The sequence below is a fragment of the Mercenaria mercenaria genome, unplaced genomic scaffold, assembly GCF_021730395.1.
Source record: "Mercenaria mercenaria strain notata unplaced genomic scaffold, MADL_Memer_1 contig_4819, whole genome shotgun sequence".
NCBI lineage: Eukaryota > Metazoa > Mollusca > Bivalvia > Venerida > Veneridae > Mercenaria > Mercenaria mercenaria.
In genome coordinates, this window is record NW_026463077.1 from 1 (window position 1) to 59,782 (window position 59,782).

A 59,782-nucleotide genomic window follows, 5' to 3' on the forward strand; every position below is an offset into this window, starting at 1 on the left:
TTGAATTTGCATATATACAAAAATGTAAAAATATGATAAAACAATGTTAAAAATCGTCATATTAAAGAGAAGTGATTCTGAAGAAAATACACTAACAATTCTTTAAATTGGGTCCGTATTACAAACAGGTTGAAATTCAATATTTTTACAGACTGGACAAGAAAAGATCAATGTTGAACTTTGACTTAAAGTGTGACCTTGACCTTTGAGCTATTGCACATGACACATTGTCTCATTATGAGGAACATTTGTGTCAAGTAATAAATCTCTTTATGGATGACGGAGTTATGGACCAGAAAGGAAAAAAAAAACTACTGACATTCGACCTTCGACCTCCGACTTTAAGCTTGACGTTTGAGTCAGGGATATGGGTGTTGCGTAGGACATGTTGGACAAAATTTTGCCATGTAATATTAAAATAACTAAATGAAGACAGAATCATGGACTATACTGAAAAAAGACCCTTGACTTTTGACCCCAAAGTGCGACCTTGACCTTTCAGCTAGGGGTTTGGATTTTGTGCGTGACATGTCGTCTTATTATGGGATACATTTGTGCAAGACAATATTAAAATCCCTTAATTGATTGTTGAGTTACAGACCGTGCAAGAAAAATGCCCTGTTAACCTTTGACCTCCAAGTGTGACCTTGACCTTTGAGCTATGGATCCGTTTTTGTGCATTACAAATTGTCTTATTCAGAGGAATATTTGTGCCAACAGATATTCAAATCCTGTTTTGCATGACAAAGTAATGGACCGGACAGGAAAGAAACCCTACTGACATTTGTGAGTGTGACCTTGACCTTTCAGCTGCGGTTCTGGTTGTTGCACCTGACACGTCATCTGATTATTGGGAACATTTAAATCAAGTAATATTGTAATCCCTTTATGGATGACAGAGTTCTGGACCAGACATGAAACAGACCCTGTTCATGCCATGTTTACACTGGACTGCCAAGTGTGACATAGAATATTAAGCTAGAGTTTTGGAAGATGTACACGTCACATCGTCTTATGGGATACATTTGTGCCAAATAATATTAAAATCCTTTCATTGACTGATGAGTTACAGACAGGACAAGAAAAAAAATGTTGACATTTTACCTCCAAGCGTCACCTTTACCTTTGAGCTTGGGGTCCGGGATTTGCTCATGATAAGTTGTACCATCATGGGAAATATTGTGTCAAGTTATATTACAATCCCCAAATAAATGACAGTGATGGACCGGACACGAAATTGCGAACGGACGGAATAATGGAATGTGCAATTCTATAGGTCACCGAAACCAGCAGGGACTAATAAACAAATTAAACAATACATTCAAACCTGTCAAAAGAAGTGCTACATCATGTGTTATTTTGTGTTTTAAATGTGTATGGAAATATTCTTTTGATTCTGTGCAATAATGTGATTGAATTACAGCAGCAAGCCCTTATAAAATGTTACTGTATTTAACAAAGATTCTTAAAGTCTAAAATCAAAGATGGCTACCATTAACAAGAAGGCTTGGATGTCCCTATATCGCTCACCTGTTATCATTGCACTTGAGGACAAGAAGGTCCTCAGAAAAAATATCTAAGTCCAAAGGACAGGAACAACAAAGGGAAGACATTTAACCAAAAAGAAAAAAAATCTTAAAAGGTATAGATATGTCAAAATACACCTAAAAATTGGAGGTACCATCCATGTTGTACCACAGAAAAGTGGTCTCGGTTTTTCCCTACGGCCAATAATAAAAAAGTTACTAAAATAGGCTATTTATAGTAACGTGAAAGGGAAGTAATTAAAAAAAATATTGTAAGTGAACAAAAGAAGGATCTGCCAAATAAATCTGTTGACATAAATGAAATGTCAGATCAGTATCTTCATTAGTTACGGAGATATACCCATTTTAATTTGAAATAAAGGGAGGTAATTTGACATAAAATCAGTCCATAGTTATCTACCCTGATTCTCTCAGTCCAACTAATAACAATAATGAAATTTCAAATAAGTCCTGATAAGAACTTACTGATATAAATCCATTTTGATTACAATCGGGGGAGGTAATCAGATATAAAATAACTCTAGAACCTACGATTGGATCTGATTTGTCATGAAATCCAAGATTTATTGTTGTTGAAGACATTTTGGAAGTTTGTATCAATTAAAACCATAAATGAAGTCTCTATATGGCTGCAAAAGCCAAAATAGCCAATTTTGGACCTTTAAGGGGCCATCACTCTGGAACCCATGACGGAATCTGGCCAGTTCAAGAAAGGAATCAAGATCTTGTGGTGATACAAGTTGTGTGCAAGCTTGGTTAAAGTCAAATCATAAATGAAGCTGCTATTGTGCAGACAAGGTCAAAATAGCTAATTTTGGCCCTTTCAGGGGCCATAACTCTGGAACCCATTAAGGGATCTGGCCGGTTCAAGAAAGGAATCGAGATCTTATGGTGGCACAAGTTGTGTGCAAGTTTGATTAAATTCAAACCATAAATGAAGCTGCTATTGTGCAGACAAGGTCAAAATAGCTATTTCTGTCCCTTTCAGGGGCCATCACTCTGGGACCCATAAGGAATCTCACCAGTTCAAGAAAGGAACCAAGATCTTATGGTGATACAAGTTGTGTGCAAGTTTGGTAAAAATCAAATCTTAAATGAAGCTGCTATTGTGCAGACAAGGTCAAAATAGCTAATTTTGGCCCTTTCAGGGGCCATAACTCTGGAACCCATAATGGGATCTGGCCGGTTCAAGTAAGGAACCTTGATCTTTTGGTGATACAAGTTGTGTGCAAGATTGGTTAAAATAAAATCATAAATGAAATCACTATCGTGCAGACAAGAAATTGTTGACGCATGGACAGACGACGGACGAAGGGTGATCACAAAATCTCACCTTGTCACTATGTGACAGGTGAGCTAAAAAACCCAATAGATTTTAGATGTCATCAGTTCAGTTGAAAGCAGCAGAATTCGAAATTCTGCCAAAACACTACAAAAATAAAAAAATCCCAGTTGACACTGCGTTCAATATGATCATTATACAATATTTGGTCAACCCTTTAATACAGACTAGTTCAGGTGAAACAAGCAAATTCAGTGAAATGGTATCCTCCAGCGATCCAGATAAATGTTTTATTCTTGAAAGAAAAACATTCTCTTTACTGGAATTGAATTTCAATTTCAAAATTAAGCTACGCATTCTGCATTATTGATACAAAAAACAACATTTTTCTACATTAAATAACAATGACTTTGACCATAAAAAACAAGATCTCAATGGAAGTTTCTTACTTACGATGTGTGGTCTGCATACCTCATTCCTAGTCATGTGAGCGCAAAAACTGGATAACTGGCATTTTCATAATTTTTCAGGACTGCCAAAAAACTAATAACTCCTATTTTAATTTCAGCTCATTTTTATGTGTATAATTTTCAAACAGTTGAAAATACATGAATTTATACCTTAGATGTATTTTTTATAAAATCATTACTTTAAAAGAGTTTTTGTTAAATATGCATTATAGCTTGGTTTTGTTCCGAAAGTGTTTTGTGCAAAAACAGGTTAAATGCTTATAACTGGCTTTTGCATTATTTTTTGCGTGTGCAAAAAGTAGCTATGTACACTTCCCTAATGCATATTTGCATAACCAAACTTAAAATAAAGCTTTGTATATGCTAAGATAATAAGAATAGATTTCAAAGTTGACTCAAAATCATGACTAATATGTTTAGAGAGCATCTGCATGATTAAAGATACTAATGTGTTGTATAAAGGTATAATTATGTTTAACTTTACTTTGGTGTTCATTATTATAATTATTTATGTTAATGATTTGAAAATTTAGAAACCTATTGCAAGCCAGTGACTGAAATTGATTACTTATTAATCTCAATACTCTTAATTAACAGTCTAATGCAACATAACAAAGGGGTCCGGCACATGAGTGGATTGAGTTATGTGACTTATTTTTGTGTCCTCCCGGGTGTAAAAGTTCCATGGAATTTTAAAAATTCCATGTACAAATGTCCGTGGAGTATTCGGACAGATTTTCCGCATTTTACAAGGAAACCAAGGAAAAAAGGCAACTTTCTAGGGTACAAGAATTCACGGAAAGCCCGGAAAATTTTCCGGCACAGGCTGGAAACCCTGGAACTTTCATCATGGAAAATTTTCCAGTGTTGCCCTGAAACCCTGGAATATTCTTACAGTTTTCTGGGCTAGGCTGGAACTTATTCCAGGGAAAAGTTTCCAGCAAAGCCTGGAGTATTTTCTAGTAGAGGCTGGAAACTTGGCAGAACCCAAAACACAGCAAAAATAGAGATGACTGTAGGATGACTTTCACACTCTCTTTGTGGCTGGAAAAATTAACTAACATTAACTTTATATAATTTATAATATTTTATTCATCTTCTCTTGTGTTTAACATGAAACCGAGGTATCATTGGGTCTGGCTGTCCCGACATGCCTGCATGGTTATAGGACCTCTCTAATCTTGTCACCGACCTGCATGGTCTCCACATTATACTTTTCCTTCATGATATCTGCAACAACAACAAAAAATTGATAATAAAGTATATATAAGATATCTTTATTTCCTCCAAACTGATAATCATCTACTATCATTCCTATGAAGTTTCATTTATATCACAATTGCTAATGTAGATGTAGTCCAGACAAACTGTATTAAAGAATGATCCTGTTTTGAGATACAAATATAAACTGTGTTGTACCTCTTATTGGTGACATTTCATGGTCAGTAATGTCACTGATATCCCAAGTTGTGATGACTGCCAAGTGATTACTTAATTTGGTACTTTTTAATCATTATATATCATATTGGCCTGGACTTTACAATAGATAATTAAAAAAACTACCACGGATTCTGCTGAAAAAGTTGATCCATTCAGCCATGTTTGGGGAAAGTTGTCAATTGCACACATTCGTTCAAACATGGAACTATGGTAGTGTGTACATGTCTATTACTATAGTATTAAATAATGCCAGTTACTTACATGTCTTTGAATTGTTGGATGGATCCTTTGAACACAATTACTAAACATGTCTCAATTCATTCATGTGTGCTGATACTTTATATACACATATGATGATATACCTGGAAAATAGATTTAATTTAACACTTAAATGTCCATAAAAAATTAGGTTATTATTGGGTATTTCAGTGACCTAAAATTGAAACTTTACATTGTGATGAATAATGAGGCCAAAAAAATGTCTCTCAGATGCAGCTTCTACCAAATGTAGCAAATAGAGGGTAAACATTAATCAGCCGACAGTACTGTTTATATAGTCTTTATTTTTGCTGCATAGTTCAACATCTGGATGAACATGGCTATATCAATAAATCTGAGTAATTTAGAGAAGTTATTTATATATCATGTTTTAATTACCCCAAGCTTATAAAATAAACAGTCAAGAATTTAGCAAGACTTAGTAACAATATGTAAAAGGTGTTTTACAAGTATTAATACCTGCACATTTAACAAATTTTCTAAATAAAAATAACCCTAGAATAAGATTACGTGAAATAATTTTTGAATTTTCTGAGAGAACTGATTCTAATATTATCAGACTACGATATTGGACCAATGATATAGACTGGCTATACTCACAATTTTAAAGATATATATCATAGTCGAGGAGCTTAGTCTAGGACTCAAAGACATGCAGTTCTTATTAAATGCTACCATTATTTGGAAAATTTGAAAATCATATAAAATATTAGAATTAACAAAAGGAAGTAAAAGTACCTATAATTATAAATTATAATAATCCATAAACATCCATAATTTTCATTTAATAACAGGTTAAAAATATTGATTTAAAGCAAATATTCCCTGAATGTACTGTGTATGTGGTCAGCTGATTGGTAGCGTTGTTTACCCTCTGCAGTGCCACCTGTGTGGAGATAACTCTACTGGCTTAATTTTTTGGACTCCATTGAATAATTTCATTTAAAAAGAATATCCAATTTTCATTCTAGTAAATTAAAAACATGATTAACCAGAAATTGCAGCTGTTGAACAAAAGTAGTACATGAAACAAAAATCATTTGTTGCATAACACAGTGAAACCTAAACCACCTGCTTCCTGTTTGAATCCATTTTGTTAGTTTAATAATGACATTGTTAAAGTTAATCTAGATTACTGTTTGAAAATAAATAAATCTTATGAACTCACCTGCTGTACTCTGTTAATTACTGTTGACTTCCAAGCTAAAATAAGCTACACATACAATGTAGTAAAATAACTCCATAATATGCTTTCAAACAATGAACCTGTGTAGATTTGAAATATGATATTCTTGGGCAAGTGTGCCATTTACAGTCAGCTAATGAAGGATACATGTATGAAGTTAAAAATATTTTTGTACTAGAGGAAGATTTTATTCCATTTACATATAATCATTATTTTGAAGATTACTCTTATATAAAACTGGACAAGTTAAGGATTACTTTTTGTGGTACATGTACAACCCCCAGATGTAGTTCACTGAATTTATTTTCCTTGGTTGATCTCTTGTTATGAGTTTCTAAATAAAAAGCTGCCAGATCTTATCAGACTGATAATCTCCTGTCGTGAGACAAGCAATTCATACTCTGCAGTAGATTAATAGCCCCAAATGATTTATCACTTATACAAGAATTCCTTTGCCAGGTCACTTTGAATGAATTGGTGAAAAGAATTGTATCATTTTATGCAATTACTGTTGCTGCTGTTGTTTTTGATGTTATTCTAGAAGAAAAACATCATGATATTTCAATAAATTTTAATGTTAGATCAAAATTAGAATGAATTTGTCTGCAGGTGAATTAATATGACCAGTTGGATTACAGTAAATGTTTTAATTCCATTTGTTTTGTTACCTTTCTAATATTTAGGTAATGGTAGTTACAAGTCATAACACATACTTACCCAATAAAATATTTTTGTGATGGAAATAAGGTGGAAATTGTGGACTTATAATTTTTGGGAGGTATTTCTTGTGAACATCTGAGAATTCTGTATACACACACGCATGTCTAAGCTTGCTGCAAGCTTGCAATAATCATGATCAGCCTTTATAAGCTTGTCACTACAGTTGTAGCTTGCTGCAAGCTTGCAGTGATCTTGCTGCAAGCATTCATTTTGGTTTTGAAAATAACTGCAGAAAGTTATACAGCAGAGCTAACAAAAAGACAGAATTTTTTTCTAAGTTCATTCCATTCTGATTTTATACAAGTGGTAATTTTTCTAAGTATTTTCCGTGCTGTTTCCAGCCTATAAAAAGACTAAGTTCCAACTTTCCGGGTATGATTCCAGGGTTTCCAGGCTAATTCCATGCTACGCTGGAATCTATTTTCCGTGGTTTTCAAGATTCCATGTATAAAGTTCCGGGGTCTATTGAAATCCCCGGAAAATCACTCATTTTCCATGGAATTCCAGCCTCATTTCCAGGGAAACCCTGGAAATTGTACAGCCAGGCTAGAGCCTATAAAAACATACTAATATGACTACTCCCTAGAATATAATTATGGCTCGATCTAGGACACATCAATAAGTCACAAAACTCAATCCACTGATGTACTGGACCCCTTTGCAATATAATATAGATAGATAATTTTATTACTCAAATAATTTAAAGTATAGCACAAATACAATCTCCAACAGAAAAGTTGTTTAATAGAATGATGGTAATTGTCATTTCCTAAATAATTCAGAATCAACATCCAAATGTTTTATTTAACCTGTCAGGACTACACTTATGTGGTTGCTAGTCGTTTAATAAAAATGCTGTTTGATGGAATGTATTTATATACTGAAAATGTTCCGTAGGGATTTTGACCAGTCGTTTAATAAAAGAAAATCGCTTAATAGAGGTGGTCGCAAGTACGATGTCAACTGCAATGCTCCAAGTCAGATTTAAACAAGAGCTGTCTCCATAGGATGACACATGGCCCCGATGGCACTTCGAATGAATAGTTATGGCCGATGTTAGAGTTTAGGACCTTTGACCTATGGAGCTGGGTCTTGCGCGCGACACGTCGTCTTACTGTGTCACACATTCATGCGTAGTTATTTTAAAATCCATGCATGAATGACAAAGATATGGACCGGGCATGCCCATCAATGCTCTATCATGAAAAAAGACCTTTAACGTCTAAGTGTGACCTTGACCTTTGAGCTACGGACCTGGGTCTTGCGCGCGACACGTCGTCTTACTGTAGTACACATTCATGCCAGGTTACTTGAAAATCCATCCATGGATGACAAAGATATGGACTGGACACGCCCATCAATGGACTATCCTTTAACGTCTAAGTGTGACCTTGACCTTTGAGCTACGGACCTGGGTCTTGCGCGCGACACGTCGTCTTACTGTGGTTCACATTCATGCCAAGTTATTTGAAAATCCATTCATCGATGACAAAGATATGGACCGGACACGCCCATCAATGCACTATCCTTTAATGTCTAAGTGTGACCTTGACCTTTGAACTACGGACCTGGGTCTTGCGCGCGACACGTCGTCTTACTGTGGTACACATTCATGCCAAGGTATTTGAAAATCCATCCATCGATGACAAAGATATGGACCGGACACGAAAATTGCGGACAGACCGACAGACTGACAGACGGTTAAAAAACTATATGCCTCCCTTTGGGGGCATAAAATTTTTTTTTATTACTCTGAAAGCCATATTCTTTGTTTCGAAACTCATTATTTAGATATAATATTTTATAATTACATTATAATAAGGTTAGTATAATTATTATATGATTTATAGCATAACACTTTTTCTTGGCAGCATTACATTAAAATATTGGACACTGCTATTTTTTAAGATGAGATTGCTTCTCTGTGTAGTGTAATTGTGACTGCAATATGTTGAACTGATAATTTCAGTATATGAGCAGTACCCTATACTGCAAACTTATGCATATGTGCAGGGAGTCGTGGGTGGGGGGGGGGGGGGGGGGGGGGGTGGAATACCATTTTTTCAGTATTATATATATCAGTATATTTTTCAGTATTATATATATCAGTATATATTTTTTTCAGTATTATATATATCAGTATATTTTCTTCTTATTTACCATACTGATAATTACATCCTTGAAGCTCACTAGAATTCAGCAGTTGGCTGTTGAAATATTCAGAACTATCTGCAGTAATACTTCCAACAAAGTTCTTGTACCCTAATAAAGCTTTCTACAGAAAATACATTTTTTCCTCAAGTTATTATGACAATACATAACTTAAACAAAAGTAACTGACAACCATAATCAGCGTTGAAATCCCCTTACAATTCAGGATTTAGCAAATTGCAAAATTTTACGCCCCCCCCCCCCACTCTTATACAGAAATAATGCAATATTTTCTCAAAATAAAATGTAATATAAGTTGTAATATGCCTTATGCAAGTACATATAGCAATTATCTAAAGGCATATAGCTTCGATACTTATTTTTTCCTTCTTGTACGTCAAAATATCAACCCCACAGTATCAACTCCCGTAACTATGACATGCATTTTACGGCAACATGTAACTTTATGTTAATTGTCTCATTATGAGGAACATTTGTGTCAAGTAATAAATCTCCTTATAGATGACAGAGTTATGGGCCAAAAAGGAAAAACAACTACTGACCTTCGACCTCTGACTGTAAAATTGACGTTTGAGTCAGGGATATGGGTGTTGCGTAAGACATGTTGGACAAAATTTTGTCATGTAATATTAAAATCCCTTCATGAAGACAGAATCATTGACTATGCTGGAGAATGACCCTTGACTTTTGACCTCCAAGTGTGATCTTGGCCTTCAGCTAGGGGTTTGGACGTTACGCATGACACATTGTCTTATTATGGGATACATTTGTGCCAAACTGATATTCAAATCCTGTTTTGCATGACAAAGTTATGGACCAGACAGGAAAGAAACCCTACTGACATTTGACCTCCAAGTGTGACCTTGACCTTTCAGCTAGGGTTCTGGTTGTTGCACATGACACGTAATTTGATTATTGGGAACATTTAAGCCAAATAATATTGTAATCCCTTTAAGGATGACAGAGTTTTGGACCAGACATGAAACAGACAAGCCATATATAGGTTGTATTTATGGTCAATGAAAGTCCGTTTTAAGATTGGTGTGCAAAACTGTAAATGTTATCCAAATTTCAAGACTGTATCTTAAAAAACAAGAAATAGGTCAGTAGGTTTTAATTTATTTATTTATTTGGGTTTTACGGCGCACCAACACAGTGTAGGTTATATGGCGCCAAACAGGACTACAAATTTTGGTTCCACATCTCATTTACATCGAAATAAAAACATGAGGTATGGAATCAAAACAGTAGGTTTTAAAGTTGAAAACAGAGTACAGTTTGTAAACACATAAATGCCAAAGATCATTTTTGTTTATTATTAGCCTGCTGGCGGCAAGAGTTTGCAACCAGTCCAGACCAAGATCAGCCTGCACGTCCGTGCAGGTCGATCATGGTCTGCACTGTTCGCTATTCAAGTCAGTAAACTTTCAGTGAACACCCCTTCGAATAATAAATGGTACTGCCCAAACTGAATGACAGACCAGTCCATTTTAGAAATTTAGCAGGGTAAAGGTCAACTCTGATCCAACATGGTTTCTAACGTACTGTTGTTTTTTTTTTGACTGATTACCCAAATACGAACTTGACCTGGATTTCATAAAGGCAACCATTCTCACTAAACTTTATGAATATCCAGTGTAAAATGCAGCCCCAAACATTCTGATCAAATTTCATGAAGATCCGGTTTAAAATGCAGTCCCTATTGCATACATAAGGTTTTTATTTGATTTGACCTATGACCTAGTTTTTGACCCAAGATGACCCATTTTTGAACTTGACCTAGATTTCATCAAGGTAATCATTCTCACCAAATTTCATATAGATCAATTGAAAAGTACAGCCTCTATCGCATACACAAGCTAAATATTGACTGACAGACGATGGACATGGGACAATCACAATAACTCACCTCAGCATTGCTGGGATGAGCTAAAAGCAACATATTCTGATGCAATTTTATCTAGTATTTATTATTTCTAAAAAATTACTTTCTTACCTAATACACACATTAACAAACAATAACTAGCAGATGCTTTTGTAGAAAAGTGCTTGTCTCCCCCTTAGATAAATGCATAGTCGTAATAAGCAAGAAATCAATAGAGGACAGGAACCAAAGTCAGAAACACTGATGGTTGGCTGCAACAGGGATCATATACCTGGCATGTCCAAACATTCCGCTAAACATGTGTCTGAGCCTAGTGGTTTTCACGTTATAAATTGGACGGTTTTCCTTGACTTTTGATAAAGTGACTCCAAAATCAATAGGGGTCTTCTACTCTGCATGTCCAATGATCCGATGAAGTTTCAACATTCTGGGTCAAGTGGTTCTCAAGTAATTGATCATAAATGGTTTTCCATGTTCAGGCCCCTGTGACCTTGACCTTAGCTCAAGTGACCCCTATAATGATATAAATAATCTACTCTGTAAGTCCTATCATCCTATGAAGTTTGAAGGTTCTGGTTAAAATGGTTCTCAAGTTGATTGGAACAGTTTTCCATGTTCTGGTCCCTGTGACCTTGACCTTTGATCTAGTAACCCCACAAATAGTAGATATCTACTCTGTAAGCCCTATCACCCTATGACATTTGAAGGTTCTAGGTCAAACAGTTCTCCAGTTACTGACAGGAAATGGATTTACATGTCCCATGCAGAAATTATTCCCAGGTAGAAGAATGTCCTGGGAAATCTTTCTATCCTGGTATGAAAATCCTGTTATTCAAGAAAAGCTAGGATCCTGGGATTTTTAGGACCTAGGACCAGGACAAAACCAAGAAAATACCAGGAATTTAATGTTACAATAACAGGGAAACCTAGGAATTTAACATATAAAATACCAGGAAAACCAAGAGGAGCTAGGAATTCTTTTTTTTCAGATTTGTAAGCTACACACAAATATCAAATTCCTGGTATCCTGGTACCTGGAAAAAGTAGCCTTTATACAATTCCCAGAAAAGTCCTGGTAGCCAGGAATAGAAATCTGAACAATGGGAAAAGTTTCTTAAATTCATTAATTCATCATTTTCCTCTTTTTTTTTACAGGTACAGATATTCAAATAAATTGAAATGAAACAAGAAATCTAAATGAAAAAAAAAATCACTTCTTATAGTTTGCAAAAAGCACATGTTTCTAAATTAATTAGATAGAGTAATCATTTAAATACAATTGCTAACTTCTTTTCTTTATTACTGAACATCTCAAACAATATATCACCAATATTACTTAAGTACAGGGTTAAATGTCATAAAGCCAGAGAATTGTACTATTTTGCTAGTCTGTTGCATCATAATGATCATAACTTGATTAATCTATACCTTTACTGATTGACAGTCATTAGATATCTAAGGGTCAATAAAATATTCTGCTGTTCAGTTGATGTATCAATAGATAGAGATAACTGATACCAGATGGTATCTTTATATTTAGAAACCTCATCAAGATAAGAACCAATGGAAATGAAGATGTAATGTTTGGCTGCTGAAGCTCAAAAAGTAGTCTCATTTTTTTCTGTTTCTTTTACTATTACTAACATCTTTGCATATTAAATAAGTATATACATGAAAGAATCCCCCCCCCCCTTGAATTGTACATACATATTTTAGTAGCGCTCTAGATACTCAATTCAGTACTTAATAGTATACAAAAGAAAATTGCCCTTGAATATGAAAATTTGAATGAACTGTAAACAGGAAGTTTTTCTTGGAGGAAAACAAAACGGAGATAAACTGTGTAGCTAGAAATTTTAAGATGGCTCTTAGACAGACATTAGGTAAGTCTGTTATACTAAATTATTTCGAAAAGTAATTCAGTTCATAACACAACAAGATTAGATAATAGATGGAAACAGAAACTTTATCAATCACAGAGACATTCACCTGATTATACAGATTAATGATGAACTATTATGCCTTTAAGCTACAATTTATTTGTACCTTTTAGAAATTTAATGTTTGTTTTTTTTCTTGTAAAATTTTAAGGTAAAATTGTGATTGATATATATCTATGGGTGTACAAGACTGTCCAAACACTTACGTCACAGAAATATTTTCAGAAAAAAAAATGTGTTTATCAGAAGTATTTCATTATAGAAACACACATGCATGAGTCATGGTCAGTGACCAAACTGCAGAACAGATTGGGATCACAGAGAGGCACCATCAAACAGATAACATACAGAAAAACACCAGTCGCTCGAGGTTGCAAGGGGATGAGCAAAATGCTCGAGTTATCCATGGTTTCGAGCGACCCAAACATTGACCAACATATGAAGAAAATTGAAGTTACTTTTATCGATTTTCATCGGGACCGTTTGCAGAGTAAACGGTGATGGGTAATAATAACATACTTGTGACATTTTAAAAGGAAAAACGTATTATATCTATGACAGACGTTTCAATAAGTAATTTGTAAATGGCACTTGTGAAGAAACAACTAAGACTTTTTTTATTTATATTCATCAACAAGTGCATATCATAATTATCGTCTCAATTTAATGAAAAGGTTATATTACTTCCTTCATTTGCAAGCAAACAACTGTTGATTAAAATACTAAGATCTCATAACTATCTTCTCGATCCCGCAGAAAAGATGTTTTAAGTAATCAGTAATTGATCGATATTTGATCAATAAAACTTTTCTTTAACCGTTTATCAATAATTAATCTCATTACAAGATCAAATATACCGACAAACAAACATTTAAGATAGTTTTGGAATAGACTACGCAATTCTCACGGTGTGTGAACATTTTTGATTAACCGATACATTCTGACCGCCGAAGGTGTGAAAAATTTTGACACTTCTGCTCGAGTTTGCCAGAAGAAACAAAGAATAAATTGATACACAGGGACCAGGTGTCATGCTCAAGAGATCGAAGTATCGATGCTCGACCCAGCCATGGTAATTTCGCATAGAAAATAGAAGGAAATCGGCCGTGACTACATGGATTGCTCGAGCGAGCCCGGGTGCTCGAGTCATCAATGCTCGAGCGAACGGTGTTTCACTGTAATGTACCTTTCAATATGGTAAGTATGTTTCACTGTAATGTACCTTTCAATATGGTAAGTATTTTAGCAAACACTGCAATTAGTGTTAAAGGTGGATAATCACTGTGTACTTTTGATTTTTAATTATTTCCCTTTTTGCATTTCCATGTGATAGCTATTGGAATATGCTATCCAAGATATATGGTACAATACTGTCTGCTATCTTGCATTATCGAGAATTTCTTTGGGACAATGGTATTGCATGCTGCCTAAAAGACGGTCAAGATCTTGAAAGCAACAACAATGACCCTTGTATTTTTACAACGTTGGTGCCAATCAATTTTGGTGGTTTTCCAATTTTAGTAGGTAATCTGGCAAAAGATATAGTTGACAGAAGGTTATGGAACAGTTAAATACAAACTGAAATGATTTCTGGGATAACAGTTAATATTGATAATCTTATATTGTTTTAATTATTTTTTATATTAATAATACGTGATTTATTATTGTTATTTACATGTATTTATGTTGTCATTTTCAGAAACTGTTGGAATGAAGTTCCTGAACATACCGCCAGTGCTTTCTGAAGCTGCCTAAAACCAACAGAAAGAAACTCCAATGATTTTTTGTCGTGTAAACTATCAATAATTTATTATAAGTAATTTTCATTTTTTATCAATAAATTTCCTGGGATACTGGTTTTCTTAGGTTTTCCTGAGATCCTGCTTTTCTTAAGATTTTCCTGGGATCCTGGCATTCTAAGACTTTCCTGGTTACCAGGTAGATTCTAGGATTTTCCTGGCTACCAGGTAAATTCCAGGACTTTCCTGGTTACCAGGTAGATTCCAGGATTTTCCTGGTTACCATGTAGATTCCAGGATTTTATATTCCTAGGTCATCTTGAAATATTCCTGTTCCAATACCACGCCTGGAATATTTCCCAGGATTATCTCAGGAAATTCCTGGGAATTTCTGCACGAGCATGTTCTGGTCCCTTGACCTTTAATAGTGACCAAAAAATGAACAGGGGTCATCTACTCTGCATGTCCAAGTTTCAACATTCTAGGTCAAGTGGTTCTCAAGTTATTGATGTTCAGGCCCCTATGACTTTGACCTTTAACAGAGTGACCCCAAAATCAATGGGGGTCACCTACACTGCATGTCCAATCATCCTATGAAGTTTTAACATTCTGGGCCAAGTAGTTCTCAAGTTATTGATCGGAAATAGTTTTCCATGTTCAGGCCCCTTTATTGACCTTCGATGGAGTGACCCAAAAAACAAAGGGGTCGTCTACTCCATAAGCTCTGTCTTATGAAGCAGGTTCTGGGTTAAATGGTTCTCCAGTTATTGATCGGATATAGTGTGATGGACGGATGCACAGAAGGACGACGGACAGGGTAAAAACAGTATGTCTCCCCAAGAGGATGGGAGACATAACAAAATAATTTATATATATTATATAAAAAAACCACGTAAAAAAGTCTACTAGATCGAAACAATGGAAACAAGTATTGTTCATAAAATTCTAAATCAAAACTAGAACTGTCACAGGAGTGACTCATACCCCCACCATACGGTCTTGTCACAGAACAATGGCAACCATAAGGAATCTTAAAATACTTTGGAGTACTTCATCCTGGGCTTCCACATAAAAGTAATACTAGTATAATACTAGTATAGTAATATTAGTAAATATATTAAATCTCTAATATGAGAGATACACTAAAAGTGAATACAAAAAAGTGTCTTACCAACCCATGTTACCACGGAAAAATGTTTTTACTTTTTACATAGGACTTATAATAAAAAAGTTAGAAAAATACCTAAAATACTGAAAATCTTAAAATAGGATTTCTAAAAATAGACTAATTCCTGGAATTTAAGGGGAAGAAATTCAGTACGAAGGTTAAAAAAAGGTTACTTCCCTTTGGCTCTAAGCCAATCAGAATGAGATATAGTGAAAATACATCAAAATTAACCTTAAATTCTAGGTAAAAGGGGACACTATTCAAGAAAAATAGTGTCAGAGTTATGCACCTTGTGTCACATGATGTGGGTGATCAGGTGGAACATCTATTTTAAGTCTGAATCAAATCCATTCAGTAGTAATTGAGATATAGTGAAAATACATCAAAATTAACCTTAAATTCTAAGTAAAAAGGGGCATAATTCATGAAACATTGGTGTCAGAGTTATGCACCTTGTGTCACATGATGTGGGTGATTAGGTGTAACATCTATTTTAAGTTTGAATCAAATCCATTTTGTAATAATTGTGATATAGTGAAAATACATAAAAATCAACCTTAAATTTATAGTAAAAGGGGACATAATTCATAAAAATTTATGTCAGAGTTAAGCACCTTATGACACATCATCTCGGTGATGAGGTGGAACAACTATTTTAAGTTTGAATCAAATCCATTTAGTAATAACTGAGATATAGTGAAAATACAACAAAATTAACCTTAAATTCTAAGTAAAAGGGGACATAATTCATGAAAACTTGGTGTCAGAGTTATGCACCTTGTGTCACATGATGTGGGCACATAATGTGGGTGATGAGGTGGAACATCTATTTTAAGTTTGAATCAAATCCATTCAGTAGTAACTGAGATAATGTGAAAATACATCAAAATCAACCTTAAATTCAAGTAAAAAGGGACATAATTCATGAAAACTTGGTGTCAGAGTTATGCACCTTGTGTCACATGATGTGGGCACATGATGTGGGTGATAAGGTGGAACATGTATTTTAAGTTTGAATCAAATCCATTTGGTAATAACTGAGATAATAGATTTCGGGACGCGACGGGACGGGACGGGACGGGACGCGACAAAACTGACTCCTATATACCCCCCTCAAACATGTTTGGCGGGGGTATAATCACTCATCCATTTAAAATGTCCTTGTCGAAACAAACTAACATAGATCTATATTTAATATAGCAAATAAAGTAATAAAGAATCAGGCACATTGAAGTGAAATCATCACATTTCCTGAAGAAAACCAGTATTTAACATGGCGCATAATACAAACATTTTAACAATCATACATACATGTATGTAACACAAATCATAAAGGATCAGGCACACTCAAATATAATCATCTACACATTTCCTAAAGAAAACCAATATTACAAAGATATAACATGGCACACAATACAAACATTTTAAAAATCATACATAAATTAATGTTTGTTTGTTTTGGGTTTTACGCCATTTTCAACAGTATTTCAGTCATCTAACGGCGGGCATTTAACCTAACCAGTGTTCATGGATTCTGTACCAGTACAAACCTGTTCTCCATAAGTAACTGCCAACTTTCCCACATGAATTATCATACGTGGAGGACAAATGATTTCAGACACAATGTCGTCTATCAAATCTTCATGAAGAACATACGCCCCACCCGGGGATCCAACTCGCAACCCCGCAATCTGTAGACAAACGCTCTCCATACTGAGCTAAGCGTATGAATTTTTATATTCATTTATTTTTTTGTTGGTGTTAACGTTGCACCGACACAATTATAGGTCATATGGCGACTTCAAGCTTTGATGGTGGAGGAAGACCCCATGTGCCCCTCCGTACATTATTTCATCATGAGCGGGTACATGGGTAGAACCACCGACCTTATGTAAGCCAGCTGGATGGCTTCCTCACATAAAGAATGCAATGCCCTGAGTGAGGCTCGAACCGACATCGGTGAGGGGCAAGTAATTTGAAGTCAGTGACCTTAACCACTCGGCAACGGAGGCCCCACATAAATGATAACACACTATACATCATGTGGTACATAAGGTGTCCAGAGTGGTACATAAAAAGCTGGTACATAAACTAAAAGTGACACACACTTATTCAAGTTTGTCCATATTCTGGTTAAAATCATCTTCATCATCTGCAAAATTTTCAAAGTCATAGTCCTCCTCGTCATCTTCCGTCGTCTCTTTATCATCACCTGTGTCACCGTCTGCCTTGTAATATTCCATGTTAACATTATCATCTCTGCCACTGTCAGCCCCGTCATCTTCTGTGTTATCATCATCATCATCCGTGTCACCGTCTGCCTCGTCATCATCATTACCTGTGTCACAGTTTGCCTTGCCATCTTCCATGTTAAAAGTATCACCTGTGCCACCGTCATACTCATCATCATCTGTGTTATCATCATAACCTGTATCACCGTCTGCCTCGTCATCTTCCTTTCTATCATCATCACCTATGTCACTGTCTGCCTCACCATCTTCCATGTTATCATCATCATTGTTGTTTTGTTGCTGTAACACATAATAAATAATGATGACAAAAAGCCGTTTAACAGTAAGTTTAGTACAAGTAAAAAATAAAACTACAACATAACAAGTTTCTTGAAGAACCATTCGATCAATTCTTAGACATTTCCATGCAAGGATGCTACATACTATTTATTTATTTATTTTGGTTTTACGGCGCACCAACACAGTATAGGTTATATGGCGCCAAACAGGACTACAAATTTTGGTTCCACATCTCATTTACATCGAAATAAAAACATGAGGTATGGAATCAAAATTTGCATACCTGATGGAATCACAGAGTTACTGCAAAACCAAATGTTAAGACCCTATTAGTCGCCTCTTACGATTATGCAAGGGTAAGGCAGTGGTTCCAATTCTTTTCATACACAGATCGTCCCAGTGCTACATACTAAGGCAATAGAAAATTAATTGTTAGATTCTCATCCCCACCCGCCGCTATCCGAAATCCCTGCCCCGAAATTTTTTATTGACCAGTCAAAATCCGGATATCCAAAATTTTATGTCCGGATACTGATACACTTTTTTTAAACATTGCCCAATTTTCCAGTTCTAAGAGTATCATTGGCATATTGTGATGATGCAAAAAGAGCATTTGGTAGTATCTAAGATTCAAGTTTACCACTGCATAACCTCTTATTAGCATAAATAAAAAGAAATATGAATTCATGAAAAATCTATATACAGTTTCGCACTGGACAACTTGACGCACTGACGGATGGACACAGCATGATCACAATACACCTGAGCACAAAGTGCTCATGGTGAGGTATTAAGCTCAGGTGAGCTAAAAATAAAATGTGCCCACCTGCCTTATTTTTCCCAAAAATTCGGATGAGAATCTTAACATTTATTTTCTACGGCCTAAGTGTGATTAGGTGGATGATAAAACTTCTATTTTTAGCTCTTACTACCCGTGTTCTGTGCAGCTGAACCGTTTGAACAAATCTAACTTTCTTGCATGGATTACACTGACCAAGTTTTGTCTATTTCTATCAAGTGGTTATCCCAAACACTAGAAATGTGTCCATGGGACACAGATGCCCCCACTACATGATAAAGGACACCTGCACATGCTGACCAACATTCCTGTAAACTTTGGTGACTCTAGGTCAAATACTTTTGGAGCTACGCGCGACACAACATTAAAATGACCAATTTTTAAAATAAGTCAGGGGCCATAACTCCTACACAACTGAATGAATCCGGACGCAAAACCCCAGGTGCACAACTGCACATGCTGACCAACATTCCTGTACACTTTGGTGACTCTAGGTTAAATACTTTTGGAGCTAGTACACGCGACACAACATTAAAATGACCAATTTTTTACTAAGTCAGGGGCCATTACTCCTACAGGACTAAATGAATCCGGAGGCGAAAACCCAGGTGCATAACTACACATGCTGACCAACATTCCTGTAAAGTTTTGTGACTCTACGTCAAATACTTTTGGAGCTAGGCATGACACAACACTAAAATGACCAATTTTTACAAAGTCAGGGGCCATAACTCCTACATGACTGAATGAATCTGGACGCGAAACCCCAGGTGCACAACTACATATGCTGACCAACATTCCTGTAAAGTTTTGTGACTCTACGTCAAATACTTTTGAAGCTAGGCGCGACACAACATTCTCTGAAGGATGGACGAACAAACGGACGGACAAGGGCAAATCTATATGACCCCTCCCCCCATCTAAAAAAAAAACCAGTAACAAATGTTATCAAAATCACGAATAAATGGTGAACAAATCGGGATTTGCAAATTTATTAACACCATTTGTTTACGATTCTTTAAATGAATCGGTAGCAAATCAGGTTTTGCAGTGAAGGTCCCTCTCCCATTCATTGCAAATAATGGATTTGTTTATCCGTCATTAGAAACAAATATTTTGTGCAGTACCATTTATTACCAATTCATTTAAAAGTAAAGTTGTAATATTTTGGGCGAGAAACATGAGTATTATCAGCCATCTTTAATGCATTTTAGCAGGATAACTGAAATACACAGAGACACCACATCCTCTAAAATACTGGAATTTTAACTGTTATGGATCGAGTAAGTACAAATGTTTGATTATCTAATTTAGTTGTAACTAGAACGTGTCTGTAGGACACAGGGTGTGCGCCCCTCCCCCCACTGGAACATTTGTCACAAATAAGGGGAAATATTCAAATGTTTGCAGTCTTAATGGGGTATAGCCTCAAAAACAATTATGAAAAGGATTCATTATTCTATACCATATACTTTTTGAGCTATGATCATCACAAACAAAAAATCCACTATTTTGGCTATTTCAAGGGCCATAACTCTGTAATAAATGCTAAAATTCTCAAGAAGAATGCCAAGTGTGCTAGGTCACATCACGTTAAAGACTCCAGCAAGGTTTCCTGAACAAGTTCAACAAATCTGAGAGATATCCACACAAAGATGCTAAGACCAAGCTTTGTGAATATTACAGGTGGCTCAAGTGGTTCATTACAATAAGTTGTTAAAGGTTTGTTTGTTTCTTCCATTTTTTTGCTCTCGTAACCCCAGAGGACAACAGAGCGAAACATTTTTGAAAAGCATGTTACAGACAACATTGGAGAAATTCCATCCAAATATTTATCATCATAAATAATACGGTGCAGGTAAGTGAGTCTGAAAGAAGACCATGCAAAAATGTGCCTTGTGTGCAAGGAAGAAGTCATATGATAAAATATGAAACATGAGGGAGATATAGAATAGATGTACGACACACTGGATCATGAACGGTAGCAACCATGCTCAGTATGAAGTAGTAGCCTTTAAAAGGGGCCAAGTGCCATCATTTGATCATATTTGCGACAGGATCTTACAATGATGCTGCAGGCCAGTTCAAGTAATTCATAAGAAGACATTTAAAAGTTTCATTTTTTTAAACTAAAGGCGCCTTAAATGGATACAGCGCCCAAAATCTGAACAATAAACCTATGCTACAAATCAAATTTGATGAAAATCCACCAAGCATTTCATAAGTAGAATTTCCTTAAGGTTATTTGTAAGAGAGATGTTCAATTAATACCTGGGAAAGTGCTCTGAAACTTTTAATTTCTAGTCCTATTTTGATAACGTTTGAAAATCCAAGAGACCAAAGCATATTAAATGCAACTACTTAAATCACAGATATCAAAACATTAACTTTATTTATTTACCCCTTCTAAGGCAACCCCACTACCATCAACAGGGTCCAACATCCTTTGTTTCTTATATGGGGGTTTCGAGTCTTCAAAGTCTGAATTATCGGTGCTATTCCATTGTAACCGTTGTTTCCTTCCAATATTCTTCTTCCCATTACTTGGAACATCTGTTTTATCAGAAGCAGGCTTATCTGCAAAAATATTTCTGAAGTTGTATATTTTCAGACAATGGAAGCTCTATCCTATATCAGATGTTTGGTCAAATAAACTGATTTAACTAGAACTGTCACAGTAGTGACTTATACCCCTACAAATAGGCTTTGTCACAGAAAAATGGCAACCATAAGACATTTTAAAATACTTAGAATAATATAAAAACGTACAAAAAAAACTTACTCCTCTTTGCAGTACTTCAACCTGGGCTTCCGTGGCACATATAAGTAATACTAGTATATGTGTCCAGGATAAGGTAAATATAACAAGCGCTCGTAGAACACGAAATGCCCCACGCCCCCAGTAATTGCACAAGGACAGAAATTATTTGGTTACTACACAAAATATCTACTGTTTTTGGTCAAAGTGACCTTGACCTTTGACCTCAAAATCAATCGGGGTCATCTGCTGGTCATGATAAACCTCCCTATTAGGTTACGTGATCCTAGGCCCAAGTATTCTCAAGTTATCGTCCAGACACATTTCAACTGTTCCAGGTCACTGTGACCTTGACCTTTTACCTACTGACCTCAAAATCAAAAGGGGTCATCTACTGATCATAATCAATATCCCTATTAAGTTTCGTGATCCTAGGCCCAAGCATTCCCAAGTTACCTCCAGAAATGATTTTACTGTTCCTGGTCCATGTGTCCTTGACTTTTGGCCTACTGACCTCAAAATATATAGAGGTCATCTGCTGGCTGGTCATGACCAACCTCCCTATCAACTTTCGTGATCCTAGGCCCAATCGTTTTTGAGTTATCATCCGGGAACTGCTAAACTGTTCCTGGTCACTGTGACCTTGATCTTTTACCTACTGACCTCAAAATCAATTGGGGTCATCTCCTGGTTATGACCAAACTCCCTATAAACTTTCATGATCCTAGGCCCAAGCATTCTTGAGTTATCATTACAGAAACCGTTTAACTGTTCTGGGTCACTGTGACCTTGACCTTAAACCTACTGATTTAAAAATCAATAGGGGTCATCTGCTGGTTATGACCAACTAACCTATCAACTTTCATGATCCTAGGCCAAAGCGTTTTTGAGTTATTATCAGGAAACTGTTTAACTGTTCTGGGACACTGTGACCTTGACCTTTGACCTACTAATCTAAAAACATTAGGGGTAATCTGCTGGTTATGACCAACCATCCTATCATCTTTCATGATCCTAAATCCAAGCGTTCTTGAGTTATCATCCGGAAACGGATTGGTCTACATTCCGACTGACCGACATCTGCAAAACAATATACCCCTCCTTCGAAGGGGGGCATAAAAATCTCTAATATTAGAGATACACTAAAAGTGAATACAAAAAAAGTGTCTTCCCGACACATGTCTCCATAGAAAAATGTATTTACTTTTTACATAGGGCTAATAATAAACAAGAGCTGTCACTAATGGTGACAAATGTCCCCGCAGCACCTTGACCTTTGACCTGGTGACCCCAAAGTCAGTAGGGGTGGTGTACTCAATAAGTACTATCAGCAGGTGAAGTTTGAAGGTCCTGGGTGCAGTGGTTCGCGAGTAAAGTGCCTTCATGCAAAAAGTTAACGTTGGCCCCTGTGACCTTGACCTTTGAACTGGTGACCCCAAAGTCAGTAGGGGTGGTGTACTCAATAAGTACTATCAGCACGTGAAGGTTGAAGGTCCTGGGTGCAGTGGTTCGCGAGTAAATTGCCTTCATGCAAAAAGTTAACGTTGTGACGAACTAACTAACTAACGAACTGACGGACAGTTGAAAACTAATATGCCTCCCTTCGGGGGCATAAAAAGTTAGAAAAATACTTAAAATATTGAAAATCTAAAAATAGAATTTCTAATAAAAAATAGACTAATTTTTGGAATTTAAAGGGAATTAACTCAGTACAAAAGTTATAAAATGGTAACTTCCCTTTGGCTCTAAGCCAATCAGAATGATAGTGAAAATGCATCAAAATTGACCTTTTTCTAATAGATAAAAGGGGGCATAATTCATGAAAATTGGTGTCAAGAGTTATGCACCTTGTGTCACACAATGTGGGTGATAAGGTGGAACATCTATTTTAAGTTTGAATCAAATGCATTTCTAAAAGGGATCATAATTCATGAAATATTGGTGTCAGAGTTATGCACCTTGTGTCACATGATGTGGGTGATGAGTTGGAACATCTATTTTTAGTTTAAATCAAATCCATTAGTAATAACTGAGATATAGTAAAAATACATCAAAATTAACCTTAAATTCTAAGTAAAAGGGGACATAATTCATGAAAAATTGGTGTCAATGTTATGCACCTTGTGTCACATGATGCGGGTGATAAGGTGGAACATCTATTTTAAGTTTGAATCAAATCCATTTAGTAATAACTGAGATAATAGATTTCGCGACGCGACGGGATGGGACGGATATGACAAAAGTGAGTCCTATATAGCCCCCACCCCCAACACGTTTGGTTGGGGTATAATGATTTTGTATATACTGTATATACTTGTATATACACGTATATTGCATAAGTCCTTGTTTGCTTCATGATGTATTTATATCAAACATTTGCTCAAAAAGAAAGTTAGAATTCAATGTATTAGGTTCTAAAATGAAATAAATCATTTATCTTGCATGTTTTTCAAAATGGATCCCTTCTCTCAAGTTTCATAATAGCATAAAAGTTACAGATATCTATCGGAATATCTCTACACAACCCCACTAAAATTCTCTTTACACAGCCTTCAATCCCAATCATACAACATAACTAACTCCTACATATAAATACTGACAATCTTTATGCTCATGTGTCCATATACAAGGAAAAATTAAATGGGAACAGCTATGTTCAAAGAACGCAACCTGACAAGTGTACACTTTATCACTGAATACTGAGTTATGTATAAGACTTGTTAATAAAATGGTGGCAAGCTGAAAACAAACTAACATATCAATACGCCCAAAGAGACTTTCTAAATGAAAGTTGTTTGAAAAAATTCCTATTTATGATATGTCGCCGTATATGTTTTATACTACGAATATAGGTACAAGTTATTGAAAACAAGCTAGATCTCTGAGAAATGTAGGAAGTTTGGTTTTGAAGAAAATTGTCTACATCAAATCCCAAGATTCCTGTCACATTTGTATATATCTGTTATTGTTTTTATTAATTTGGCGAAGGAGTTTAATTTATGATGGCTATATGTGACATTTTCCTTGTCTCTGAAGAGAAAAGGGTAAGTTAAGGTATTAGATCACTAATAGTAATATTTACAAAATGGCATTTGCTTGGTACATTATTAAATGTGACTCTGTTTCGCCCTGTTTAGCAATTTTTAAACAACTTTTACCGTGCCGTTTTTTATACATTTTGTATAACTTACGGTATCTCCTCAAGCTCAAGTAGAGACAAATTTCAAAGTGATGCCCACTATCCAAAACGTTTGCACAAAAATCATTTTACCATTAATTTTAATAAAAGAAACATCAAACTATTGGTAAACAATTATAAAACATAAAATAACTAGAATGTGTCTGTAGGACACAGGGTGTGCCCCCACTTGTACATTTGTCACAAATAAGGGGCAATGATTGCAGTCTTAATGGGGTATAGCCTCAACAAACATTTTATGAAAAGGATTCATTATTCTAGGCCCTCTACTTTTTGAGCTATGAGCATCACAAACAAAAAATCCACTATTTTGGCTATTTCAAGGGCCATAACTCTGTAATAAGAGCTAAGAATCTCAAGAAGAATGCCAAGTGTGCTAGGTCACATCACGTTAAAGACTCCAGCAATTTTTCCTGAATTTATATCTAATACTTTTTGAGCTAGGCACATAATTAGGTGAAAAGGTGCATTTTTTTACTATTTCAGGGGCCATAACTTTAAAAATAGGGGTTGGGGCCAGCCAAAAAATTAGAGATGTGCAAGCTTATTTCATGATAAAGATTTATGCAAGTTTTCAACCATTTATATTAAATACTTTTTGAGCTAGGTGCGTCACAAGGTGAAAATGTACATTTTTGACTATTTCAGGGGCCATAACTCTAAAAATAGGGCGCGGACACAAATGAAAAATAGGATGCGCGCAAGTCCATATTATGATTAAGACTCATGCAAGGCTTCATGAATCTATATCAAATACTTTTTGAGCTAGGCATGTCACAAGGTGAAAATGTGCATTTTTGACTATTTCAGGGGCCGTAACTCTGAAAATAGGGGGCGGACACAAGTAAAAAATAGGAGGTGCGCAAGTTCATATCATGATTAAGACTCAGGCAAGGTTTCATGAATCTATATCGAATACTTTTGAGCTAGGCGTGTCACAAGGTGAAAATGTGCAATTTTTACTATTTCAGGGGCCATAACTCTGAAAAATAGGGGGCGAAGTCAGATGTAAAATAGGAGGTGCCCAAGTTCATATCATGATTAAGACTGTTGCAAGGTTTCATGAATCTATATCAAATACTTTTTGAGCTAGGCGTGTCACAAGGTGAAAATGTGCAATTGTGACTATTTCAGGGGCCATAACTCTAAAAATAGGGGGCGGGGCCAGACGAAAAATAGGAGGTGCGCAAGTTCATATCATGATAAAGACTCATGCAAGGTTTCATCAATTTATATCAAATACTTTTCGAGCTAGGCGCGTCACGAACTTCTTACGGACACACGGACAAGAGGGGGTGGGGGGGGGGGGGGGCACAAAAATGTCAATATCATTTTTTCTAGGGTGCCTCAGGTAAACGGATTTAATGAGACAGAATTCTTACTTCAACATTGAAAAAAACAAGGTCGAATCCTGTGTTTCTGTTTTGAATTTTGCTTACTTCATTCAAAAATAACCTTGGGGCAGATGTAAAACCTACCTAAATTTCTCCCACAATATGTAATCTAAAGAGTGAAAGCAAAATATTTTACCGCATGTTACTCAATATTTTTAAAGATGTGTAACTCTACCCCTTCTGTTTAAGTAGTAAATTCACTTTGAACACCAAGAAATCGCTTATCAATTTTTTTTCCCCATTTTTGTACAATCAATCAATTATAAGTCTTGAAACAAGAGCTGTCTCCATAGGATGACACATGCCCCCGATGGCACTTTGAATCAAATAGTTATAGCCGATGTTAGAGTTTAGGACCTTTGACCTACGGAGCTGGGTCTTGCGCGCCGTCTTACTGTGTCACACATTCATGCGTAGTTATTTTAAAATCCATGCATGAATGACAAAGATATGGACCGGACACGCCCATCAATGCACTATCCTTTAACGTCTAAGTGTGACCTTGACCTTTGAGCTACGGACCTGGGTCTTGCGTGCGACACGTCGTCTTACTGTGGTACACATTTATGCCAAGTTATTTGAAAATCCATCCATGGATGACAAAGATATGGACCGGACACGCCCATCAATGCACTATCCTTTAACGTCTAAGTGTGACCTTGACCTTTGAGCTACGGACCTGGGTCTTGCGCGCGACACGTCGACTTACTGTGGTACACATTCATGCCAAGTTATTTGAAAATCCATCCATCGATGACAAAGAGACAAAGATATGGACCGGACACGAAAATTGCGGACAGACCGACAGACTGACAGACCGACAGACTGACAAACGGTTCAAAAACTATATGCCTCCCTTCGGGGGCATAAAAAGTAAAAACTTACTAGAAACAAGAGGGCCATGAAGGCCCTGTATCGCTCACCTGACCTATTGACCTAAAGATCATCAAGATTAACATTCTGACAAAGTTTCATTAAGATATGGCCATAAATGTGGCCTCTAAAGTGTCAACTAGTTATTCCTTTGATTTGACCCCGTGACCTAGTTTTTGACCCGACATGACCCAGATTCGAACTTGACCTAAAGATCATCAAGTTTAACATTCTGACTAAGTTTCATGAAGACACAGTCATAATTGTGGCCTCTAGTGTGTTAACAAGCTTTTCCTTTGATATGACCTAGTGACCTAGTTTTTGATCCCACCTGGCCCAGATTTAAACTTGACCTAAAGCTCATCAAGATTAACATTCTGACCAAGTTTCATTAAGATATGGTCATAAATGTGGCCTCTGTAGTGTTAACTAGCTTTTCCTTTGATTTGACCTGGTGGCCTAGTTTTTGACCTCACATTAACCAGATTGGAATTTATTCTAAAGATTATCAAGTTTAAAATTTTGACTAAGTTTCGTGAAGATACAGTCAAAAATATGGCCTCTAGAGTGTTCACAAGCTTTTCCTTTGATTTGACCTGGTGACCTAGTTTTTGACCCCACCTAACCCAGATCTGAACTTGAGCTATAGATTATCAAGATTAACACTTTGACCAAGTTTCATTAAGATATGGTCAAAAATGTGGCCTCTACAGTGTAAACTAGCTTTTCCTTTAATTTGACCTGGTGACCTAGTTTTTTTATCTTACATGGCCCAGATTCAAAATGGACCTTAAAATCATCAATATTAACATTCTGACCAAGTTTCATGAAGATACAGTCATAAATGCGGCCTCTACAGTGTTAACAAGCTTTTCCTTTGATTTGACCTGGTGACCTGGTTTCTGACCCCAGATGACCCAATATCGAACTCATCCAAGATTTTATTGAGGGTAACATTCTGACCAAGTTTCATTAAGATTGGGCCAAAAATGTGACCTCTAGAGTGTTAACAAGCTTTTCCTTTGATTTGACCTGGTGACCTAGTTTTTGACCCCAGATGACCTAATATCGAACACATCCAAGATTTCATTGAGGGTAACATTCTGACCAAGTTTCATAAAGATTAGGCCAAAAATGTGACCTCTAGAGTGTTAACAAGCTTTTCCTTTGATTTGCCCTGGTGACCTAGTTTCTGACCCCAGATGACCGAATATCAAACTCGTCCAAGATTTTATTGAGGGTAACATTCTGACCAAGTTTCATTAAGATTGGGCCAAAAATGTGACCTCTAGAGTGTTAACAAGCTTTTCCTTTGATTTGACCTGGTGACCTAGTTTTTGACCCCAGATGACCCAATATCGAACTCGTAGAGGATTTTATTTAGGGTAGCATTTCGACCAAGTTTCATTAAGATTGGGCCAAAATTGTGACCTCTACAGTGTTAACAAGCTTTTCCGTTGACTTGATCTTATGACCTAGTTTTTGACCCCAGATGACCGAATATCAAACTCGTCCAAGACTTTGTTAAGGGTAACATTCTGACCAAGTTTCATTAAGATTGGGCCAAAAATGTGACCTCTAGAGTGTTAACAGTCAAATTGTTGACGACGGACGGACGACGGACACAGGGCGATCACTAAAGCTCACCTGTGAGCACTTCGTGCTCAGGTGAGCTAAAAAAGGAAAATAAGGGGGAAAAAATCTGGTCCCAGTAGGGCTTGAACCTACGCCCCCCACCCTGAGAATTGCAGTAAAAGTAGGTTTATGTTAGGAATTGAATACTCTTCAAAAAGGAGGTACTCTATTAGGCTTCTAATACCTTAAAGTTTGAATCAATGGTGGCAAGGAATTGCAATAGATGCATATTACTTAAACCTACTTGTAAAATTAGCATAGTCTAATAAATTTTAGGAATTTCCAATCAATGATGCTTTTAACAAAGTGAACATCTATCAAACTGTTCGAATGAAAAGTTCTTTAAAGCAGCTTGCTGTTTCATCCCTGGCTTGGTGCAGGCAAACAGGATTGAACAAACTTATAGTGAGACCATTACAGGATGTTTTGACTAAAATGTAACATTCACCATACAGATCAAGAGAAGAAAGATTGTTTATTTCATGAGACGGGATCTGTTTAATGGCATTTTATATCTATCTCTGACAGGCTCTAGTGCAGTAAAGCAAAATATGAAACGTCCATGTAAGGATAATTCTGACAGAGTTTAGTAACAACAAATGGTTTAACAAAATACTGTCTCAAGGTGTTGTTTTTTTTTTTCAACTATAGTTGCCACTTTTTCAACATGTTCAATGGATAAAGCAACCATAATTTATGCGTAGGGTAAAATAGCAGTATATGTAACTAATTTAAAAGTTTTAGATTGTTATTTTATTTTCCACATTAAAGTCTAATCTGGTGTACCTTACTTTTTGCCAAACTACTCCGATATTTATATTAAGTTTGGTCCAACAGAAAAAAATCCCCGCCCTCGTTATATATTGGTAGACAGCCACTTAATATCACATCCTGACTTTCGGTTTTTGTTGAGAATTGTTAATGATTTTCGGAGATCGCTTTTAATCATAACGCTTAAGTAATAGAGAAACTGCCACCTAGTTCCTAGTAACCACATTTTTAGTGTATAGAGTAGCCTTTAACACTTTAAGTAGTGGGTACCCTAGCAATGATATCCATGAAAATATGACACTCTGATTTTGAATGACTATGATAGTTTTGTAATACAGACAAGTAGGGAAAAATATTGCAGAAATTTAATTTTTTCAAAATTTATTAATGAAATCATAATGTTATGGTATATAACTACTAAGATTGGATGAAATCTGTTGAAAACCAAGAGCGCCGCCAAGCGGGGCAATATACACCCGAAGGGTTACATCAGAGGCTGGGAGCAAAATTTAAAGAACTTGACTGTTGAAGTCCGAAGGACAGGAACAACAACAAAATTCTTACGAGGTAAAGTTATATCAAAATACATTTAAAAATTGGATGTATCATCCATGTTGTACCACAGAAAAGTGGTTTCGGTTTTTCCCTACAGTCAATAATAAGAAAGTTTCAAAATAAGCTAATTATAGTAACAAAAAAGGGAAGTAAAACAAAAAAAAATATTGCAAGAGAACAAAAAAGGGATCTGTCAAATAAAAACAAGAGCACTGCAATGCAGAGCAATATACAAAAATCAAAGTCATATACAGTGCATTCGCGCTGCTACGAATCGCAATTTAACGAAATACCGGTATACTACGAAGGGTATCGGAATATGCAATTGCGATTTTTTCTCGTGCAACAATGTACCCTGTATGTGTTTTATGTACAGTGAACAAAAAGTGAAGAAAAAAAACCCGTTCTACATTCTACATACGATCTCAATTCGGATTCGAATAAGATTTGTAGTAAACCCAGATGTACATATAAAATTGGTATACAGGTACTCCGATACGAAAATCACATGTTTAAATATCACGGGTTACGTATATAAATATTACGGTGCTATACAGCGAAATTTCCTATGCTACGCTCGAACGAAAATGCGATATTACGAAAAAACGGCCGGTCCCTTGGCTTTTCGTAGGATCGCGATTGTGCTGTATGACTTTTGACTCGTAAGTGTGACTTTGACCTTGAAGCGAGTCATCCAAAACATGCGCTCTGCACGTCGCCTCAGTATGGTGAACATTTCTGCCAAGTTTCTTTGAAATCCTTCAAGCAGTTCAAGAGTTACAGAGCGGACAAAGCAAACTCATATATGACCTTTCACTCCCAAGTGAGACCTTGACTTTGAAGCTAGTCATCCGAAACAAGCGCTCTGCACGTCGTCTCTGTGTGGTGAACATTTGTGTCAAGATTCTTTGAAATCCTTCAAGCAGTTACATAGCCGACACGGAACATACTCATATGACCCTTGACCCCTACGTGTGACCTTGACCTTGAAGCAGCTAGTCATCCCAAACAAGCACTCTGCACGTCACCTCCATGTAGTGAACATTTTTGTCAAGTTTTTTTTTTAAATCCTTCAAGGGGTTCAAGAGTTACAGAGTGGACACGAAATTGCTAACGGACGGACGGACGGATGGACAGACAGACGGACACCGGGGGTATAACATAATACGTCCCTTCGGGCGTATAAAAAAGAGGCAAAGTTTTGCGACAAAGTAGTTAGTCATGTATTGAATATAATTTAAGGGCTATAACTCTGACAGTCATAATTAATCTAGCTGTTTCAAGACTGACTCATGCTCCTGGCTGTATAGCTACTGCAAAATTTCACTGAACTAAATGCACCAGTAAAACAAATTCTGTCAACTAAATTACCATCAGTCAGAAGTTATTAATAACGTAGTGTGATACAATAACATAAGATGCATAGTAATGAACAAGGGACAATGAGTCCACATCAAAGTGAAAAAAAAACATGAAAAGATGGTCATATGATTATGATACATGTACCTTAATTATGACCCATGTTGTGCACACTGCGAGTCGTCTTGATGAGGTTAACAACTGATGCAAGTTGTATGAAAATCTTCCCACTGGTTACAAAGATATATGGATTGGACAGGAAAATCAACAGAATGACATGCATAAGAACGGATGTTTATTTGGTATTTGGATGTTTCCAAGTATGCAACAAGCAACAGGATGTGCCAGGAAGCAGTATAGAATTAGTAAAATTTACCGTTATCTGTTGCCTCCTTTATGAAACAAACAGCCTCTTCTTTGTTCGGAGGGCCCTGAAAGGTATATACAATGTAATAACAATTATATTATTTTTGTGTTGGGTTAAATGCCATTCTTCAATAGTTTTTCAGTTATGCAACAGTGGGCTGTTAACTTAAGTGTTCTGTATCAGTACTAATCTGTTATCCGCATGTAACTACCGACTCTTCGGAAGAATACGAGGTTAAGGATGAACGATTTCAGATACAAAGATCATACAGATCATCACAAAGAAAATATGCCTCCCCCAGCCACTGAACTCATGACTCCATAATCTGTAGATCTACAATGCATTTAAGCTAAGCAGATTGGCAAGATATCAACAAGTTTATTCGTTGAATTGGTATCCCCTATAATAATTTCTTTCAAGTATGTATACTGAATACTCCACAATATACATCTGCTAATTTTAAACATGCACACATATACACACATACAGTTAAATTTTGCAAACAAAATAAAATGTTCTGAATTTTACTCAAGCTGTTTTTGAAACATGAGGGCCCTGAAGGTCCTGTATCGCTCACCTGACCTAATTCTAAACCCCTGATAACTAGTTTTTCCTTTGATCTGACCTAGTGACCTAGTTTTTGACCACATATAACCCAGACTCGACCTTGGCCAAAGATCATAAAACAAGAGCACCGCCTTGCGGGTGCTGACGCTCATCTGATTTTTTTGTATAATAGAAATATTGTCCTACCAATGATTTTCTAAGTCTAAAAAGGGCCATCATTCTTGCAAAAGCAGGATAGGGTTATGTTTCTTGAAGTACAGCGTCCGCTTATGATGGTGAAAAACTGTTGCAAGTTTTAAAGCAATAGCTTTGATAGTTTAGGAGAAAAGCTGACATAAACATAAAACTTATCCAAGAAAACTGATTTTCTAAGTCCAAAGGGGGCAATAATTCTTGCGAAAAGCAGGATGGAGTTATGTTTCTTGATGTACAGGGTCAGCTTATGATGGTGAACAAGTGATGCAAGTTTCAAAGCAATACCTTTGATAGTTTAAAAGAAAAAGTTGACCTAAACATAAAACTTAACCAAGAAATCTGATATTTTCTAAGTACAAAAGGGGCCATAAATCTTGCAAAAAGCAGAATGGAGTTATGTTTCTTGCTGTACAGGGTCAGCTTATGATGGTGAACAAGTGTTGCAAGTTTCAAAGCAATAGCTTTGATAGTTTAGGAGACAAGCTGACCTAAACATAAAACTTAACCAAGAAATCTGATTTTCTAAGTCCAAAAGGGGCAATAATTCTAGAAAAAAGCGGGATAGAGTTATAATTCTTGATGTATAGGGTCAGCTTATGATGGTGAACAAGTGTTGCAAGTTTCAAAGCAATAGCTTTGATAGTTTAAAAGACAAAGTTGACCTAAACATAAAACTTAACCAGGAAATCTGATATTTTCTAAGTTCAAAAGGGGTCATAATTCTTGCAAAAAGCAGGATGGAGTTATGTATCTTGCTGTACAGGGTCAGCTATTGATGGTGAAAAAGTGTTCCAAGTTTCAAAGCAATACCTTTGATAGTTTAGGAGAAAAGCTGACCTAAACATAAAACTTAACCAGGCAACGCCAACGCCGACGCCGACACCGATCAAGTGATGATAATAACTCATCATTCTGTTTCAAAAAAATCAGATGAGCTAAAAATTAACATTCTGACCAAGTTTCATGAAGATACAGTCATAAATGTGGCCGCTAGACTGTGGACAAGCTTTACCTTTGATTTGATCCCACAAGCTAGTTTTTGACCCTACCTGACCCAGATTGAAACTGGACTTTAAGATCATCAAGATTAACATTCTGATCAAGTTTCATTAGGATATGGTCATAAATGTGGTCTCTTAGAGTGCTTTTCCTTTGATTTGACCTGGTAACCTAGTTTTTAATCCCGCATGACCCAGATTCCAAACTGACCTAAAGATCATCAAGATTAACATTCTGATCAATTCTCGTGAAGATGTAGTCATAAATGTGACCTCATAACAGTTAACAAGCTTTTCCTTCGATTTGACCTGGTGACCTAGTTTTTGACCCCATCAAGGCAAACATTCTGATCAATTCTCATAAGTTTCAAACTTAAAATTAGGTCTTTGGTTAACAAGCTTTACCTTTGATTTGACCTGGTGACCTAGTTTTTGACCCTATCTGACCCAGATTTGAACTTTATCTAATGATCATAAAGATTAACATTCTGACCAAGTTTCATAGAGTTATTTCATCAATGTGGCCTCTAGTCTGTTAACAAGCTTTTCCTTTGATTTGACCTGGTGACCTAATTTTTGACCCCACCTAATCAAGATTTGAACTTGACCTAAAGATCACCAAGATTAACATTCTGGCCAAGTTTCATTAAGATATGTTATAAATTTGCTCCCTAGAGTGTTAACTAGCTTTTACTTTGATTTGACCCCACCGACCCAGATCTGAACTGACCTAAAGATCATCAAGATTAACATTCTGACCAAGTTTCATAGAGATATTGTCATAAATGTGGCCTCTAGAGAGTTAACAAGCTATTCCCTTTATTTGACCTGGTGACCTAGTTTTTGACACTATCTGATCTAGATTTGAACTCGACCTAATGATTAACAAGATTAACATTCTGGCCAAATTTCATTAAGATATGATTATAAATTTGCTCTCTAGAGTTAACTAGCTTTTCTTTGATTTGACCTGGTGACCTAGTATTTGACCCCACCTGATCCATTTCATTTTGTTTGTTGGGTTTAACATTGCACCAACACATATATACGTCATATGGCGACTTTCCAGCTTTGATGGTGGAGGAAGACCCCAGATGCCCCTCTGTGCATTTTTTCATCAAGAGTGGGCACCTGGTTAGAACTACCGACCTTCCGTAAGCCAGCTGGATAGCTTCCTCACATAAAGAATTCAAGCTCCGAGTGAGGCTCAAACCCACATCGATGAGGGGCAAGTGGTTTGAAGTCAGCGACCTTAACCACTCGGCCATGGAAGCCCCTTCCACCTGATCCAGATTTGAACTTGACCTAAAGATCAACAAGATGCAGTGATTTTTTTTCCCTTTTGGGAAAAGGTCCGGTTCCGGATAAATTGGGAAAAATAGTGCGGTGTTTACTCAGATTGGGAATTTTTATAGTTAATTAATAACATCATTTAGAATGCTTCTTCCTTTAATTTCATGTAAATAGCATCAAACAAACTGTTTAAATGATTAAATAATGGTGAATGTCAATGTAACTAAGTATCCTTCTGCAATCATCAAAATGCAGACTTAATTTGGTCATTTGGGGAATTTTTGGATGATAATTGGGAAAAAATACTGCATATTTCAATTGGGAAAAGGTCCTTTTAGGGGTACTTTATAAAGAATGAAAAAATTCAGAGCTGCAGATTAACATTCTGGTCAAGTTTCATTAAGATACAGTTATAAATTTGCCCTCTAGAGTGTTAACTAACGTTTTCTTTGATTTGACCTTGTGACTTAGACTTTGAACCCACCTGACCCAGATTTGAACTTGACCTAAAGATCATGAAGATTAACATTCTGACCAAGTTTCATAGAGATATTGTCATAAATGTGGCCTCTAGAGTGTTCACAAGCTATTCATTTGATTTGACCTGGTGACCTAGTTTTTGACCCCACGTGACCCAGATTCAAATCTGACCTAGAGATAATCAAGATTAACATTCTGACCAAGTTTCATGAAGATACAGTCTTAAATGTGGCCTCTAAATGTTAACAAGCTTTTCGTTTGATTTGACCTGGTAACCTGGTTTTTGACCCCAGATAACCCAATATCCAACTCGTCCAAGATTTTATCAAGGGTAACATTCTTACCAAGTTTCACTAAAATTGGGCAAAAATTGTGACCTCTAGTGTGTTAACAGTCAAATTGTTGACGGACGACAATAGACACAGGGCGATCACAAAAGCTCACCTTGAGGTGAGCTAACAAAAAAGGAAATCTTACATGTAAGTGTACCATACAAATTACAACTTCCCTATTAATGTCTGAGTGTTGTCAAGCTGTAGGAAAGATATATTCCATGAATGATTTTAAGGAAGAAGGTGCACTTGTTAGGAATTTTAATTTCTATTTGTAGCTCTAGCTGCCACTAAAGGAGCTAAGCATCCACATTCTTTGGTGAGAACCCCATAATGATGCTAAAGAACAAGATTCATGAGGTTCCACCAAGAAGTTCATGAGAAGAAGTTATTCACTGGAATTTCTATGTTTAGCTCTAGAGGTCAATAAAAGAAACCAAACAACCTCATTTGAACAAACTTGGGAGAAAATCTTACAATAATCCTACTGACAAAGTCTAATGAAGATTCATCAAAAGGTTCATGAGAAGAGTCTTTCAAAGGTAAAATTTCTGTTTTCGGCTCTACTGACCCCTTAACACCCAAGCATCCTCATTTGAAACTAGGTAAGTGTCCATATAACACAAGTGCCCCCACTTCCTGTCGCTGAACATGGTTTCATGACTCAAGGTGAAATATCTTAAAATATATGCAACAGAAACTTTTAAGCACTTAATGTGTATTTTTCACTAATTTAAGGACCACAATTCTAGTCTGGTTGAGTCAAATAATAAACAGAACAACATGTGCACAACTTAAAATTCACATACTGTTTAATATTCTTCTAGTGTTTTATGACTGTTTGTCAAATGCTTTTTGATATACACAAACTTTCACGCTCTTATTAAAATAATTTGACTACATCAAAGGCAACCACTCTGGTCTTGCAGAGTGAACTATATTAATACATGACTGTACAAAGGGCAATAGATTTTGTCTTACTCGTGCAATCTGACTGAAAATTACACAGTAGCATTTCCTTACAGCAGTTAACAGTTCCACCATATTTTATTTAAATAGTATTATACCCAACACCATGCCCTATATATATGGTTTCAGATATAGGGGCATACAATGCCAAAACTATAGCCCTCTGACTGCAGCAGGGGATGATAATGGGAGACAAACAAGAGGGCCAAGATGGCCCTAGGTCGCTCACCTGAGAAACACACCATAACTGTGTAAACATGTTTGACCTAGTGATCATGATTTCATGGGAAAAATTATTCTGATCAAATATCATCAAAATTGGAGCAAAAATCTTAATTATAAACAATTTTTTTTATTTGACCTAGTGGCCTAGTTTTTGATCTCAGAAGACCCATATTCGAACTTGACCTAGATTTCATCAAGGCTATCATTCTGACCAAATTTCATGAAGATCAATTGAAAAATACAGCCTCTATGGCATACACAAGGATTTTCTTTGATTTGACCTAGTGACCTACTTTTTGACCCCAGACTACCCATATTTGCACTTGACCTAGATTTTATCAAGGCTACTATTCTGACCAAATTTTATGAAAATCCAGTGTAAATTGCAGCCCCTATTGCATACACAAGGTTTTCCCTTGATCTGACCTAGTGACCTAGTTTTTGAACCCAGATGACCCATATTCGAATTTGACCTAGATTTAATCAAGGCTATCATTTTGAAAAAAAATTCATGAAGATCAGTTGAAAAATACAGTCTCTATCGCATACACAAGTTTTTCTTTGATTTTACCTAGTGACCTACTTTTTGATCCCAGATGACCCATATTCAAACTCTGCCTAGATTTCAACAAGGCAATCATTCTGACTAAATTTCAGGAAGATCAATTGAAAAATACAGCCTCTATCGCATACACAAGGTTTTCCTTTGATTTGACCTAGTGACCTACTTTTTGACCTCAGATGAGTTATAACTGCAATTGTCCTAGATTTCATCAATGCAATCATTCTGACCAAATTTCATGAAGATCAATTGAAAAATACAGCCTCTATCGCATACCCAAGATTTTTCTTTGATTTGACCTAGTGACCTAGCTTTTGACCAAAGATGACCCATTTTCAAACTCGGCCTAAATTTCATTCAGGTTATCATACTGACTTAATTTCAGGAAGATCAATTGAAAAATACAGCCTCTATTGCATACATAAGGTTTTCCTTTGATTTGACCTAGTGACCTAGTTTTTGACCCAAGATGACCCATTTTCGAACTCGGCCTAGATTTCATCAATGTAATCATTCTGATAAAAACTCATGAAGATTAATTGAAAAATACAGCCTTTATTGCATACAAAAGGTTTTTCTTTGATTTGACCTAGAGACCTAGTTTTTGACCCCAGATGACCCATTTTCGAACTCGGCCTAGATTTTATCAAGGTTATCAGTCTGACCAAACTTCATGAAGATTAATTGAAAAATACAGCCTCTATTGCATACACAAGGTTTTTCTTTGATTTGACCTAGTGACCTAGTTTTTGACCCCAGATGACCCATTTTCGAACTCGGCCAGGATTTCATCAAGGCAATCGTTCTGACCAAGTTTCATGAAGATCAGTTGAAAAATACAGCCTCTATCGCATACACAATCTATATGTTGACAGACAGACGACAGACAGACGACGGACGCCAGACACAGAGCGATCAGAAAAACTCACCTAAAAATACAGAGAGAATCTTATAGCGATGGCCAAGTTTGATGAAGACTCATCAAGTGGTTCATGAGAATGTGTTTTAGGTATTTTTTATTTTAGATCAACTGACCCATAAAAGGGTCCAAGGGCTCAACTAAACAAGAGGGAGAGAACCTTACAGTAATCGTACAGACAGAGTTAATTGAACATCCATCGATTGGTTCATGTGAAGAAGGTGTTCAAACAATTATTTCCATTTTTTAAAAGTGTGCTAACAATAATTGTTTTCTATGATACTGTCTAGTGCCCAAGTTTTTTACCTTTGATTACCAATTTCAATAAGACCAAGTAAAGTATGTGTGCACTACAGTGTTTTTTCTTCAACAAACTGACCTAGATTTTGTTTATAGATGACCTAGTTCCAAAATTGACATTAATTTTATTGACAAACATTCTGATCTTGTCTTCTGGAGATTAACACGCATTTATAATTGTTTTCTTTAAATTGACCAAGTAACCTATTTATTACCTCAGACCTAGTTTCATCCTAAAACTCATAAAGACAATCATTCTAGTACGGTATAATGAAGATAGAGTAAAAGCTGTTGCCTCTGGAGTGTTAACAAAGTGTTTTGTATTTTCTGACCTTATAACCAGTGTTTGACCCTAAATATATGACCCCTTTTCAAACCTGACTTAGACGTTTTACATTCTAAACAAACTCCTGAAAACCAGGTAGAAATGTGTGGCCTCTAGAGTGTTGACAAATTTTTTTATTATTCGACCTGATGATGCTAGTTTTGGCCTCCTGGTACAGTTTCAAGATTTACCTTATAAATTCTCGTATGAAATTTTAACAAATTTCAGAAAAATCTGGTAAAATTTGAACTCTTGATCTAACACAAGTGTTTCTATTACTTAATCTGATTACCTAGTTTCTCACCACAGATGATCCAGTATTAGACTGGCCATAGTTCTTATTGATGCATAGAAAACTAGAGGTGCTTTTTAGAAAAGCGCATGACCTTGTATCCTACAACTGCCTAATCATCTGAATAGTAAGTGTGTCTTTGTATACTGTTGGCTGCCTATTGGTATTCACAAGTTGGAGTAACCATCTACAATGCTGTGTCAGTAGTGGTAACTGGTCTACAATGCTGCGCCGGTCTACAATGTTGTATCAGCGGTAGTGGAGTGGAGTAACCAGTCTACAATGCTGCGCTGGTTGTTGTTGGTAATTATGTTCAAGGGCAATATCCGAAGTGTCTTGGCCGATTTGGCTAGTAATCGAACTTGGCCGAGTTCTTATGGTCAAACACATTTTGTTCAAGTTTGGTGATGATCGGATGAGAAATGTTCGACTTAGAGTGGTGACAAGCTTTGTGACAAACAGACAAACACATACACACACAGGAGTAAATCAATATGTCTCACACCACTATGTGATGGGAGACAATAATTATGACCTCTAGCTTGTTAACAGTAAAATAAATGACAACTGTGAGCTTAAAATGCACAGCCTTCTTGAAAAGGTTAACTTGCCTTTTGATACGAAGCACCAGGTTCACGGCTGATGCTGAAAAGGAAAAAAAAAGAGAAGCATACATTTTTGGATTGTAACGCTTTTAAAGCAAATCTATAAATCAATGTTTGACAGTTATTCCTTTAACAGTTCAGCAGTTACAAGTGAATCACGATAAGATGGAAAATATTTATATACTTAACTATCATCAAGGCCTTGTAAAATGCTTTCATATCTTTTTTTAAAATATAACATTCTATTTCGTAACATTTTACGTACGTTGCACGCTATTTTGCACAAATGCGTAACATAATTTCGACGTCAATTTGACGTCAAATTACTAATTGAGAAAATAAATAGCAGAAATGCGATGAGATAACTCTACATATTCTTTAATGGTATCTTAATTTACAATTATTGCTTTGAACACATTGTTATTGTTATTATCGGTGTTATTTTTTATCATTAATTATTACCGCCCGTTTCTTCAAATTAAATAAATACGCATTTTAAACTGCAATTAATTTTCTCATGTTGTACCGTGTTGATCGCAAACATTTATATCAACCTCCGGACGTTATCAAACCTAGCATCAACAGTGATCAGGATGATTACAGCCTAACCTACAAAGAGACAGGGCTGTCGCACGAGAATATTTAAAAAATATTTTCATTAAACCGTAAAGCTATGGAAGGGGATATCCGCCATTTAACACATTTTATTAGTTGATATTTCAATACGCCAATTCATTTCCCATGTTGGTTTTTATAAGTGCATTATCCCTATTTGTATGTACATTAACATTATATCATTTTAATAATGACACTAATCAGTGTTTTTAATAAAATATAAAATGTTTCAGTTATAAATTAATCAAAAAACTTCAAATGCAAATATTTTAATTTAAATTGAGTTGATTGTTTTGCAATTGCAAAATTCAATTTCTTGTTACATTTTTGTTTATATTTAGATACATCAACAGTACTTTAAAAAACGGAGGCATAGATAAGATCTTATCTATGTGTCTAATAAAAACGAACATCATTCGCACAATGAAATGTTGATTATCAAACATATGATCGTCCTCATAATAATGACTGCAACAAAATAAGATTATTCTCATAATAATTTTGACGTTATAAAACGAAGCCGAGAACCAGTCCGCATTATAGCGACAGAGGTCGAAGTATAATAATTAACTGCTCCCTCTCCGGTGCAACGTCCATTTTCACCTCGTGAAAAACACAGCGACGAAGTGAAAACTTGCGAAATATGCATTTTTTAACATGTTTGAAAGGGTTTAGACCCGGCTCGAACCCCTATGACCATGATATATACAGGTATCATACATGGTCTTGTAGACTTAGGTCCTAGCTAAAGATTGAGACCCTGTTCGGGTACCTAGGATAGCCCGAGGGGTCAGGGCAGGTCGTACAAGGTCTGCCTATTTTGACCACGTCGGAAAGAATTTCAATAAAGTTCGACCCTGTTTCACCAAAACATATACATATCATATATTGATGTGTAGTTGTGGATCCTGGCTATCGATTGACACCATGTTCGAATACATAAGATAACCCTAGGAGTCGGGGCGGGTCGTATAAGAACACTAACTTCGTATTTGACCATGTCTAAAAGGTATCGTCCGGGTTCGAGCCCCTATGCCAAAGAAATATACATATATAGTACATAGTCATATAGTATGAGTCCTGGCTATCGAATGAGACTAAGTTTGAGTATCTGACGTACCCATAAGGGTCAAGGAAGGCCATTTAAGGTCACCGGGAAGTGTTCAAATTTAGGAAATATGTCAATTTTGACCATGTCTGAAAGGCTTTAAACCCGGTTCGAACCCCTATGACCATGATATATACATGTATCATACATGGTCGTGTAGGTATGTAGGGGTCGAATAAGGACACCGTTTTGTCTTCTAGTTTCGTATTTTGACCATGACTAGAGATTTTCGACCGGATTCGAGCCTTTATGCCGAAGAAATATACACATATCCTTCATGGTTGTATAGGTGCACGTCCTGGCTATCGATTTAGACCATGTTTAGTACCTAGGATAGCCTTAGAGGTCGGGGCATGTTATATATGGCTAGAAGGTATGCCTCCAACATAGAAAATACGGCTTTTTACCATGTCTGGAAGGCTTTGGACCCAGTTGAATCCCGTTTGGCCAAAACATGTACCAGTTTTATGCATCGTCGACTAGGTATTGGTCCTGGCCACAAAGTAACACGATGTTCGAGTACCTGAGTTGGCCATGGGTGCCAGGAGAGTAATACATGGAACTACGGAATTTCAGTTGATATTGACACTATGTTAGATTTTGACTTTTGTTCGAGTCTCTACATCTCGGGTACCTACCTATATGGATATGTTGGTAGATATCTAATCTTTACATTTAAACTACTTACAAGTCCATTTGATGCCATCAGGGCTTAGGACAGGTCTCAGAATGTGACCAAACTTGTTTTATGCGATAGGGTGCTGGCCAAGACTAAGCTGACCCGAACAGGAAAGCCGTGAGAATTGCTCAAATGGTGTCACTGGACTGCCTTAACTGCTTTGAAAAGTTCATATTTGGCATGCTTCCTGTAGCTCCTGGCTTGCCCTTTGCAACAAGGTATCATTTATTGAAATCGGACATAAGTTTATGAAGATATGACTCTTCCGACAAGGTCTATCCCTAAATTTAATATACGAAGTATGCATATTTTCAAGAAAAAATGTACATTTTGAGACGGTTCGATGGTAAATATATACAAATTACATATCTTTCTAGACAATGTTTAGATTTAATTTATAAAAGTTATTTAATTAAAATATCTTGTGTCGGAACATTCTACAATAATTTGAAGTTAATGAAAAACACGGAATTTTTAAGTACGGAAAAGTGCGGAAATAAAGCTTTTATCCTAAATTTCGTACAGACGGACGAACAGATTTTTTTTTGTTACAACCTTTCAGATATTATATCTTTTATAAAAATAAGTTTTAAGTTTTTATTTAACGCCTAATAAATAGATTATATAAGCACGTTTTCCTTATTTTACGGCTAATATTTTACAAGCCAAAAATACCAAAGCTCAGCAAATGTTCCCGACGGCGTGTCCGTCGGGGAAAAATGATTTTCATATTCGTTTAAATGATAGTTCCAACTACTTATTAAAGGAAATTTCAATTTGATATCTTGTTCCTAACGCCTTTTATAATAAAATGAAATCGATACAATTTTCGAAAAAATGCGCCAAAAATTACCGTTATACGGTCCCTTTAGCAAGTCTACAGATCGTGCAGGCTGACAAAACTTACCTGAATCTATTTATTTCCATAGAAATAATAGATATAAACCAAACCGTGTTACTTTAGTTGTTGAAAAATATTTTTTAGATAAATAAAGTATATTTACGTGTTTCTTTTTACGTTTGGACCTCGCACCCATGTTCGAGCCCGAGCGACCCTTAGGATCGGGTTTAAACCTTGTGCTATACCTTTATGAAATAGTTATTGGAAAATTCTACAAATACACGTAACTTTTATCAAAGAAGTATAAAATACATTTATTTTTATAGCTCTTTGCTTTTATTAAGATATCTTTAGTACTTTTGCCATAATATTTGATTGAAAATGACCTTTTTTTAAAAACTGATTTCAGGCCCGGGGCCAGAGCCCCTCTAGAGACCGGTCTGACCCAACCAGGGGGGTTCTGAATGTCTTTTATTGCGTAGTATTTAATAATATCTAGCTAACAATGTCAAACCGTACGAGAAAAATACAGGTTTTGACACTTTAATTTCGATTTCAAAAATTCGATATCAGGGACATATCCGACACCCGGACCCTAGGGGTGGGAGGAAAAATGTTCGAATCTGACCTTAATCTTTTGCATATCGACTGCGTAACCCCTGCGGAATTTTGCCTGGGTGTGTCCACCATTCTAAGCCCTTTAGAAAAAAAATCCATGATTTTATTTGGTAGTCTAAGAGCTGAAAAATGAGATGGTGAAAAGTGAAAATCTAAAAAATGTGTATTATTCTGGTAACTTGGAATTTTCGACTTACTCATTTTTTTGCCGTTAATTTTTTAAGGTCAGGGCTAGGGGTCAGGTCAAGACCAACCGTTTGGTAGATCTACTTGGGGACCAACCAAAGTCCGCCGGAAAATCCCGACCGGGTTCCCTTTCTAAGTCGGAAAAAGACATCAAGTTTGACCCGTTTGAGCTTTGACTGTTTCTTTTGTTACTTCTATGTATTTTGATACCATGGTCATCATTTAAATGTTCAGAATTACCTAAGCTTTATTTTTGAATGGAACGGTTGCAGGCGGACTTATTTTCTTAGTATAAAATATTGTCGACACCGGTACATGGAGCGTTTATTATTTTTTACTGTTTTACCAGTTATCTCCCTTTACTTAAAAGGGCCCATTTTAGCTCAAAGAAACGAATTTTGCTTGACAACATACACTTGAAATGACTCAAATGTCATTCATATGACCAAATCAAAATAAAATTGAAAGTAGGAATAAGAAGTTTATCAATGACATTTTAAGCATACTTAAAATGACAAAGTTAGCAACATAAGTTCTTATCAATAATTAAAATAATTGCATATAAAGTCCTTTAAATTAATTTTGACTCAACGGTTTTCACATTGATGGCATAGTTAGCAAATTGAATACTTAATTATTATTAAAATGTCTTCATATGAATTCTCATGACTGAATTAAAAGAATCATTTTAATTTTCATTGGTTTCAACATTTAAAGTAGTGTTATAATGAAAATATCACAATTTACATATAAATAGGGATAATGCACTTCTAAACAGCAACATGGGAAATGAATTGGCATATTGAAATATCAACTACTATGTACTATAATGTGTGAAGTGGCGGATATCCCCTTCCATATAAAGCAGTTAGTTTTAGAAAATTACATTATTCATTTAAGAATGTAACAGGTCCTATGGATTTAAAACTTTTTTCAAGCTAAATTCAGTTTTGTACTCTGACTTTTGATTAAAACAACACCAGAAAAATAATTCTACCAACAAATAACCCTACAAATAGAGGAAAATCAGTCAATGGTTATTATGCGATAATCCTGCGCGTGCAGTGACGTCATCCGATCCAGGTGCGTAGCACGGTCGTAAAACGTAGTTACTTATTTTTCTAACACTGTTCATACTGGTATGTTTTGTTAGAATCAAAATAACAAATTTGCCAGTGTCGTTTATCATAGAATAACCAGAATTTTTCCTTCTTACGCGAAACAATATATCACTCAGTATGAGCTGTGCCATGAGAAAACCAGCATAATGCGTTTGCGACCAGCATGGATCCAGACCAGCCTGCACCTCCCCTCAGTCTGGCCGCGATCCATACTCTTCGCTTTCAAAGCCTATTGGAATTAGAGAAACTGTTAGCAAACAGAATGGATCCTGATGCGCAGGCTGGTCTGGATCCGTGCTGGTCGCAAACGCACTATGTTTGTTTTTCTCGTGGCGCAGCTCATATATTCTTATGCATAAGAATTCAAAAACGTGTTATACTAAGTTAAACAACGATTGGGAACTTAATATTTCATAAAGAAATTGTTTATAACCAGTTCTCTACAACCAGCTTAAGTACTGTTTAAATTACACCTTTTTTATTCACATCATGTGCGACACTACAAATGAAAAATGTTTCGTGCTCAAAATGAAATAAAATGTAAAAAAAAAGTTTAATAATCTCAGTGCTTAGGACATACTTACATAGATCTATAAGCGTACATATATTGTGTGCACCATCATAATAAATTAATAACTAACGGCGTTATCGATTAAAGTTTATTGTCTTTAAGACCGCGCATTATAAGCAAGAAAAAACAAATTTCGGTATCTAAGTTTGATGATTTCTTTATATCTATTTAAAATACAAGTAAAGCATCAAAATGTCAAATCAGCTTTTTATATCTTTTTAAATTTCATATTTGTGTGGAAAACCTTGAAACTTCACATCCGATACTAGTCACAGTTCTGCATCTAGCGTTCACGTTTCTGTTCAAGTGGTTTGTTTCTGTGCTTTTTTTTCTTTTGGCGGTACCACTCTCGCCTCTCCGCACTGCTCAGACAAGAGAGGTGGGATGTGTATCCGGCATCTGAAAGTCCAAAGAAGATGGTCATGTCTTTTTTATGACAAAGAATTACTAGTTCACAGCACTCTGGCGCAATCACACAATGTGAAATACTAAGTATGTGTATTTGTTTGAGTACAGTGTCCCGTTCGCATTCTCTCTTACAAGATATTTTGCGATAGTGGCGATACGGGAAGTTACAATGGGGATGCGATGTTTTTCAATCGTAACTTCACATATCATCGTCGTAACTGCACATACCGCATCGATAAATTTGTACCATATCGTCATATCACCTTAATTAATTTGCTGATCGCCATAGTAACTTTGCGATATCGCTTAATATCTTTTAGAGAGAATGTGACGGCTAAAACACTGTAGTTTCAGGCCATAGAATTCCAGTACGTGTTTATTTTTTTTTCCTATGCTTACCTTTATTTATTTTACTGCTGAAGTATAGTACGTCTGGCATTATTAAAATAATTAAGTTTGTAGCATTGTTTCACTTTTAAATTTTTAATAAGATTGAGATAGAATGAAAGACTGATTGACTGAACTCACACTTCATTTGTCTAAATATCAATAAGATAGAGTAATCATTGACAAAATTCATAACATTTGTATATCAACTAGATGTAAAGATACTGGCCGACATAATATCTAGTAAGACACACAGATAAACGGACATACTGAAGGAACGAATCTTTCAGGCTGACTAAATGAATGATCGAGTGAATAATTACCGACTGGTCCTGAATTCTTGCATACTCATCGGCCATTCGACTGCAAATAGACACGTGGATGGATTAAAAGGTCGACTGAATGTTGCTTTTCATTATTTGTTATGTATATTCATTTATACCTATTATTATTACCGCAGTAAATAATACACAATTTGCACATTTATTTGGGAAAAATAGAGCGAAAAAAAAGAGACACTAACAAGAGGGCCAAGATGGCCCTAGGTCGCTCACCTGAGAAACACTCCATAATATACCATAACAGTGTAAACATGTTTGACCTAGTGATTTCTTGGAAAAAAATATTCTGACCAATTATCATTAAAATTGGAGCAAAAACAAGTATTTTCTTTGATTTGACCTACTTTTAACCCCAGATGACCCATATTCGAACTTGACCTAGATTTCATCAAGGCTATCATTCTGACCAAATTTCATGAAGATCAATTGAAAAATATAGCCTCTATCGCATACACAAGGTTTTTCTTTGATTTTACCTAGTGACCTAGTATTTGAACCCAGATGACCCATATTCGAACTTGACCTAGCTTTATCAAGGCCATTATTCTGAAAAATTTCATGAAGATCAGTTGAAAAATACAGCCTCTATTACATACACGAGGTTTTTCTTTGATTTAACCTAGTGACCTGCTTTTTGACCCCAGATGACCCATATTCAAATTCTACCTAGATTTCATCAAGGCAATCATTCTGACTTCCTTTCGGGAAGATCAATTGAAAAAAAAACAGCCTCTATCGCATACACAAGGTTTTCCTTTGATTTGACATAGTGACCTACTTTTTGACTACAGATTACCCATATTCAAGCTTGACCTAGATTTCATCAAGGCATTCATTCTGATTAAATTTCATAAAGATCAATTGAAAACTACAGCCTCTATTGCATACACAAGGTTTTTTCTTTGATTTGACCTAGTGACCTAATTTTTGACCCCAGATGACCAATAATCAAACTCAACCTAGATTTTATCAAGGCAATCATTCTGACCAAATTTCATATAGATCAATTGAAAAATACAGCCTCTATCGCATACACAAGGTTTTTCTTTGATTTGACCTAGTGACCTAATTTTTAACCCGAGATGACCCATATTCAAACTTGACCTAGATTTCATCAAGGCAATCATTCTGACCTAATTTCATGAAGATCAATTGAAAAATATAGCCTCTATCGCATACACAAGGTTTTTCTTTGATTTGACCTAGTGACCTAGTTTTTGACCCAAGATGACCCATTTTCGAACTCGCCCTAGATTTCACCAAGGTTATCATTCTGATCAAAATCCATAAAGATTAATTGAAAAATACAGCCTCTATCGCATACACAAGGTTTTTCTTTGATTTGACCTAGTGACCTAGTTTTTGGCCCAAGATGACCCATTTTCGAATTCAGCCTAGATTTTATCAAGGCTATCATTCTGACCAAAATTCATGAAGATTAATTGAAAAATACAGCCTCTATCGCATACACAAGGTTTTTCTTTTATTTGACCTAGTGACCTAGTTTTTGAACCCAGATAACCCATTTTCGAACCTGGCCTAGATTTTATCAAGGTAATCATTCTGACCAAAATTCATGAAGATAAATTGAACAAGAGCTCGTCGAACACGAAATGCCCCCTTGATGCATTGAGTAATTGCACAAGGAACAGAAATTATAAGCTCACTGTAAACAAAATTCTACTGTTCTGGTCCAATCTGACTTCGACCATTAACCTATTGACCTAACTAGAGATAACAGAGTGATCTCGGCACTGACCACCAAGTCATTTTTTAATGTTCCATATGCATGTGGTCCAAATTTGAAAGCTGTGGCTTGAGGAATGTGAAAGTAGGTCACTAATCAATTTCAAAGTCAAAGTTCATTTCGGTAGACAGAACTATGCATGTGCTTCAAATCTGGAGGCTGTAGCGTGAGAAATGTGAAAGTAGATACTAGGTAAAAATCAATGTCAAATTTCAATTCAGAACACAAAAATATGCATGCAGTCCAAATTTAAAGACTGTAGCTTCAGAAATGTCAAAGTAGGTCACTAGGTCAATCTGAAGGTCAAAGTTCATTTCGGTATGCACAAAGTTTTTTCCTATATAAGTCTATATAAACCATGTGACCCCCATGATGGGGCCATATTTGACCCAAGGGAAATAATCTGAACAATTTTGGTAGACGACCACTAGATTTTGCTACATACCAAATATCAAAGCCCTAGGCCCTGTGGTTTTGGACAAGAAGATCAGAAACCATTTAATTGTTCCTGGTAAATGTGACCTTGACCTTTGACGTAATGAACTCAAAATCAATAGGGGTCATCTGCTGGTCATGACCAACCTCCCTATCAATATTCATGTTCCTAGGCCCAGGCATTCTTGAGTTATCATCCGGAAACCGTTTTACTGTTCAGGGTCACTGTGACCTTGACCTTTGGCATACTGGCCTCAAAATCAATAGGGGCCATCTGCTGGTGATGACCAACCTCCCTATCAACTTTCATGATTCTAGGCACAAGCGTTCTTGAGTTATCATCCGGAAACGGATTGGTCTACATACAGACCGACCGACCGACAGACAGACATACAGACCGACCGACATCTGCAAAACAATATACCCCTCCTTCTTTGAAGGGGGGCATAAAAATACAGCCTCTATCGCATACACAAGGTTTTTCTATGATTTGACCTAGTGACCTAGTTTTTGTCCCCAGATGACCCATTTTCTAACTCGGCCTAGATTTCATCAAGGTTATCATTCTGACCAAAATTCATGAAGATTAATTGAAAAATACAGCCTCTATCGCATACACAAGGTTTTTCTTTGATTTGACCTAGTTTCTGACCCCAGATGACCCATATTCAAACTCTGCCTAGATTTCAACAAGTTAATCATTCTGACCAAAATTCATGAAGATAAGTTGAAAAATACAGCCTCTATCGCATACACAAGTTAAATGTTGAAGCTGCTTCAGGTCCTTTTTGATACAGTTTTTCACTCCGTCATAGACCTATTTCCAACAAGACATTCATGCATATGCTTTAAGAAAACGAAAAAGAAACAAGAGCTCGTCGAACACGAATTGCCCCCCCCCCCCCCACCCCCCTCCCCTTGATGCATTCAGTAATTGCACAAGGAACAGAAATTATATGCTCACTGTAAACAAAAGTTCTACTGTTCTGGTCCAATCTGATCTTGACCTTTAATCTATGAACCTAACTAGAGATCATAGAGTGATCTTGGCACCAGCCATTGAGCCATTTTTGAATGTTCCAAATTTCAAGACAAGCTCAAGATCAAAATCAAGGTCAAATTTCATTTTGGTACAAATAGTCTAGTCCAGATTTCAATAAATGTGAGAGGTAAAGGCATTTTGTTAGTATTTGGTCCCATATACTTTTTTAGTATAATTTGGGTATGCTGAATTCAAAAATATATGTTGGCCATCTGACAAATGATTTTTTGTAGAACAAAATGGCAGAAAACAAAATGGCAGCCGAATTAAGATATTTCTAATATAAATATGTAGTAGTACTACAATTATCCAAACATATGTGGTGTTCTTTATCAAAGTTATGTGTAACATAGTAACAGATTAAATTAACAACACTTTTTTCAAAGATAAATAACTTTTAATCCAAATGTGTGCTCCGTTAGGAGCAAAAAAAAACATTTAAAAACCCACAATAACTTGACTATTTCGCCAAAAAGATGATTATTAAATAATTCACGTTGGTTATAATTGCAAAGCTATTGCTGAATACAGTACACTAATTTTATATTTGGAATGATTATATAGGACAGAAGCTAAACTGTTTATCATATAATTATTACAAAATAATATAGATTGAAATATTTGCTTTCACAGTCCCATTTCATGTTAATGTCATTAACCTCGAGTTCATACAGCTGGTATGCTTTTATCGCATATACATAATTTATATCTGTGCTTAAGAGCCCAGTCTTTTACATTTACATCTGAGGGTCCTACATCCAGGTGTACACTTGCAAGCAATGAACTCAATACAAGTTTGAGGAATTGGATCACGGGTAATAAGAACTGGCTTAAGTGTGTCATCTGCCACCTTCCATCCCATGTTGGAAGGGCAGGCAGGTCTGCACTGAGGACAGTTGATTGGTTCCATACCAGGGCTTGATAATGAGCTCTTCTAATGTGAAATGAGCAAGCATCACTGGTTGGAGGTATGTGTTCAGGACTTGTAGACCTGCCAAACTTTAACATTTTGAGTACTGTCAGTAAATACAGCATCTTGGCCAATTTTGCAAATAAAATATTCAGTTTTTCATTACTTCATCAGACAGTTGTCCATATCCAAGACCTTCTATCAGTTTTGAACTGGCTGTAAACACTTCAAATACAGATCTTTAAAGATTCCACTAAAATTTGATGCTGTGTCTCAGCCAGTGAGTGCATGAAAGGCAAGTAAATTTCTACGCAACTCTTCAGTTATTGAGGATTTATTTAACACTGTGTTCACTTGAATGTATTTTCGTTTTTTTCACTGTTCCAGCCATCATTCATACTGTTGCATTTATTTCCTGCAAGTGGCATAGTTAGAGCAAATACGTCAGTATCTCTGGCAGAAACAACAACATTGTTACAATTTGATCGTTTACTGCAGTGAACTGCACGGAGAATGATTCTTGTGTCAGCTTCCTCACGTTTAGCCTTTAATTCATCCAAATTAAGTTCAATGGCAGTGGTTTCAACAGTTTCTTCTTCCTAAAAGCCGACGCCAACAACCAACGTCCTTTCTATAGGCGATTGCATGATCAGCTTCTGATAAAAATCTACTACGTCAATTTTATTTGCAGGAAGTGCTAAAAAAGTGACACCAGATTTCAAATAATTCATTGAAACCACCCATTCCAGGGCGCTGCCCATCTCAAATCCACAAGCTTAAAGTAAAGAGCCTGGTCAACAGTTATAACTGAATGCGACTGTCCCAGTCTTTCTGATATATGCATACATTTTTGAACAACAGTGTTTAATGTGTCGATATCTCATTCTCAGTAAGAATCAGCGGAGTAACATAACCAGTTTCAGTATCCATTGATTCCAGGTTGTTGTTTTTTCTTCAGTTAAAGATGTGTCTACTCTTAGTATGTCTCTGTAGCTCAATGTGTGTCATGCACTATAAAATAGGTTAACTGAATGTTTTAACCTAATCATCTAGTGCAATGTATTTGCAAGATCTATGTGTTTACGGTTTACGGTTCCATTTTTTACCATCACTCACTCCATAAACAATATCTTGTGCTACACTTAATATTTTTATTTGCCTATCAGATTCAGGATCTTTGTGGTCAAATTCTTCATCTAGAAGCTCTTGGCCACCATACGTTAAATACAGAAACATGAACAGACACTCCGGAACACAGTTGACTGAATCATTTTCAGTCACACTCAGTCCAGAATGTCCTTCCAGAGAGAACAAATTAGCACTTAATTTAAATGCTACGTGTACTAATGACAAGAAGTCGTCACTGGAGTTATATTTCTGTACTGTCAGCCGTTCATCACTATTACCGGTAATATTATAATGGGCATCTCTAAGCATTGACGCAGCACATTCATATAGAACAAGAAGTGCATTCCTTTCATCAGAAGATATATCTAGTGGAGTTACAAACTAAAACTGGTTTCTCAGTTTACATTGTAGGGCTTCTTTGGAAGATATTTTAGAATTAAATGACAAAGAATTGTTGAAGTCTCTTCAGTACGTATGCGGTATCTGTTCCAACTGTCTGAAAGCTGCAATATTTGCGATTTCATTGCAGCATACCCACGTTCATGTATAAGAAACATTATGGCAAGATCTGTATTTGAGTTGTCCAACTTGGTTTAAATTTGCAAACTCCGTATCTAAAAGAATTTAAATATTTTTATGTTGTTTGCCCTCTGTTGACATCAGAGAGTCATAATCGCATCCTTTAAAATACTATCACTGACTAGTTATGTTTTAAATGATTTTTGGTTTTTTTTTTTTTTTTTTGTTTTTTGTTTTGTTTTGTTTTTTGTCCCGATAGAACATACCCATTTCCCAATTTAGTAGGAGTATATGATAAGTTTTATGAGGATGCAGCTTTATATGATGTTTGTTCTATATTAAACTTTGCTTTGAGTGAATAGTATGTATTAGTTGTTTGTGGACGAAATTAGAATAACACTTTCTATGGCAACGTATTTTGTCATTTTCATCTATTTTTGCAATTCTACTAATGGCTTCATATTTAGAAAAAAAATCGCTAAAAGAAATTTTGATTCAGCAAACTCTTTTAGATATGTTATGCCTTGAGGCTGTTTAGTTTCAAGTTCTGTCAGATTTTGCCTCCTGACAAATGATGCACCATTCTGTGCTATCTTGAAAATGGTCCTTGAGATGCAAAGTCTTTTCTATTCTTACTCTGGAATATTTTAACACCTATGAAAACAAAATAATATTTATTACTTATCATTCACAAGCAATTATAGTATAGTATAAAAAGCTAGCTTGAACATATTCTTATAAATGAACTGAAAGTTAAAATAAATACAATTTCACCAAATTTTAAAATATAACGAAGTATATAAAGCAAAGCATCTCTTAAAAAATTTAGAAATAAAATATACAGATAAATGTGTCCTACCTGTAAAAAATCCTTAAAAAAATCCTGATTTCATGAAGTATTCTTGACACCTCTAAAACCTTAATGATCATGAAAGAGTGTGTTCTTGTCAGAGTTATTTGCATTAAAGAACAGGTAAAACACAAGAGTTTAGATAAGGACTTTAACAAAAACATGATTTGACTCAGATTGTTACTGTGATAGAGACCTGATTGTTTATACTAATTAAGTTCACATTAGCCGTAATCTTAATCCCTGTCACACTTAATTTTCATCAATTATTATGAAGCTAAGGTATTAAAAAGTTGATTATTAAATAAAATGATCTTACATGGATAAAATACGTTCTACATGGTATTTTGTTCATTACAGACAATGTCATGTTAATTAAGTTTTAACTTCCCCATTGTTTATTTTTTCTTAAATGACTATTTTAAAACTGCAAAACCATTTCATCAAAAATATCATTTTCTTTTTGACATTAAAATTCCAGCGGAAATTTTCAATCTAATACTTAGTCTCATTTTTCTATTCTATAAATGATGTAGGGATTTTTTTGGATTTTTTTTTTCTAAATTGTCTTCAAATCCCCCTTTTTGAACCCCGTAAAGTTCACATTTTTAACTTGTGATATATTCTATTGAAAAATGTTTACTCAATCATACTAATAACATGAAATAATTTGTTGAAACATATCTAAAGATAAAGATTTGTATTATAAAGTAATATCGACGGATTTTTTTTGGTTAAAAACAGTGGTCATTTTTGCCCCCATATTTAACCCTTTCAGAGGCATTTGCTAGATGGCCAACATATATTTTTGGATTCAGCATACCCAAAATATGTTAAAAAAGTATGTTGGACCAAATACTAACAAAATGCTTGTAACTTCTTAAATAAGCTTATATCTGCAAAATCGGACTAGACTAAAAACACTGTGCATGTGATCCAAATTTGAAAACTGTGGCTTGGGAAATGTGAAAGTAGGTCACTAGATCATTTTCAAGGTCAAAGTTCATTTCGGTAGACAGAACTATGCATGTGCTTCAAATTTCGAGGCTGTAGCTTGAGAAATGTGAAAGAAGGTACTAGGTAAAAATCAATGTGAAATTTCAATTCAGAACACAAAAATAGGCATGCAGTCCAAATTTGAAGCCTGTAGCTTCAGAAATGTGAAATAGGTCACTAGATCAATCTCAAGATCAAAGTTCATTTTGGTACACAAAGCTATGCATGTGGTCCAAATTTGAAGGCTGTAGCTTGAGAAATGTGTAAGTAGGTCACTAGGTCAAAATCAAGGTCAAACTTTATTTCGGAACACAAAACTATGCATGTGGTCCAAATTTGAAGCCTGTACCTTCAAAAATGTGAAAGTAGGTCACTAGGTCAGTAACAAGGTCAAAGTCTGTTTCACTACACAAACCTAGCATGTGGTCCAAATTTGAAGGCTGTAGCTACAGGAATGTGAAAGCAGGTCACTAGGTCAAGATCAAAGTCAACTCATGTCAAGGTTCATCTTGTCACTCAAGACAATACATGTGGTCCAAATTTGAATGATTTAGATTATAGACATGAAGATTCTTAGTTTTTCCCTATATAAGTCTATATGAACCATGTGACCCTCGGGGTGGGGCCATATTTGACCCTAGAGGGATAATTTGAACAAACTTGGCAGAGAACCACTAGATGATGCTACATTACAAATATCAAAGCCCTAGGACCTGTGGTTTTGGACAAGAGGTTTTTCAAAGCTTTTTCCTATATAAGTCTATATAAACCATGTTACCCCCGGGGTGGGGCCATATTTGGTGCCAGGGAAATAATCTTAACAATCTTGGTAGAGGACCACTAGATTTTGCTACATACCAAATATCAAAGCCCTATAGGCCCTGTGGTTTTGGACAAGAAGATCAGAAACCATTTAACTGTTCCTGGCAAATGTCACGTTGACCTTTGACCTACTGACCTCAAGATCAATAGGGGTCATCTACTGGTCTTGACCAACCTCACTACCAATTTTCTTGACACTAGGCCTAAGTATTCTTGAGTTATTGCCCGGAAACCACTTTACTGTCCCTGGTCACTGTGACCTTGACCTTTGGCATACTGACCTCAAAATTGATCGGGTCATCTGCTGGTCATGACCAACCTCCCTATCAACATTCATGATCCTAAGCCCAAGAGTTCTTAAGTTATCATCCGGAAACCAATTTACTGTTCAGGGTCACTGTGACCTTGACCTTTGACATAGTGACCTCAAAATCAATGGGGGTCATCTACTGGTAATGACCTACCTCCCTATCAACTTTCATGACCCTAAGCCCAAGCGTTTTTGAGTTACCATTCGGAAACCGTTTTACTGTTCAGGGTCACTGTGACCTTGACCTTTGACATACTGATCTCAAAATCAATAAGGGTCATCTGCTGGTGATGACCAACCTCCCTATCAACTTTCATGATCCTAGGCCCAAGCGTTCTTGAGTTACCACCGGAAACCGTTTTACTAATCAGGGTCACTGTGACCCTGACCTTTGACATACAGATCTCAAAATCAATAGGGGTCATTTGCTGGTGATGACCAACCTCCTATCAACTTTCATGGTTCTAGGCCCAAGGGTTCTTGAGTTATCATCCGGAAACGGATTGGGTTACATACAGACCGACCGACCGACATCTGCAAAATAAAATACCCCTCCTTCTTCGAAGGGGGGCATAAAAAGGATGTTGATTAGTATGCAGTGGAATACAACTCAACTGAAAATAAGTACCCTCATATTGCCGCATTTCAGAAAGCGATCCGCAAAATAAACACCGTACTTTCGTTTTGTGGTAATAATTTAAAAAAAAAAAACATGAATGAAAGGTATCTTATTTTAGGTAAAGTACATTGACCGAATTACTGCTATATAACATCAAAAACCAGCAAAATGACCTACGTGAGGGAACGACGGAGTAGTTATTGTGTGACCATGTGATTGGGGGACTGGGGACAAAGCAGACTTCTTTTCATTTGAAATTTATCAATTAAGCCACCACGACTGTGCCTAATGATTTTTATTCTTTTTGTGTGCTCATTAGAACATAAAAGTATATTTTCCCCTCTTTGATTTATATATATTAGAAAATTATCCAAGAGTGACTGTTTTACTTTTGAAAGCTGTATATGATACATATAATAAAATTATGTATATGCGTATATGATATGATAAAATCAGGTAAAATCAACTCCGAGCTAAAATGCAAAATGAAATTGTCCTTACTTAAGTGTAGATAAAAAGTATTACTTTTATTTATTTAAACTTCGTAGGCTAACTGATCGCCTTCATTTTATCATGGTATTACAATGCCTCGAGGGGGCCTCCGTGGTCGAGTGGTTAAGGTCGCTGACTTCAAATCACTTGCCCCTCATCGATGTGGGTTGAATTCTTCATGTGAGGAAGCCATCCAGCTGGCTTACGGAAGGTCGGTGGGGTCTTCCTCCACCATGAAAGCTGGAAAGTCGCCATATGACCTAAAATGTGTCGGTGCAACATTAAACCCAACCAACCAACCAACCAATGCCTCGAGTGTAATACATTCATATAGACATGTAAATTACCACTTAAAACACTGGTTTCACGCAAAACTAAACGGGAAACAGAACATTTGATTAGTTCATAGATGGAAGGTCTGTAGGAATATGTAATATAAATTCGTTGAGAAAGTAATTTAGAAATAATTCCATTTTCGTGGCACATCAAATAAAATGACGCTTGCCATGAAATTTTCTCTTTCTTTATAGGTCCAGTACAACTTTAAATTTTCTTACAGAACATTATTTTTTTGGACTGGACCTTAGATTTAAATGTAAAAGTGATATGTTCCATTTATCACAGATGAGACGTTCATACTTCAAGTTTACTGCAAGGCACAATGTTAAATTATTTCGAAGATACTGAAAATATAGAAGAAAGATAATAAAGATCTATAATATGCGTCACAAATTTGTAAAATGAATCAAATACTTTAAAGTCATTTAATAGAAATCGAGCTAACAAAATCAACAAAAACGTTGCTTTTTTATGTACAGTAAAGTGAAATTATATGACGTAACGTTATGCAACCTAATATTTGCAGCTTTACTGTAAACGATGTAATTTTTTCACAGAATGATAGTTCATAAAAGCTTTATACTAACAAGATAAGTCAGATATCTTTAGAAAGTCCATACAATGCACTTTCAGCCATCTATGAAGATGAATGCCAACTTTCAATAATAACTCGCATAACATGGGGAAACTCACTTTTGAAATGGACTTTTTGACGTAACATTTTCAGTATGTAATTTTTAAAAATATACCATAGTCGTTTAATACTTGTCAATGACTATTGCTTTAAACATGTACATAATTGTTAATGTATGCATTTTATGATAGTACACGTTTCGGTATTTTTTCCGATAAATTATTACAATATAATTGAATAAATACCTACCAGGATGACGAGCGTAACGCTTGTAGGAAAAGCCGTCAAGGGGATAAAAGTTATTTAAATCTTTTAATCATTGTAGTAAAAACATACATGGACGTCAGTTACTCATAATTTAAATAGCTGCATACACATCAATATGTATCTCGAAATCGCCTATGTGCAATATAGCGCGCGACGTACGTTTAGTAACAAACAGGAATAAGCTTGCCTAAACAAAAGGGCAAAGATGACCCTTTATCGCTCACCTGACTTTACTTGCTTGCTTGAACAAATTTCTTTGCTAAGCTTCAAAACAAGAGGGCCAATTGAAGGCCCTGTATCGCTCACCTGATCTATTGACCTAAAGATCATCAAGATTAACATTCTGACCAAGTTTCATTAAGATATAGTCATAAATATGGTTTGAAAGTGTTAACTAGCTATTCCTTTGATTTGACCCCGTGACCTAGTTTTTGACCAGACATGACCCAGATTTGAACTTGACGTAAAGATCATCAAGTTTAACATTCTGATTAAGTTTCATGAAGGTACAGTTATAAATATGGCCTCTAGAGTGTAAACAAGGTTTTCCTTTGATTTGACCTAGTGACCTAGTTTTTGACCCGACCTGACCCAGATTTAAACTTGACCTAAAGATCATCAAGGTTAACATTCTGACCAAGTTTCATTAGATATGGTCATAAATGAAGCCTCTAAAGTGTTAACTAGCTTTTCCTTTGATTTGACCCGGTGACATAATTTTTGACCCGACATGACCCAGATTCGAACTTGTCCTACCGATCATCAACTTTAACATTCTGACTACGTTTCATGAAGATACAGTTATAAATGTGGCCTCTACACTGTTAACAGGCTTTTCCTTTGATTTGACATAGTTTTTGACCCCACCTGACCCAGATTTGAACTTGACCTATAGATCATCAAGATTAATATTTTGACCATGTTTCATTAAGATATGGTCATAAATGTGGCCTCTACAGTGTAAACTAGCTTTTCGTTTGATTTGACCAGGTGACCTAGTTTTTAAAGCTACATGACCCAGATTCAAATTGGACCTTAAGATCATCAATATTAACATTCTGACAAAGATTCATTAAGATTGGATCGAAATTGTGACCTCTTGAGTGTTAACAAGATTTTCCTCTGATCTGACCTGGTGACCTAGTTTTTGACCCCAGATGTCCCAATATCAAACTCGTCCAAGATTTTATTGAGGGTAACATTCTGACCAAGTTTCATTAAGATTGTGCCAAAATTATGACCTCTAGAGTGTTAACAAGCTTTTCCTTTGATTAAACCTGGTGACCTAGTTTTTGACCCCAGATGACCCAATATCAAACTCATCCAAGATTTTATTGAGGGTAACATCCTGACCAAGTTTCATTAAGATTGGGCCAAAAATGTGACCTCTAGAGTGTTAACAGTCAAATTGTTGACGACGGACGAACGGACGACGGACACAGGGTGATCACAAAAGCTCACCTTTGAGCACTTTGTGCTCAGGTGAGCTAAAAATTTAAGTAGGTCTAGGTAAAGATTACTCAAGATAACCTGTTAAAAACAATTATACAAGTGGTCCAAATCTCTTCAGTGTAGCTCCAAAAACAAGAAGAGTAGGTAAGTACGTCACCAATAAGACTATTCAAGATAAGTAGTGATATCTGTATCAAAACTTATACATGTGATC

At 36.0% G+C, this 59,782-nt stretch overlaps 1 protein-coding gene and 1 long non-coding RNA gene across 2 annotated transcripts; both read right to left on the bottom strand.

Moving 5' to 3' along the window:
* Window positions 1–9,367: 9,367 nt before the first annotated feature.
* On the bottom strand, window positions 9,368–43,570 carry LOC128554198 (prostatic spermine-binding protein-like). The gene is made up of 4 exons (XM_053535446.1): window positions 43,538–43,570; window positions 32,079–32,133; window positions 21,560–21,735; window positions 9,368–18,359 (listed from the first exon to the last, which is right to left on the bottom strand). The coding sequence occupies exons 1-4, from the start codon at window positions 43,568–43,570 to the stop codon at window positions 17,937–17,939; spliced, it is 687 nt and encodes a 228-aa protein (XP_053391421.1). The 3' UTR covers window positions 9,368–17,936.
* Window positions 43,571–45,944: 2,374 nt separating this feature from the next.
* On the bottom strand, window positions 45,945–49,987 carry LOC128554197 (uncharacterized). The gene is made up of 2 exons (XR_008369547.1): window positions 46,989–49,987; window positions 45,945–46,269 (listed from the first exon to the last, which is right to left on the bottom strand). It is a non-coding gene; the product is annotated as an uncharacterized LOC128554197 (long non-coding RNA).
* Window positions 49,988–59,782: the final 9,795 nt, after the last annotated feature.

Excerpts from the sequence above, each read along its gene's own strand:
- LOC128554198 (XM_053535446.1), bottom strand. The coding sequence starts at position 43,570 with ATGGGTGCGAGGTCCAAACGTAAAAAGAAACAC. Across the intron at positions 21,736-32,078 it reads AAAGGAGGCAACAGATAACG|ATAAGCCTGCTTCTGATAAA; the intron begins GTAAATTTTACT and ends ATATTTTTGCAG. Across the intron at positions 18,360-21,559 it reads GTGGGGTTGCCTTAGAAGGG|CAACAAAACAACAATGATGA; the intron begins GTAAATAAATAA and ends TATGTGTTACAG.